The sequence below is a fragment of the Nuphar pumila genome, chromosome 13, assembly GCF_984573655.1.
Source record: "Nuphar pumila chromosome 13, dmNupPumi1.hap1.1, whole genome shotgun sequence".
Lineage (NCBI taxonomy): Eukaryota > Viridiplantae > Streptophyta > Magnoliopsida > Nymphaeales > Nymphaeaceae > Nuphar > Nuphar pumila.
In genome coordinates, this window is record NC_143261.1 from 26052786 (window position 1) to 26124874 (window position 72089).

A 72089-nucleotide genomic window follows, 5' to 3' on the forward strand; every position below is an offset into this window, starting at 1 on the left:
GTCGATGATCGTTGTGCGTAGCGGGGTTTCGTTAATGATTTTCGTTCTACCGAAGTTGGATGCGTCATTGACGAGAAGTCGGCCCACGAATCACCCATTTTTCTATCTGATTTCTCCAATTTCCGAGTTCATTCCTCGAGAGATAAAACATTCGTCGCCTCATTTTCTTGAATATTTTTTCTTGCAGATTCGCCGTCTCCGTCTGCGATAAAGAATTGGCCATTGGGCAATCCAGGTATCTCTCTCTCTCTCTCTCTCCTTTTTTGGAATTCGTTTAGGAAAAATGAACGAAAGGTCAGACTCAAAGGACCATACTCTGGACCAGAGCACTGACTTTTTAGTCCGGCATTAACATTCGGTTCGTGTCAGCTAGCATGACCCGACGCCGGAAACCAACTTCAGTGAATGGTTCAGAGTCTTCAGACTTCAGAGAACCGATTGGTTCTATGATTTCTGTGAGGGTGCATTTAAAAAAAAAAAAAAATAGGCTGTAAATAGGAAGTCCACGTTAATGAGAATTCTTTTTTAAAATCGAAAAGAATAGGATTTGCGGGGCATTGAAGGACCCCACGCTTTTCTGTTTCTCCACGCATCTTCATTAGCAGTTATTAGCAATGGTGCAGGAGATTCCCCTTGAAATGGTTAGGGGTAGGGATGAGAATCGGGACCGGGCTGACCGGGCCGGGCTTTGGCCCGATTTTTAACGGGATGGGGTTTGAAGAGAAGCCCGTGGCTCGGCCCATTAGCCCAACGGGCCACTGTGAAGCAGGTCGGGTTCGGTCCAAACCTATTTATAGGTTTTTTTAATAAAATTAATACAATAATTCTTATAATACCAAAAAATAAATTCAATGAAAAATATATAATTATTAACTAGTAATAGTTATTCATTCTTAAAATTACAAAAATGAATTAAATGTAATAATTAATTTATAAAAATTTATATTATTAAAAAAATTAATAAATAACTCAGACCTATCGGGCTCGCCTTGTAACCCATGGGCAGGGCTGGACCTGACCCACTTATATAACAGTCCGGGATTTGGCCCGGTACCTAATGGGCTCGGGCCTAAAATCATGGCGCATGACAGGCCGGTCTGGTTCGGCTTGGCTCATCGGGCCGCCGGGCCAGTTGCCCACTCCTAGTTAAGGGTGCGAGTTTTCCTGTTGTGATTTGTTTGGAGTTGTAGAATTGTGTAGATTTGTAATCCATTCCCATCATAGGGCTTTTCCGTTTTCAATTTTTATGTTTGATGGAATCGGATTCCAGTTGCACACGATTACAAGGACATGGGATCAGGGAGAACAGATATGGTCTGAAAGTGTTCGTGGGTCCCACTCTCACATATCCCACGCCTCCCAAGTGAGATGCACGGTAGAGATTGTGTATAAACAATCATACGACATTGCGTCGGTAATAGCCTTCCTAAAACGTTTTATGTAAAACGATATGACCGTAAGGCCCATGTGTCGGGCCGATTTGGGCGGCATACCATTAGTTTTTAGCATTGTATAAGATCTGCGGTTTGATTCCTTACGAGATCCACATCCAACCATTCTCCCTTAACTTGGATAGTGTGTAAAATAGTTTAATTGGATTATGATGTTCATCTCTCTCGCTCGCGGTTGTCATAGTTGCCAGAGTAAAACATGGTTGATGATGAATTTATTAATCTCCCACCAGCCGTTGTCGATGCCACTCGTACGCAACTCGCAAGCCTCATGTGTTTGAGAAAGGGAGCAAGTTGATGGGCACTTCATTATCGTCACTAGAGTCTTAACAAATGGCAGGCAAAAAAGCAAACCCTGGGGCACTGTCAAGCGGTTTCCGTATTCCCTGGGTCATTTTACTCGTTTTGAAACGGCGGGTCTTTCTCTAATCATGTCACTCTCCCTATTTTAATAGTGCTAAATCACACACATAACAACAGAACGATCTTTTTACCCGAGTCTCAGTCACTACCATCGAAGCAATGCCAAATTTATTACCATTTATAATTATAGATGTCCCGGAGCTTTAACGACCGATTAACTACGACAAAAAGTCTGTGAAGGCGACAACTTTACATTTCCCCGTTCCCACTGAACGAAGCATTCGGCGCTGTGCACGCTGGGACTACTAAATTACCTATTGGGTCTCCTCTATCAGATGCACGTGCTTGTGTACTGATAAACCTTCCCTCCCCACGCGGTTTTAGTTCTACATATTTTTTTTCGTTTATTTGTTTCGTGCAGATTTTTCCCTATTGGAGCATTTACTTCAAACATGCTGGCCAGCTGCTGAACGAGCAATGGAGGAGCCTATTGTTCAGGTTAGTATTAAGTTTGCTTCTTTCCTTGTTGCCCTCTTGATAGTGAAAACTGATTTCAATAAATAATTTCCTTTTGTTTGAAAAAAAAAGAAGGCTGACAGTTAGAAGACAAAAAAAATCGTCTCTCATTATCCGCAGATATTCCAAAATGTCGTCATGAACTTGACCTTTTGTTCTAAACTGCACGTTTGTTTGTCGATGATGAATTTGGGACTAAGTTCTCAACACATACTGAAATTCACAAAGGAAAATTCCAAACATTCAATACTCCTATCACTTATTATTCATCACATCCATGATCATCCAAAATATATATGATGCATTTTAAGATGGGGTTATTTCAAGAGACGCACCCTCATAGTAAATTTCAGGGAAATGCGACTAGTTACGTTGTCACAGCTAGCTGTGTACGACACAGTAAGTGCACATTTAATAAGGAGGGGCATAACTGCGTTACTTTGCTTGGGTAATGGAAAACCATGCATTTATTTTGGGAGTTTTGACAGCTGGCCAAAAATAATGCGAATCTTCCGGATTTATTAGTTTGATCTTACTGCTCACAATATCATGGTGTCACCACAATATTGGACAAGAAAAATGACAACGGTCTGGTGATTTATTTATTGGGCAAAAAGAAAATTGATTTGTAATTGCAAGCAACAAGGCTCAACATATATACAAAGCAAACACGCCTTGATCTTTTACCATGGAAACTTGAATAAAATTGATATAAATGCGCAGAACATCTTATTGTATGTCAATTTTTGCTAGAAAAATGAACATGACAACCCTTAAATTGTGTGTAAAATGATTATCTTGGATCTCCTACGATCAAATTGGGTGTTCAGCCCATGCCAAATCTATGGTTTCTAACACGGATCTCAGATCATAAAACACCGCCAGATTCATCATGCTGGATCATGTGCAATCACATTGCACGTTTTTTATGAGCTGCTGCACCTGACCACCCTCCATCTTTTCCATGCAGCCTGTCAGCTGCGGCCCCAACAGCAGATGATGGGTGTTTAAGTACAGAAGCACATTTGAAATGTGCAATGTGATTGCACCTGATCTTTTCCTGATTCATCTCTAGACAGAGGGTGTGGAGGGTCCTTTGACCAAACTGCCAAAGTCCTCTCTCTCTCTCTCTCTCTCTCTCTCACACACACACACACAGACATCAAACGCTGGATTTTGGATCCAGCTTAAAAACCATAGGATCTAAGATCCGGAATAATCAAACGCACCCTTAAAATGCATGGTTCCCTTTTCTCTATTGCATTATAAATAGAGGGTACTTCATAATTCCCCTTTCAAAACCTAACTTGTGCTGCTTACTATTAATTTTCGCTGACAAAGTGCAGTTCTTCCTTGGGAAATCCTAATCTTTCCTTTATTGCAACGCATTGGGAGGATATCGTTCCCCACATTTCCTATCCTCCATATTCTCCCTTTCCATGCAAATCCTAAAATGCCCTGCATCAGCTATATGGAGATCCATAAATTACAGCATTAGCTATTTTTTTGTGCTGCATGAATTATTTTTTAGCGTGCTGTTTATTTGCCTTTGATGAGCCTAATACGTAGATTGAGATTTTGGAAGACTGGAAAACCTTGATTTATCACCATTTTCTACGCTCTTTTTATGGCATACAGCTTGATCCGGTACACACTGGGAAGATATTTTTTATTTTTCGTGCCTTATGGTGCGCTTGCATGCTCTTATTAAATGCTAAGCTGTGATTGTCTGCAGAGCCTTGCAGCAATGGAAGTGGTCCTGGATGTAGAAAACCCTCTCCTTCCTGAGAAGTGTTCAAGAAGCCCCAAATTGATTGTGAGCTCTCTCTCTCTCTCTCTCTCTCTCTCTCTCTCTCTCTCTCTCTCTCTCTCTCTCTCTCTCATTTTCGTCAAATTCCGGTTAACATTCAAAACCTGGTACATAAAATCTCGGTAGATGTTTATGTGATCTTGCGTATGCATCTTAGTGATCTTCCCTTCTCTCCTGTTAACGCTACCTCTCTTTTGTCGCAATCTGGGCAAGCGGCGGCTCCGGCATGAGTCCATTTTATTTGTCTGATGTTCTTTTTTTCTTATGCTTTCTTTATTTGTTTTGACTTTGCTCTTGTTCAGTTCATGGGTTCAACATTTTGTTGATCTTCATGAGTGGTAATGTTGAATTTCTTTAGTCTCTCTCTCTATTAGGGCTGGACATGACCGATGCTGCTCATCGAGCCGGGTACGGTTGGTAGACAATTACCTGACCTGCGATGGGTCAGGCTTGTGCATCCCAAGCCCCCATAAAAGCTGGACATGACCCTCTGCCTTACTATTAAATGGTTCATGGTCCGGATAGGCTTATAGTGACAACTTAATGCGGGCAGGTTAGGAATACGCACTGTAGCTACAGTGCATGTTTCTAGGTCTTCACTGAGCACCGCGTGGTGCTCAGTAGAGTGTAGGGGGGAGCCATATACCGCCGTACATCCTGCAGGCTGGTGTACGGCTCCCCCATACACCCCACTGAGTGCCACACGGCGCTCAGTGGAGATCTACAGTGCGTGTTCTGGGGGTGCACACACAACACCCTTTCCAACTTAATGTAGCCCAGACCTGCCTGGCCCATTTATTAGTAGGGCTTAAAGAGGCTGCCCCTGACCTATGTGGAACTTGGCCTGATAAGATCTGGGCACAACCTGAACCCAACAACAGTTGGGTCGGGTTTTCCGTAGGCTTCAGTCTGGTCCAGGCCTGTTGGGCCCTAGTTCGGGCCAGCCCTGGCTGGCCTGATGTCCAACCCCCAAGGCCTCAATCAAGTCTGGCTAGTTAACTGCTCACAAGGGCTCTGCTCATCTGGTAGGAGTGACTTGTGAATGTCACTAACTTATGGGACGTCACAAATTTGAAACTCATGAGTGACGTTCTAAGGTGGGACCTCAAGGGTTTTACCAATTGAATGCCAGCCGCGGTTGGTGATGGAGTTTTTTTCCTTACTATAAAAAAAAAAAATTGGTTAGTTAACTATATGTTAACTATTAAACCAAGCTCGGGTTCAGCTTGGTTATGGCTAAGCTGGCCTGGATAAAAAATATGCTTTCACAGTTGGCTATGCTGGGTTATGGCTGTGAATACGTAAGATCTTGCTCCTGGTCAGAAAGCGTCGAGGCTCGCTATTTGTTCAGAATGGGCTTTTTATTTTCCGAGTTGTATCCATTTAAATTGCTCTGTGAGAAGGCTGGCATTACATGAAACGTGACCAAGTTCTTGAACTCCACTTCGCGTTCCTTGGTGATGGCAAACATGCCCTTATCATGCTTACTGATAATTTGATGTCCGACTGATTCTTCTCTTTTTCTGGTCTGCCAAACAGAGAGCGCATTCTCGTAAGGGTTCTTGCCGTGTGGACCGACCGCTATGCGAGGAGCAAGAAACCGATGAATCCCTCTCCAAATTTGTTGCTAAATGCGCACAAGGTGGGTGAGTGTGTGTAAACCCAGTATAGGGCCGACCCTGTACCCGAATGAGAAATGAAATGGGACCACAGACGCGACTCCTTGGGGGCAAGGGATGTGCCACGGTTTACACAGTCGGAACAGTGACCGTAAATACGGCAGGCTTAGCCAGCGCAACTAGGTCTCTAATCCTGCGGCATTTTCATGAAAGATATATTTTTAGATATCATTTATTTTTAAAGTATTGTAATTTTGTCATGATATTAACATATTTCTATATTCTGAAATTTTATTTATATTTTTATATTTTATTTGATTTTAAAACTTATATGCGGATATTTTCAGGGATTTTCCGTAAAAACATCATTTTAATTTATAAAACAAAAAATTTCCATTGCCGAGAAGATCAATATTAAAATTTGTGGCACGGGTTGAGACTGGCCTGTTAGATTTGGACCTTCATTAAATAGTTTAAAATTTTCAATTTACCAAGTTGGCAAGCTGCCTTGGGGAACCTGATTCTCTAGGACTTTGAGACCAGGATCTCTGTAAATCTTGGATTCTACAACTCCGGTGTTTACAAATTTCACTTGTAGGATTGAGATTCTTGAAATCCCTAGGGGTGTTCGTTACACACACACCCATATGAAGGCAATTTCTCGTGAAAGGGATGCCCAAAAGAGAAAGTGCTTCCCATGGAGGGAGGTGTAACCCTATTTACATAGAAAAAACGGGTGTTTGCATTTAATGAGTGGGCCCCACCGCCACTTTCTGACGGTTTTTTTTTGTTCCGTTCCATGTCAGAGACAGGCTCTCGTTCTTATGGAAGAGAGCCTCTTTCATAAGAATGAGGCTGAAACAAACACCCCTAATCATGGAAAGGATTCCGTGAACTCTGAAGTGTGGACTTTCAAGAAAAGTGAACATAGGGTTAACAGAAGATATCAAGGGCTCAGGGCTCACATACCTGATTAAATCGATAGTACGCAAAAATAGACTTGTGTAAGAAAAATAGGGACTTGAATTATGGGCTCACATTAAAAAGTGGAAAATATTTTCCCTTTTTTGTCAATCTAATTCATGGAGCATTTAAACCTCTGTATGCAGGAGCAGCAGCATCACAGTTGGAGGCCTTGAAACAACCGCTGCTGGCCACCAAATCGCTCCTCCCTCTGAATTCATCTGCCTGCCCTTCATCAATTATTGGAGATAACGAGGGGAGGTGCAAGAAACTCAACCGCTTCACTGCCATCCACCCAAGAAAAATCCTTCTCATCTTTGCTACATTGTGAGTCTTCCAATATCATCAAAACTCTCTTTTTCTTACAGAATAGGAATAGATTACTGGGGGCACTCTTGAAGGGCTTGAAGACTAACGTTAGTTTAGTTTGCACATTTATTGATTTAAGCCGAGGATAGACACGAGTCCCAAAAGCATATAGAAGTAGAAATTTACATAATTAGTGGAACCAGCATACCCACCAGGCCACCACTGCCGATACCTGCTTAAAAAATTCTCACCCAAAACATTTCAATTTTCAAGAATCAGATTAGTTATTGAATTTATTCCATTGATTGTTTACAGGTCTAGCATGGGAACAATCATACTCATATATTTCACCCTGTCTATTCACAAGAGCACTGTGGTTCAATATGGTAAGTGATTGGAGCTTGGAAGGCATCATATCATTCCAGTCACAATCTCTCGACTTGAAGATGATGTTGAAGCTTGAGCCAGAAGGTTTCCTTCAGCAGCAGATGGGCACTTAAAAGGCTTCTTGGTTCCATTTTTTTTTTTTTTTGCCTTGCATCCTTTCTAGCAATAAGGTTCAATAACGTATGGTGGCTTCGAGTGTCGAGGAAGTTTTGTGATGTCTACGAGTGTTGAAGTCAAATTGTCTCTGTCCACTGCAAATTTTGGTTGAATGGCTCAGATTCTGTCTTTTCCATCCTATTGCAGTATGGCAATGGTAAAACTGTAAAAGCGAGAAGTGGGACAATTTGGCTTTGCTTCTTTCAGTTTTTACAATGGAAAAATAGACCCCCAAACAACATCGGATTCATAAATGGATTTGGATTCGGATTAGAGTTTTACATCTGAATCCAAATCTGAACCGACTCTGAATCTATCGGATATGTGAATGCACATGTAAAAAGTGTATCTAGTTAGCTACATAGCCACAAACATCAATTTTTTTGTGTTTTTGTCAATCTTAGGATAATATCGGCACATATAAAATATGTTAAAATAAAAATTAATATAAAATACCAAAAAATTGTTTTTATCACTTTAATGTCATGATAAAAATATGGGTTTTTTAAAATAAATGATATTTTAGAAATATCATGCTTTTTCAGGAATGTATTGGCTTTTGAAAGTATCATGATAAAGTTATGATATTTTCAAAATACTGCTGATAATTGTGACTGCTAGTTCGATGTGAACCAGAACCGATTCCAAATCGAATTAGGCAATATCGGATTAGTTTTTTCCTGTTTTTGTCTAGGACCTTGTCTGGCCTTCGGTTGGTAAAACCCTTGAGATTTAAGCAACTATATGCAAAACCAATTCAATACATAGCTTTCTTAAGGCTCAAGTTAATAGGAAATTGAGAAAATCAGTGGAAGCATTCGAAGGGATTTTAGTAAAGAATCATCTTAATTTTTACTGACTCGAGTTCTGTATGTATCCAGTCCAACATTTATTAAAATTGGATATGTAGCTCAAAAATTGTTGTTTTTACCCATTTTCAATGAGTATGAATCTTTGCTGAATATCCTTACAAGTGCACGTCACCTTGTGTCGAGACGTTGCAAGTTCGAATCCCAATGGTATATGGTTGTATAACTGGTGGGGGTCAGCCTAGCCCCTAGCTTTCTCTATCAAAAAAAAAAAAAAAATAGCCTGTGACACCAACCATGCTCAGTAGTAAAATCACTTAGGGACCAGTTTTTAGGTTAAAAAAATAAAAAAACAGCGGTCCAACGTTCTCTCGATTTTTATTGCTTTAGCAAGAAGAGACAAGATGCATTATTTAATTGCTAACCAATAAAAAATGAATTATTTAATTAACAGTAAACATAAAAAAAAAAAGATTCTGTACTTCAGCCCCAGCCCCATTATTGGATGCATCTTTTTTTTTATTTTTAAAGGCAAGATGAGGTTGAGAACAGCCACCCCATATGAAAGAGGGATTCGATCCTGGGCCTTCTGCTTGACACAGGGCCCAGCTTACCACATGGGATACCACCTCGGTGATAGTATTGGATGCATCCTTGTGAGTAGCAATACTTTTAGAAAATAGAGACAAAATAAAAAGTAAAAAGCAAAAACCTTTTTTGCTTTAGCAAGGAGACAAGATGCATTATTTAATTGCTAACCATGAAAAAATGAATTACTTAATTAACATCAGACAGAAAAAAAATGATTTTGTACCTCAGCCCCATACTCCAGTATTGGATGCATCTTTGTGAATAGCAAATATGTTTAGAAAATAGAGAGAAAAATAAAAAAGCAAAAAGCAAAATATTTGTTGAGAGTGGGATTTGAACCCACGCCCTTTCGGACCAGAACCTTAATCTGGCGCCTTAGACCAACTCGGCCATCTCAACTGCTTGTGACATACTATTGACAAAACGTTATATATACTATTTTTATTCTTCGCGCCTTGACATACATTGAATTTCTAAATCGAAGAGGCTTTATGAGAGAAATAGCGTAAACTCCAACAAAATAATGTAGTGGATCTAAAAAGTTTTGTTTTTGTGAATCCCCAAATAAGCTCTATAAGTGGGCACTTAAGGTGTCAACGGATCACCTATGACGCGATCCTAACATGGATCTGATCTCAATTTGGTAATAAAGAAGGAAGTCCGGTTAAGAATTCAGTTGGGACTCGTATAGTCCAATTGGTACACAGTTACAGTTTATGAAATTTAAAACCAAACCCTGGTCCAAGGGACTTAAAATTGAAAATTTTCAATGTACAAAGCATAAAAAAAAATTATTTTACCAAGTATGAACCTGAGTCTGGCTTATGTAATCCTTTTAGGACCCGGTTATGGTTTTTCCTATAGTAGGTCCGGTCGGACCCAGGTCCAGATTCTGTACCAGCACCTCAGAATCAGATCAAGGTCATCCCAAGCCCGGTGAAGGTCCGCACCGTTGACGCCCCTACCTATGACATCTGGGTGACTTGATTCAGATATTTTAACCCAAGTTTGGTTCTGACCCTATCTTTGCCTCTTTTTATGAAGGAGATTAGGAGTTTTTGTGGATTTCTCGACAAAACATCAACAGGACACACCAAGATTCGTTTAACCCCCTTTTTAGTGGCAGGTTAATAGCCGACCCATTCTAAAGAGCAAAGCAAGTGCAGGGTCTGGGATACAGATACAACAGTCGACAACCTCAAATGCACCACGGCTTCCCGGAGCTCATTTCAGGTTTCATAATCACATGGAGGGGAGGGACACAATCTCACCACGTTTGGTTAACCAAAATATTCTGGATCAGTTTCAGTCTTCATGTTTGTCGCGTGTCCAAGCAATGTATAATCAATCACATAACTAGGCTAAATTGGTTGTCTTGCGACAGATAAAGCTCGAGTTGGCAACAGTTAAAAATGTTAAATAAATTGGTTTTGTGCTCGTGTGTGCGTGTGCTTTCCAATTCTAGGAAGTGGAGTTGCTTATAAAGTTTAAAAAACCGTATATGGTTTTGATGCTTCTGAAGTAGTAAACTTTCTGAATTTTTAAGAAGCTTCCAGTAACTACCACCTTCTTCAGTTTCAGAAAGAAACATCCAAAAAAGCCTCCTTCATTCTATTTACGCCCAAGAGCATCCCGAACTCCACAAACAAGCTAGTTAGACCAAACCAGCCCAGAGCTTGAGAAGGATTATCGCAGCACCCAGGTCACAGAATAAAAACAGGTTTATGGCACATACCCATAGCTGAGATGCCAACTGGATTCACAGAGAAGTAATCAAGTCAAAAGAAAAACGGATATCAATTATACCTTGATACCTCCCTAAAGGGTACCTCACATACAATAGAATCCAGGAACTTCCCAACAGTCATTGCCATCAAAACGGCAAATCAAAATGGTCACAAGCAAAAGGGGCAAACTAGAAAACAACAAGGATTTGTGGGGCGTAAACACTCGGATTCTCTACGAGGCTGCTGCACCATCGTTTGCAGCAGCTTCAAATGTCTGTCCAGCAACAAGTTCCGGAACCTCATCGTCATCGTCATCAGGTTTGGCTGCACCCGATTCTTGCTTCTGGAATTGCTCAGCAAGCTTCCTCAGATTGTCCAAATTGTCCGGTCCTGAACATATTTACATGCAATAGATATCAAGAGAACGCAGAAAAGGAAGCCACATACATGATGAAGTAAACCATCCACAGTCCGCTAATGCTATAATTAGATACAACTTATAAGCAAGAACTCGCGAAAGCAAAATCCTTAACTTGCAACCAGAGAGTGTCATACTGAGGAATATGTGGAGAAGCAAATTAGAGAAGTAAATACATACCGAGTTGATTGATGATTCCAGGTAGAAGATCTTGTAGCTCTGGCAGAAACAGAAGAAAAAAAGAACAATTGTTAGGAGTGTTAGCAAGGGCTAGTTTTCCTAGAAAGTGGAAACAGAACCTTTTGACTTTTAACCAATGTCTCATTTATCCCGACTCCCCAAGGTACGCCTAACTCCTAGTGGTAAGAATAAACTAAAACAAGTGCAGTCAACTTAAGCCAAGTATTACTCAATAAAGACACAAGTATAGAAACATTGGACTCGACCTTAACTCTAGACCAACTCTAAACTCAAAGCCCACCTCATTGACTAAATTAGCTGCAGAATGAACTTATAATCCATAATATCATGGGTTGCTTGGAATGTGGTCGACCTAGCTTATTGAGAGAGAGAGAAGGGGTTGCAAAACATCATTCTCTACATCACCTGCAGGCCGGCTCTTGATGAGCCATGGGCACTAGCTTTGTAAGTGGGACACAGTACTTAAGCAACAGACACAGTTTAGCCTAGAAAGTGCACATGAATAGCAGATACAAAACCAACACTTGAACCAAACCTAGTAAAGGCTAATAAATTTCAAAGAGAAGGAACACGAAGAAACTCGCCCATCAACAAACATACATCTATTTCAAGCATATGGGATCTCTACCATCAACTACTTAGACCATACCAGAAAGGGGTTTGCTCATAATATATTTGATCCATGAAACAAATAGAACATTCAAAGTTCAAACCAGAAACACGTCAAGGTGTATCCTCCCTCCCTCAGATAAAAAATTCACAACAGTCCAGTGTGAGTGGTGTTTCCCATGCACATGATCCCTACCAACTACTTGGACTATACAAAAAGAAGTTTGCTCATAGTATATTCGATCTATGAAAGACAGCACATTTGAGCCAGAAACATGTCCAGGTGCATGAAGAGTTTAAAGACAATATCAAAGTGCTTGACAGACAATCTTCTCATCCCCAGGTCAAAAATTCACAGCAATACAGTATGAGTAGAGTTCTTTTGCAATAACCAGCTTCTAAAAGAGGGACACACGTTACGGTGACAACCAGGGAAAGCACCATGCAGCCAGGCCACACATCGTTACTCGAATTTGCCAAGTTTTAACAACTGAAATTCACAGATCAGAAACTCCCATAAAGTTCAATTGAAAAACTCCCAGAAATGATTATGAAAGCCCAATCTGGATTCAGTTCAATGATTGATTGATCGAAATGAATTGAAGTAGAAAATAAGATCATATTCCTATAAGGTCCTTCGACATACATGATTAACTACCACACATATCCATGTCATAAGACTCATAACATATTTGACTAGAAAACACATTAGAGAACTTATAAATGAATAAGTTCAAGCATGGACCAGCACTTTCAATACAACCTCATAGCTGGCAACTAACATTTTCCCATACATTAAGATAGCTCTGGCATCTTCAGGCTAAATTTCATAAAGGTAAAACCAATTAAAATGAAAATGAAGGAAAAGACATAACAAGATAGATTTCACAGACAAAATCAGAACCACAAATAAAATTGTCAAAAATGTTATTTTTGGATATTGTCCTCTTCTTAACAAATATGGGTAAAATCCAAGAAAACATCAAGAAGAATTAAATACAAAATGTATCCTTGATAAATTCAAAATGGACATCAAAAGGTTTGAGCAATAATTTAAAACTAGCAGAAATAATTTGTGCTAGAGAGAAAAATATTGAATAAAAAGGAAATGTTTCACTCACTCAAAAGATATTGGTAAACAACTTTAGAAAATAAAATACATCCCAGCATACAAATATTTGCTCCTGAAATGATCTCAAAAGAAAAAACTCTCAAAAAAGAAAACATATGGAAAATTACCAGGTCTTTCAGTCTTTGGGACAAAACTGTGGGAATCATGTGAGAGTATACAGGAAATGGCAAGATAACATCAAACCCAGCATTACTTTAACAAATCATATACTCTTAGATTTAGAAAATGACAAATATCAACAAAATATTGGAAGTAATGTATACACCTGTAAGTGCCTGTGTGTTCAGAGAGAGAGAGAGAGAGCAATACTTTTTGTTTGAGGAGATCCACTAACTACCCAAGTATTGGCGGCAATGGAGGCTTGTACTGCAATACGATAAACAAAAAAGGAGTATAAGAATAAAGAATAGCAGTCAGGCATATCTATCATCCTGAACACAAGAGAGAGAACCTTAGAGAGAAAAGAGAGTACCTTTTGGATTTAGAAACTGGATCACAATATCATCCTTAAATATGTTGACCTCCTCAATAGCTGGGATTGTATTTACTCCAATTCTTTTCAAGGTGCTCTGAAGCCTTTTATCATCAGTTGTTGCGGTCTTGTGAACTGCCTTCTTCTTTCTGATTTAAATCAAACATAACAGCGAACAAATAAGCCGCAATGAGGATGACTTCATGTAGATGTCCATAGTTAAAATGTCATATTATCCATAAAGATGCCAAATTTTCAATGGTAAATCAAGCGATATGCTTATAAAGGGAACAGGCAAAGATATCCATGTCATAATGTATGATAAAATAAGGCTCACATGGCAAACAAGAAACTACAATAATGTACAAAACACCTCAGACCTGCAACATTTAAGAGGAAAGATTTCACCCGTTGACAAAAAAAATTTTTTTTGCTCATAGCTAAAAGCAATCAAAATTTTATAAACACATGCCCCACTAAATACACAGAATCAAATAATTTGTCATGTGTTTCGGTCTAAAAATTGTACAAATGGTGTAGACATCCACACCTCATGGATAGAGAAATTTCTAGGGAAGACTGTCAAAGATTTTCATCCATAACATTTAGGAACCAAAAAAATAAGTTGCTTTAAATTTCAGAAAGAGAACAGTGGCACTTATTGTCTACTTCAAAAGAATTATAAAATAGAAGAAATTGTTTCAAGCATGTAAGTTCCATCCATCATCAAACTTTTTCAATTCCAAGAATGCTAATTGTTCTAAAGTACTCAAAACATTTTACATTGCTCATGGAGTTTGAGACTGAACTTGCTTTTAAAGTGTGTATTTCATAGTTTTTAACTAGAAAAAAAAATTCACCTACCTGTACTTGAGAGATAGTCTGATATTGTCCCACATCTTACTTTCAAGGACTTGGAAGGGAAAAGAAAAACTAAAAAAGTGAAAACAATTCACACCTTCTCACACTACCCTTTCCACCGGTGCGGACGGCACCAGCCATCTTCATTAGCTTCTCCCTATTCATCTGCATGAAAAAATATTCATACAAGCGAGCAGGTGGATCAGTCTTTGATTTATAAAAAGAAGCATTTGAAGGTTTTATCTCCAAAAGCTATGATGTCTAAATACTTTTTCATAAAAAAATGTGATAGTAAGGAACACAGTAAAAGAGATAAATCTATAATTTTGTTGCATCTAAGTGATGTAGCATCAGCATCAGAATCCGCTAATGTACAAAGCATTTCTATTACAGGATTCGCATGAAAAGCAACTAGGGATCCAGTGAAATGCAATTTACTTTTCCAACATCCAAATTAGAAAGATATAAGAATATCAAATCATAGTTGAACTACCAAAACGAGACATCAATGATCCAATGAAGTAAATGCTTCTGATTTGGAAGCAGGGACATGGGAGCACAGAAACAATGTGCTGTGCATAAACTAACAGAAAATGAATTATCTTGTGTTATGCATAAACTAACAGAAACAAATTATCTCAGTGCACAAGAGATAATATAACAAAACTATGGAAGACAGAGTCCAGGATATCTTGCACTTATGCATAAACAGTTTGTAGGCCACAAACCACATCATGGATTGGAAATGGCTACAACATAGTTTCTGCAAATGGGATTTATGTCCTGATTTGATTGGTTATCAGTAATCAAATCTATACCAAACAAAATCTTCATTTCACTATTACTTTTCTTTTCACCTTGTGTGAGCAATCACAATAGTCTCATAGCATCAGCATCCCCTATGCCTAGGAAAGAGGAACATGTGTGCGCACAGGCACATCATGTCAATCCACACCATAACATCAAAACATGTGTAATAGCTCCAACATGACTTGAGTGATAGAAAACGCAAGCATCCTTTTGGTCCTCTTCTACATACTTGATTCATCACTCGAAATGAACAGATAGACCGTACAACAAGATTCTGCATTGAGAGGCTTCTATCTCTAAAGATTGTCAACCTGTCATACATAATACGAAAGTGTCTTCTTTTCTATTGCCAACTCTCCAAATTGCTAATGGTCACTTCAATATCATGTCCCTTACAAAAAACGGACTCCCCTACTTTTCCAAAGCTCAAAAGGGTCAAGAACAACAGTGAAGAATATGCAAAACCCAACAATCACAACATCGTAACACCAATTGTGAAGTACAATCAGTGTCTCTGCTTCCATATTTCCACGATCCCTTCATCAGATAACTCAGGATTCGAACAGGCATTTGACATTCAATCTTTACATTAAAAAAAAAGATTCTATATATCTCCATCTTCGATCCCATCATTGCATCTTCAAACGCGGACTGAAATAAAACAGGAACAGTCTTCCTCTTCCCTTCTTAATAATCTAAGCAATGAAAGGCAATAAAAACGAAAACCTGCACATCCACTTTCCAAGGCAAAAGCAAAAGAAGAAACAAAATTCTAAGAAAAAAGGACGACGCAGAACGAAAGAAAGAACACAGTTACACACTACAACAACTTCTCCGCACCACAACCCAACAAAAGAAGAAACCCTCACTCCTATAACCTCTCATGACCAACCTCCGATTCTTTCAAAACCTAATCACCAAAAAGATACAATCTTTAACTCCCTCCAAAGTCCAAACTTCAGATGCCAGACCGTAGACCCTATAACACTAAAAACTAAGGGAGAAAATAAACTAAAAAGAAAAACAGAAAAATAAAAAATACCAACCACCAAAATCCCTCTAAATAAGCATAGAACGTCGAGAACAAAAGAAACGAAACAAGTGCAAACGCTAACTCCCGAGTTCCGTCTAAAACCCACTAATCTGAGACGGAAATCCTAAAAGCCCTAGAGTAATACCCATCCTATGAATCCATCCAAGAATACAACAAATGGAATCAAAATACTCAAAAATCCCGAACGAATTACTCCAGGAATGAAGAAGAAGAAGAAGTGACAAAGAAGAATAAGAAAAGGAAACTAGGGTTAGGGTTTCCTCGGCATACCTTTGGAGGAGAGAGAGAGGATTAGGTTTTTGGGGAAGACGCAGAGCGCCGAGCCCACTGGTGTAGATGGAGGTGGGTTCGCGTGTTGGGTATTTATAGTGTCCTGTATTTCCAAATTTGCCCCTGGTCTTCTCTCTCGTCCGTCGTTGCAAGGGGATGTAAACGGGTCGGATCTAGGGAATACCGAGTAGGGATGGCAGCGGGGCGGGGCGGGGGACAAGGTCTCCACCCCTGCCCCGCCTCAAGATTTTATCCTCCATCCCTGGCGGGGAATGGATTTTATCCTCCATCCCCGCCTTCATCCCCGTTTCATGTCCTTCATCCCCGGTTCAAACAGGGATGAGGCGGGGCGGGGCGGGGATATTGCGGGGAAAAGTGGTCGGGGATGAGGCGGGGAAAAGTGCACGTCCATCCCCGGTCCAAACGAGGCGGGGCGGGGCGGGGCGGGGCCCCGCTTTCCCCCGGTCCACTGTCATCCCTAATATCGAGTCCACTTAGTCGGGTCTAACCTAATTATATTGGAGTCGAATGAATCAACTAAAACTGAATCCAGATCCAACTAACTTTTTTTTTTATGTAAGATAGGAAGACCTCCCTGAAATCAAAGACCAGTGGCTAAGCCTGCCTTACTTGGTGGCGGCACCTCTTTCCTCCAAGGAGTCGCCGAGCTTAGGCTTAGTGAGGACTTATTATCATAAGTGGGCTTTGCCCTCATTAATGTAAGATTTTGACGCTTACAGGAATGGAACCCTGATCACCAGCCTAGTGGCCAAGGCCTCCTCCACTGTGTTAATCCCTTTAAATTCTAACATTTAAAGGTATTGGACTCGAATTGAGATGCAAAATTCAATATGGAGTTGGGAACTTTGGCTTTGGCTAAAGGATCCGACTAATCACATTCGGATTCAGGTCTGGTATCGGATAATATCCGACTCCTTGACATCTGCCCAAGGGCGGCCTTTTAGTTTTGGTTGTTCGTTATGGGTGGCCCCGGAAAAACCTTTTGACTATAATGACCATAATACCCCTCTACTCTAGGAGTTCTAAATGGATAGGATTCTTTTGGACCTCGGACCTGAATATGACTCGGATATGGATCGTAAAAATGAGACCCTCGTTGGGTTCATCCGATTAAGCATTTTTTGGATTCCGATTTGGGTTGGAGCTTCTGTCAGGTCCATGTTCTGATGAGGACCTGAATATGACTGTTAGTTTCCAGCATCTGCTATCGAATTCAGTGTTATCATATAGATTTTAGATCTGGATTAAACCCTAATTTCACTTATCTGCTCAGATGTGAATTCTTAGAATTTGGATTCAGATCATCTCTGATCCGAGTAAAATATCATCCGTTTTCTCCCCGTTCCTTTCCCTTCTGCCTTTTTGCCTTTTTTGGGTTTGGCAGTTTTGCTTTGTTGGCTCTCAAATAGGAACTTGGGTGGAGTTTGGTGTGCACCGGCTGAGATGGTTTTGGATCTGATTTGGGTTTAAGATCAGATCCAAGAGAATTAACCATCTTAAACTTGAATTTGGATCCATTTGCTCCTTTTTTATTTTAAGGTGCGTCTGAATGTCTAAGAAGTTGAGATCCGAGCAGTGTTGTCAGTGCGGGACCGATTCGTATCGTAGCGCCAGAAAATTCGATACAATACTGATCTGAATTGGCTATTTTTTAATAAATGTAAAAATAGCTTAATATTATTTTAATGGTTTTAATGCGTGTCACATTCAGATTGACACGTAATATTTTAAAATTATTTTGTGGCCGATTCAGAACGATTCACTTGAGAATCGGCTGATTCACCTGAATAGTTGGCCAAACGATACAGGTCCGATTCTGCTGACAACATTGGATCTGAGGATCTTAACGGGAACTTAGGGTCACATGTTCTACCCATAATTAGCAATACGTGAAACGCCAAAAGATCGTTAAGTACTAAATACATGATTTAAAAGGTTTTGCATTCAAAAGATAAATGAAAGGATCGGCATAGCAAAATGAGTTACAAAGAAAATCAGCAAATAATATGTAAGAGTTTAAGTCGGTTTTTATTTCATAAATGGAGTTAAAATAACAACCGTATATATAAGATTTTATTTTGAAAATTCAAGTTAGGGTAGGGTATAAGAACGACATGATTCAAAATCAAGAATCAGCGTGGCCCCAAACCAAGATCTGTTAAAATTAAATCGATAATTGAGTTTTCTAAAATGTTTGTATAATTGTAATTTTCCTTAATTCCAAACGATTCTCTCAAAAGAACAAGTTTTTTTGTCGATTTTTTAAAACGATTTCTTTTTTTTGTTTTTCAAAGTTTTATTGACAAAGTCTTGTTTCAAACAGAGTTTCGTCAACTATGATTTGACCTAGGTTTGACAATCTCTCTCTCTCTCTCTCTCTCTCTCTCTCTCTCTCTCTCTCGGATTGGATACAACACTCGGTACTTGACCCAACCTGGATCGGGCTCGACTTAAAAATGAGGTCCTTGCCGAAAAAAAGTCAATCTCTAGCAGTGGTCCCTACTCAAGTCGGTCCCTTATTATTGTCATAGGCTAATTTTTTGTGAGCCCGTGTAGCGTTGGGAGAACCCAACTTGGCCAGCCTAATGGCCCTATGCCCCCGCACATCACCCCATGTACGACTACCAAAATGATCATTGGCACTGCACATCACTCAATGTGCAGCTGCCTAGACACATGTTATGTAAACTCTATGAATTTTTTATGTTTTTATGAGGAATAAAGGTGAATTTAATGTTAAAATATTATTTAAACTTAAGATGAGATTTGATTATAATTCAAGCTTTAATTTGGATTCGGGATGAAATTCAAATTAGGAATTTAGTTTGAATCGGGTTTTTATTTTTAATCTAGATTTAAGTTTGGCTTAATTGAAATTTAATTTAAGTTTTGATTTAGTTTGGATTTGAATTTTGGGTGCATTTGAATTTGGAGTCTAATTGAATTTCAATTTTAATTTCTGGAATTTAAATTCGGATTTGGATTTAATTCAGATTTAATAAATGGATCTCGGATATTCTAATTAGATTTAGATTTTATTCAATTTTTTTATTAAATTGAATGTCAATTCAAAATTTGAATTATATAATCATTTGAATCTTTGCTGAAATTGAATTTGGAATTTAAATTGAATTGGATGTAATACCTACAATTTTTCAGAGTAATGTCAATGAATAAAATCATACTAATAATAATTTTTATAAAAAATATAAAAAAAATGCAAATTTATCTAAGATGAATGATAAAAGATATCTTATGAAAAAGTTAAAGTTGATTCTAGATGATTTTAGTGAAATCCGCATTCAAACTTGAATTTATGAAGAAATATAATTTTTATGAAATAATTGTCAAATTTCATTAAAATAAAGTAAAAAATATTTCAAAGGAATTTAGGTTTAATTTGAGATGCATGTAATGTAATTTAAGTAAATTAGAATTGAGTTTGTATTAATTTGAAGCCCATACTCTAACATAATACAAAATATTAAATATAAAATTTATGAAATAAAAACTTGAAATAAATTATATTTAATAAAATGGCAGAGGTCCATAGGGTGGGGTGTCCCCCTACGTGGGTCCATCCTATGTGGCACCTCATGCTAGAAGTTAATTTAAAGGTACAAGTTGAAAACATTATTTAAAATATCTTTCTAAAAGTTTTCTAAAAACAAAACAAGTAAAGAGAAAAATAAGAGATAATTTAATTCAAGACTTGCCAAAAACCAACACAAGACAACTTGTGTTGATTCTTGACTAAGAGAGGACCTCTTCTAGGGTGAGATGTCCCATCCTAGAAGGTTCTCATGATTGGAGTGTTAAGCAAGTAACAAAAATATAAAATAATAGAAAGAAAAACATTTATTGTTATTTTGGACTAAAAATACATATGACATAAATTTTAAATTATTGAAATTGAATTACATTTTAATAGTAAGCATTATTCACATTTTAATTCAGTTACGATGATTGATCGTACTGTAACCCGTCGAAAATGTTTAACCCAAAGAAAAATATTGTTTTTGTTGTTTTTAAAAGAAAAAAAATCTAGAAAAAATTTGAGTTTAAATTTTAAGGCGTTACAAATTGGTATCAGAACGGGATGAAAATATTGGCTCATGACACGTCCAGCATCGCTTAGTGAGTAAGATACATTAACTGAAATTATAGAGAGCATGTGTATGCATTACTTGTGTAAGCAAATTATGCGCACACACCGCACTTAGTTATGGATATCTAGGACTGCTATGATTGAAGTTTGGAGATCATGATGAGCATGATTTGAATGTATGAGAATATAAACAATTTTCTTGTTAAGGTTCAGAAGATCATACATGTCATGATTATAGTTAGCGAAATATGGAGTGTGTTTGGTGAAGGTACATGTTTGAGCATACATTATTGAAATGAATGTTGCATGATTGATGTGCTTGTGTGAAATGATATTTTTGTGAAACATGTCATATATGTTACGAATGAATCAGTCATGAAAGCATATGCAATTGAATCATATTATAATAGGATTATGTAGGTACCGTTATGCATGGACTGATACATCTCGTGCTCTCATGGATGAACTATGATATAAGTGAATTATGTGTGAATGCTATTAATATAAAACCTTCAATCAACCATCGATACTAAGAAATCAGTGATCTAAAAGAAAACTAAAATAAAAGAATCTATCTTTTCTATCTAGAAATGAAGAAAATACACTATCTTCAACACCATGGAGAATTCAAGAGAGAGAGATTTTGGGTGATTTTAAAACGGCTCATCTTCCTTATAAAAAAAAGAGAATGAGAAAAAGAGGGCCTACGATTTTCCCTCTAGTAATAGAAATCAACTACTAGTAGAGTAGGTTACACCAATAGATGCCTTCCAGTTCAAATATATATTATAGACCTTTTTTTTTGAAAAACTCTGGTTGTTTTACTTTAACATAATTAAATATCAGCCAACAACTTTAAGGTGTTAGCCATTGAAGCTAGTTATCAAATGGATCAACAAATGTAGTTTGCTTAAGAAAGAATCAAATCCAATCACTTGTAGCAAGGCATTTCACTCCTCTCGTAATGCAAGCATAAATACATAGGTAGGAAGATACACTATCAAGTCCCAATATTATACACCCTTAACACACTAAAAAAATACATAACAAAATAAAAATAGTGACCGGTATTACACCCATAATGTTGAGAAAAAAGAATAAGTAAGAGTTCAATCACAAAAATCAAAGAAATGGCAAGGTCGTGTCTTCACTTATGCCTCCTTTTTTATCTTCTTGGTAACTAACCACATTCAATGGCTAAGAGAGAGAGAAAGACTGCAAAACCGAATGGTGTAGCCAACATTTACTTGTTATCGACAAAGTTCCTTTTCTAAGCTTTGCTACTGCGGTGATGACTTTGTTGGGGACGGGACAATGGTTGATGCAGTAATGACGTTGGAAGGAGGAACAAGAGCTTTCATGATGCAGTGATAGTGATGAGAGAAAGAGGATTAGCTTTGGTGTTTCGGTAACAGCCTGATAATGAACTAATGGCACTAGGAGGACGGGGACGAGCTATGGTGCTGCAAAAACTAATAGCATTGAGAGTGAGAGAGAGCTTGTAATGGAGGAAGAAAAGAGAGGGATGAAGGAAAACTTATTCAAAATTTCCTATTTGCAGTTGGTTGTACTTTTTTTTTGTTTTTTTATATTTTTTATTCTTAAATTTGAATATAAGTTGACTGCGTTACATCGTTAGCTTTTGTTGGGTAGGAAATGGCCCTCCACGTATTGCACATTGATCGTTTGAATGCATGCTTAGGATTTTTGGATGAACAAAAGCCTCAGTTTAGAAATGGCCTGATCTGAATCCTTCAAATTAGAGACGAAAATGGGGGACATGCAAAATTTTGGTTGTCCCTTACAACTTTTTGTCTTGTTCTGTTTATTTTCTTGTTTTAGTCGTGCAATAACATGAAACCATCATTTGACATAGGATGGGTTTCATCCTACATTCAATCCTAACAGTTTGATTCATATCCTCGAACCTAAATGTGGATTGACGGTAGTCGTCCATATGCATCAGTTGTTAAAGGATGTGATCATTTTTCGGTTGTGAGTATTCAGATATCTAAATTTTACCTATTTCCCCACCAAAAAATGAGCTAAGGGAATGTTTGGAAGAGAGAAAAATGTAGGAAAAGTGATGCAAAATGAAAAAATATGTATGGATTTTTCGAACCTTCTAAATGAAAGAGATTTTTTCGCTGAGAGCTTTTCTAAAAGTACACTTTTTGATAGGAAACATTCCTCTATGAGGGGTGGTGGAGAAATATTTCCTACCAAGAGAAAATTTATTTTTACACTCCCCACCACCCATCTCACCATCACCACCACTCTTTCTCTTTCTCTTCTCTCTCATTTTTTCATATTTTCTCACTTTGTTTTTCTTATGTTACACAAATAAGCGAAAAACTTTCTTTTGGAGAACTCATAAAAAAACTCTCATAAGCAAAACTTTATTTTTCTATGAGAGTTTTTCTCTCTTCCAAACATGAACGCTATTCACCTGAACTTGAACCCGTGATTCATAAACAAGTAGGAGTACAGAGGGTTTAGATTCTTCTAACTTCTTGTTGAATAGTTTTAGTCAACACCGTTGTTGTCGGCGCTCAAGCTTGGCCGATCTGGCCGTGCAGTTGCTGCCCTAAACTTGAGCCCACTGACTATGAGCTGCCTCTCTTCACACCCAGCAACCAAGCGAAAACCCACTCTCCCACCTTCCTTGCTCATCCAATTGAAACTCTTCCACTTTGGTTGTCTCATCGTCAGGCTCTTAGGGTGCGAGAATACCTCCATGGGCTTAGCCTTTTGCTCAAGAAATCTCCATGCCTGGGCTTGCACTTAAAGAATGACACCCATGGGATTTGAACCTAGACTACTTGCCTAGCAGCCTAGGCCCCATCCCACTACGCCAAACCCCTTTGGGGCAATCATCGATTTAAGTTAAATCACCATTTTTTAGGGTGCATGTTCTACGTTCTCATTTGAATTTTCTTAGAGTTAGAAAATAAAAAATTTTCTTTTTTTGTTGAATTTCATGAGATTTTGCTCTTTAGAGAATTGCACTTTAATTCTTATTTTTGAATGCATGCTAAATTTATTTTTTTTCATTAGGTATGTTGAGATTTTAGAGGTTTTGCATTTTAATCTCTATTTTTTATATTTTATTGAGTGAATGCACGTTAAATTCTATTTTTTCTTTGGGTATGTTGAGAGTTTAAGGGTTTTGCATTTTAGACTCTATTTTAATATTTTATTGAGTAAATACATACTAAATACGATTTTTTTTTAGTATGCTGAGATTTTAGATGTTTTGGACCTTTAATCTCTATTTTTACATTTTATTGAGTGAATGCATGCTAAATTCAATTTTTTCAGGTATATTACGATTTTAGGGGCTTTGCATTTTAAACCACTATTTTTATAATTTCTTGAGTGAATGCATGTTAAATATATTTTTTCAATTATGTTTAGATTTTAAGGGTTTTATATTTTTAATTCTTATTTTTTATAATTTATTGAGTGAAAGAATGTTAAATCTGTTTTTTTTCATGTATGTTTAGATTTCAGAGGTTTTGTATTTTAATCCCTATTTCTTGTAACTTATTAAGTGAAGGAATGCTAAATCTGAATTTTTTTCAGGTTTGCTTAGATTTTAAAAAATTTGTATTTTAATTTTTGTTTTTTTATAATTTATTGAGTAAAAGAATGCTAAAGGTGATTTTTTTAAGTATGCTTAGATTTTAGGAGTTTTGTATTTTAATCCTTATTTTTTTGTAAAATCTGATTTTTTTCATGTATATTTAGATTTTAAAGGTTTTATATTTTAATCTCTATTATTTATAATTTATTGAGTGAATGAATGCTAAATCTGAAAATTTTTCAGGTATGCTTAGATTTTAAGAATTTTGTATTTTAATTTTTATTTTTTTGCAAGTTATTGAATGAATGCATGCTAAACCATAAAAATTTTCTAGCTATTCTTTTATTTTAAGAGTTTTGTCTTTTAATATCTATTTTTTACAATTTATTGAGTAAATGCATGTTATATTTGATTTTTTAATACTTATAATATGAGTTTTTTTATCAAAATACATAAATTTTAATCATTTGCATCCAAGTTGTTAGTGACGAAGAATCAAATGCGAGAGCCTGTCCTCAAATCAAACACTCCCTAAGTGATCAAATAAGAGATCAGTCAATAGTGGAGATCTCTACCATCATCATTATCTTCTTCTTCTTTTTCATCATCATCATTATTATTTATTATTATTATTATAGTTCACTTTAACATGGATGGCCACCAACTGGAAGATGCTAGAAATGAAAATGATAAAAGGCCATCTCTCTTCAGACCTCCTAAACTCACTCACTCGATGGAGGGATAAGGTGAAGCGCGGTTTTTTATAGTTGTTACTATCTCTTGGGTGGTCACATCCCAAGTAGAAAGTACACTCCACATCACGAGCATGTAGTGGTTTCACATCAATAAAAAAAGGAAAATTTCATTTATGAGCCAACCTTTTATCATTGATTCCAAAAATGAACTCACATTTTTTGAATTTCTTGATGTTCACCTCTGGTTCTGTAAAAAGCCAAACAGAGACCTACCTTTATTATTACCTAGTAACTATCAAGTTAAATTACAATCAAACCTTTCATTATCAAATGCTCAAAATATTTACCTTTTCTTATATGAGAATAATGAGTTATTTCTTTTAATTGTAAAAGCTAATACAAGAAACTAAAAAAAATCATGTTTCTCAAGATAATGGATCTAAGAACAGGGTTGGCAATAGGTCAGCTGGCCCGACCCCACCTGTTAATTTGGTGGGATGATAGGCGGTTGACCTCCAATCAATTGTTGGGATGGGCCTTGGCCCACTTTGGGTCAGGCCAATTGTTGAATGCCTGATGCACGGCCTGCCCATCAGGCCCCTGAAGTTATATATATATAATCAGGTCGGGCTTGGGCCCAGTTCGAGCTGACCCAGGTAAAAAAATCCAACCCATAGCAGGATGGAATGGGCCGGCTAGCAGGACGGGTGTCAATGGATTGGATTTGACCTGGATCTGACCTGTACCAAACCCCATAGGGTTAGGGTTCAGTGGCAATAAAGAGGAGGTTCGAAATTTCACACCAGACCTGGGTCTGACTCGCATGATTTTTCAAAATAAAAATAGTTATTTTATCAGGTATGGACCAGATTTGGTTCATGTAATCCTTATAGGACCTGAGTATGATTTTTTTATAATTAATAGAGCCGATAGGACCCGTGTCTGGACCCAATACTAGCACTTCAAAGACAGATCCTGGTTTGGACTCACCTGGGTTCAAATCAGATCTGACCCGAAAGCAGCCCCATTTCATTGCTCACCCCTGAAGTCCTCAAATCTCTATTTGATAGTTTTCAGAAAACCTGCCGGCTATATCAGAAGAGTGAAAAGCTAGCAAAGGATTGGCCACTAAATGGAATAAAAAAAAAAGTTCTGCCTCATCTGCCGTGTAACATAATTGATGCCTAGATCTGCAATAAAAAAGTTCTGCCAGATCTGCTCTCCAGCCTTTATGACAGAAGAAATGCAACAAGATATAAATAAATTATGAAAAACCAAATAAGGCCAACTGCAGCTCTATAAAACCAAAACTCATGTAGTTGAGATAATCTTGACCATGATGGCAATCTGATGTTAGTTTATGAAATCTAATTTCATTTGTTTTCTTTCGAAAAGGAAAGATGATCAAAGACCCTTTGTAGTTCATATTCATTAAAGAAGAAGAAAAAAATGAAATACTGTGATCGATGTGAGCAGTGCATGCTGAAGCCACCCGACAAGGATGGCTGCTTGCTTTTATTGTGATAATATACACCACAAAAGCAATGAAAAACAAACCTTTTTGCAGCCCTCTAACAACAGGGGAGAGCATAGGCGAAAATACAACTCCCTCTTGGAAGAGAAGGGGATGGGGACGATGGATTGCTCTATAAGTTGTGTGTAATCAACCGACAAGAATTCTTGCCAAACAGCATCCGAGTATGCTGCCTGCCGAAAGCCCCAGCAGACGGCAGATGATTGGCAAACATCTTTCAGACTGGTCATAGAGCGGATGAGCTCAAGGCATGACTATGGTAGATCCTAGATTATCAGCGGAACTCTTTGTCCATCTTTCACAAAGATCATGTGTACACTACAAGAAACCTGTGGATTAGCGACAACCTAAATTCGTCGCTAATCCGACGCTAATCCATCGCTAAACGGTTTAGTGACAGAATAGCGTCACATTAGAGACAGATAACTTTCATTACGAATTTTTTGACGCTAAGTAGTGACAGAACTTATCTGTCGCTACTTTCATCGCTAATTTACGACGGATTAGCGATGAACATGATCCGTCGCGAGTCCTTCGCTATTTTAAATTAGCAATGGATAATATCTGTCGCTAATCCGTCGTTAAATTTTAAAAAAATAATAAAAAATTGCTCTCTGCCAACGCGTTCTCTGGCAGGAAGCAATCTTTTTTCACAGAACCGGCGCGTTCCGGCGTCTGGACGCTCTTCCGCATCGAGCCAGTCACGGCGGGAGAAGGGACGCGGGCATCCGCAGACGACCTCTCGCGGCGGTCGATCGGGAGGGAGAATGACAAGCTTCGTGTCGATGGCCAGAGGACCTCCGACGCCTGCATCACCGAATAAACTGTCGGCGAAGGAGTGGACGCGCGGGAGGAGATAGAGGAGCGGTGTCGATCGACCGACTGTGACCTTTTTGGGGTCGTAATGGAGACGAGATCCGGTGAGGGAGAGGCGGTGGAGACTGGCGAGGGGCACCGCCGGGAGGAGGAGGATGGCGCGGGGGAGAGGTAGTGGGAGTTTATCTCGCGAGCCTTTGGCCTCCGAGGGCCGACGCCATTGTCACACTCGGAGGGTGCGAGAGGTCATTGCACGTCATCAGAGGAAGGGCGGGGCTTCTGGCGTCCTGAGAAGCGCCTCAGGTGTGGATGGTTTAAATCGAATGGGGGGAGGGAAAAACGGATAGAGGGAAAATTTTGCGCCTCAGGTGGGACAGTTTAAATCGAAAATTAGCGACGGAATTAGCGAAGAAATTTTTTCGTTGCTAATTAGCGATGGATTAGCGACAGAAAAATTCCCTCGCTAATTCTATCGCTAATTGACATTTTTTTTAGTGTTTTGGCGACAAAAAAATATTGTCGCTAATCCATCGCTAATTAGCGACGGATTTAGCGAGGGAGATATTTTCGTCGCTAATTTTGCAAATATTTTGAATGTTAGCGACAAATAGTTTTCTCTCGCTAATCCGTCGCAAATTTGGGACGAAAAAAATCCATCGCAAATTTTTGTCGCTAATTAGCAATTTTCTTGTAGTGGAAGGTTTGGATTCAGAGCTCGTTCAAACTCTTATAATAGGCTTGGCAAACTGAACGCGAACGACATTGTTATGCAGATTCGGCTCAGTTGGCGTTGGTGTACGGACCTGTATGCACGGATGCAGAATTGCAGCGGGTGTGAAGATGTTGTTGTTATGCTCGAAATGATCAAGGGTTTTACACTCTCAACTCTTTTACTGTTTGAATGTCTTTAGTAACTGTAATTGTTACTCTAGTATAACTTCATATATGTACCATACCCTTTTCACTGCATTTATAGTTATGTAAAGAGTTCAAGTTTAGGACACTTTTTTAGGAGAAATTCCTTCATCTTCCAAGAGACATGTCTCTTTGCATTTGAGCATTGTGACATTTGAAATGCATCCCAAGAGACACCTTATGGCCACACGGCCTTACATCTCCTACTTGGCCATAAGGGATTTTTTGTGTTTATATGTGATCATGCATAATTTTTATACATAAATTCATACATTTTCATGCATGATCATGTGCAATAAATGCTTAAAAATGCTTGTTTGCAAAGAGTTTTAGCGTTTTTTCATCAAAGTGTAATTTGAGCAAATTGAGTCTCTTTGAAGTATTTTGATAAGAATAATTAAGTTTTTAGAAAATATTTTAGATAGATAAGTCTTTTTGAAATATCAAAAATTTTTATGAACTCTTTTTGAAAAATCTCCTAAAAACCTAATTAGACGTAAACTACTATTATAAATAGATCTTTTTATAGAGAGAGAGTTTTTTCTCTTTGGATACTTCACTTCTCTCTCTCCTCTACCTCCCCTTCTTCCTTTTCTCTCTCTTGTTCTCTCTCTCGACCGGTTGCCTACCCCTCTCTTCTTGCTTTTTCTTCTTGTTCACTCTTTCTTCTAAACCTCGTCATTTCTGGTTCTTCTCAATCCCATCGTCAGAGAGAGCGGAGTTCGTATGATTGCAATAGGTAAACCAACTTCTTCTTCTCAACCCTTCCGTCGAAGGTAAACCGCAAGGTATACTTCTTCTCCCCCATCTTCGTAGTTTTAGTTTATGTATGGCATTTATCATATCATTGTATGTAGTATTTATTCATTGCATATTTCTTGCATTTAGTTTAGTTTAGTTTATTTATAGCATTTGAAAATAATATATATATGTGTATATATATATATATATAATCTAGAATAGTCTAGTGTTAGCGTGTTTCTCGATTTGCATGCCAAGTAGATAGCCATATTTTTATTTAGTTTATAATTTTGATTCATGTCATATGTTGTTCTTGTTAGTTAATTAGTTTATCTTTATAAATTAGTTCAATTAAACTTAGATTAAAATTAATAATGTTATCCGATTAGGGTTTTTGTAACTTTTTTTAGTTAATTTATGATTTGTGATAATTAGATTTAATCTTCTTGCATGTTTATACACTATAAAAAAATGTTAATTAGCGACGGAAATTTGCGATGGATTTTTTCCGTCGTAAATTTACGACAGATTAGCTAGAAAAAACTTTCATCCTGAATCTGTCGCTAAGTAGCAACGGATTAGCGATGCAAAAATGTTATCGCTAATCTGTCGCTACTTAGCGACGGAATAGCGACTCCAATTTTTCGTTGCTACTTGTCAATAGAAGAAAAACAAATTAGCAACGGATTTAGCGAGGGATTTTTTCCCTCACTAATTCGTCGCTAATTAGCTACGGATTAGTGAGGAAAAAATTCCCTCGCTAAATCCATCACTAATTTTTTATTTAAACCGCTCATCAAGAGCGCAAAATTTTCCCTCTCTCTCCGTTCGAAATTTAAACTGACTGAGTAATTTAAACCAACTTTTGAAGGAATGATATCAAAGGACAACGACGAGGCAGAGCAGACGGTTGTTGGAGGACGGCGATGCCGGAGAGCGTGCCGGTTCACGGAGGATGGCGACGAGGCAGAGCGGCTGGTTGCTGGAGGACGACAACGTCGGTGAGCGCATCGGTTCACGGAGGACGGCGACGAGGCAGACTGTCTGGTTGCTGGAGGACGCTGATGCCAGAGAGCGTGCCAGTTCACAGAGGACTGCGACGAGGTAGAGCGTTCGGTTGTTGGAGGACAGCGATGCCGAAGAGTGCGCCGATTCACAAAGGACGACGACGAGGCAGAGCATCCAGTTGTTGGAGGACGGCAATGCCGAAGAGTGCACCAGTTCACAGAGAACGACATTGCAGATATCGAAGGACGGGCAGTCCCTTTGCAATGCCTGTTGGGTGCGGTACAAGTCGGGCTTATTGCTGTCAGAATACCGTCCGACAGGGAGCAATTTTTTTGTATTTTTTATTTTTAAAATTTAGTGACGGATTAGCGACGGATAATGTTCGTCGCTAATCTATCGCAAATTAACGACGGAAGTAACGACATATAATTTTGGCACTGATTAGCGAGCAAAAATTTGCGATGGACGATATCCATCGCTAATCCGTTGCCAATTTGTCGCTAAACAGTTTAGCGACGGATTAGCGATGGATATCGTCCATCGCTAATCCACGATTTTCTTGTAGTGATATTTATAATTCAGTTTATATGTAATCAATCATGTCCTTTATTGTTTTCAGCATGTTAGATTAGTTAGTTTAGTTTCCATTAATGTTAAATCGTTATTTCCTTACATTAGAAATCATTAGGAGTAGACTTAATTAATTAGTTTTAAATTATTTCATTTTATTATTCAGCTGAGTAGTTTAAATTTATTTATTATTTTATTAGTTAGTTAAAAGTATTTCAATTTCAGAATTTTTTAATTTCTATATTTAAATTTAATTTAATTACTCAATTATCTTTTTAGGTAGAACTCTTGTTTTAGCTGATTTAGGTGGTGTTAAATTTCTTTTCATTAGTTAATTTTAATTCAATATTAAATCTGTTTTTCTCAGTAATTAAATTTGTTTAGGTCTAGTTTATGTCAGTAGAATAATTAGAATTCAATTAGTTGATTTAATTACATTAGCTGATTTTTACTTTCTTGCATCTAAATTATTGATTTTTGTTAGATAGAATAAATTGTCGTTTGCTTTATTAATTAGTTAATCAAAGCTTCCTTATAAATTTGGTTAGTATAGTTTTCAAGTTAGATTACTTTATTTATTGCTAAATATTGCTCACATGTTTTTGGTAGTTAATTAGATTAGGTGTATTTTTTATATTTGTTCTTAGTTAATTTCATAACTTGTTTCTCGTTTGTTATGATAATTTGTTATTTAGTTAATTTGTTTAATAACTTAGTTCATGTTAGTTATAGAGTTGGTTATACTATTTTGTTCTGTAGTGTAGTGTTATTTCATAGTTTGTTTAGTATTTTGTGATTTTTCTTCAAACTAACCTTTGATTTTCTCATAGTTTTCTGTCATATTTTTGTTTGTCGTGTTTTTATTTTTATAGGAGAGTGTGCAGGCGTACGGTGAGCCCCAAAATGAGCCCTTGAAGAGCCCTCTAAAGTCCCCTCAAAAGGCCCTTCAGGCCCCTCAAAGCCCCTCAGGGAACCTTCAAGAATAAGAAAACCAAAAAAGACAATCAAGAAACAAGAAGCTCATGCACTGAAGACTTTTTATCTTTATTTTAGATTAGGATTTTAAGTTATTATTAATTTGGGTCTGTAATAAAACTATTAATTATTTTTTTTGTAAGTCCTCCGCAGAGGGCAACACTCTTTTATTTACTTAGTTAATTAATTATTTTTTATTTTTAAGGCAACAAAAGTAGTTCTGTATGGGATACAAAAGTACTTATCCCGTTCCTTGAGTTTGATCTGGACTTCACCACTGGTGTGAACCAGTTTTTATGATTTGATGCATGGTTTGCATAAACATTTTTACTGAAAATATATCTTAAAAATACTCTATTAAAAAAGATGCATCAAATTTTTGGTGCCGTTGTTGGGGAACGACGAATTAAGAACTGAGTACCCATTTTGTTGCCTAGTTTGCGTTATTTAGGGTTGATAGTTTCTTTTTTACAGTTATTTAGGATTGTTAGTTTATTTTTCTATTGATTAATTAGGACTGTTACTTTGCTTTCTTTATTTAGGATTGTAGAACCACGTGCTTGTAAACCTAGAGACCATCTTACTTTTCCTACACGGCCTACCTATTAGGCTACCCCTAGGAGGTGACTGTGCACGATTGGTACCGTGCTCATAGTTTGTTTTTTGCAAAAGTATTTGTTGGTTACAAGTGTGTAGTTGTTTATTTCTTCTTTTCATGCTTTCTTTATTTTATTTTTGCCTGCTTTTGTGGTGTGGTTTGATCACATTAGTGTGCTAGTTAGGTAGAAAACCAACCAATAGGACTGTTGATACACCAGTCTACTCAGAAGTGTATGAAAAGGTGACGCTCGCTTGACCCTGAACTGGTTGAGCCATTTAAGGACCTCGAGTCTATTATCAGGAGAAACCGTCGATCCAGCCCCATGGCTGAAGATCTGCAGTTGACCCATCCCCTGAGGGAGTATTTTATTTTCAATGAATATACTCCTAGCTCCTGCATCACTAAACCCATGGTAGGAGCGAACCAATTTGAGATAAAGGCCATCAAAATTTAAATGTTACCATCCTTTTACGGCCTTAGCAACGAAGACCCCTACCGCCATCTCGATGAGTTCCTCAAGATCTGCTCTATGGTACAGATCAATAATTTCAGGGATGCCACATTGAGGTTGACATTGTTTTCTTTCTCCCTCAAAGACAAATCCAAGCACTGGCTGAAGGCTCTTGATACAGTTCAGATTACCACTTGGGAACACATGCAAAGAGAGTTCTTCAAGAAATACTTCCTGATTGGTAAGACAAACCAATATCGAAAAGTCATTACCAGCTTTTCACAAATTGAGGAAGAAATGTTTCATGAGACGTGGGAGAGGATGAAAGATCTTCTTTGAAAGTGTCATCACCACCAAGTGCCCTGTTGGCAACTGGTGCAGTACTTTTATGATGGGATGACCGAGAAGAATCGTCAGATGGTTGATGCAGCCTGTGGGAGCACTTTCATGCTGAAAAGTAAGGATGAGGCGTGGGCCCTGTTTGAGACCCTGAGTAAGAATTCAATGCACCAAGCTTCAGCCTCACGATCTGAGAGGGCTACATCTGCCCCTGTTGGAGCCAAGAAGGCTGGTATCTTCAAATTAGGAACAAACCTTGAATTATATAACAAGGTCGACCTGCTGACTCAGAAATTGGATCAGTTATTGTTGAATCTCTCCCCAGCCATGCAAGTGTGTGCGCTATGTGCTAGCCCAGCACACCATGTCTTTGACTATCCTGCAGCACCATAGTACCCTGAGTTTGTTCAGGAACAAGGTTGGATAGCGAAAGGTTTCGCCAAGCCCGCACCCAACTCATTTTTCAACACCTATAATTCAGGTTGGCGTAACCATCCAAATTTCTTGTGGAAAAATCAACAAACGCAACCTCCCATCTCTTCCCAGAACCAACCTAGGCAAGGCGGTTATACACCTGGTTTTCAGAGATCTAGCTACCCCCCAGCCTAGCCTTCCTATAGTCAGCCTTCGTCCTAGGAGCCTGCTTCTAACTAGTCCTTCGAGGATAAGATGTTGCAGGCCTTCTCGAACTTCAAAGTGAACTTGAGTTCTCATACATAGTCCATTGCAAAACTTGAGACGCAGATGGGACAACTCGCCGAGGCACTTAGCAGGAGAAGCGAAGGGGCGTTACCTAGCCAGCCATTGGTTAACCCTAGGGGTAAGGAGCCAATGCATGGCCTGCACATGACAGATGCCCATCAAGAGTAAGCTCAAGCGGTTATAACCCATAAGAGCGAAAAGCAATATAGAAAGAGAGAGGTTGCAGGATTAAGCGAGAAACCTAGTGAAAAGCAGTCAGTCTCTATTGTCATACCTCAGGAAAGCGAGAAGGCTTCTCCATCTGAGCCTTTCAAGTCATATATCCCTAAAGCCCCCTTTTCTGAGGCATTGGAGAGGCCGAAGTCGTTCGACAAGCAAGGAGTGAACATGCAAGAGATGCTTGAGATATTCAAGCACGTTCAGATAAACCTTTCCTTGCTTGATGTCATCCAGCAAGTTCCTGCACACGCAAAGTTTCTAAAAGAGCTTTGTATGCAGAAGAGGAAGTTGAGGTCCCATGTGCCGAAGAAGATTTATCTAACTGAGCAAGTGAGTACGGTGTTACAATACCAAACCCCACCAAAGCTCAAGGACCCAGGGACTCCCATTATTTTGTGTGTCATAGGCGACATCACTGTTGAGCGTGCCTTGCTTGACCTTGGGGCAAGTGTGAATATCTTGTCAAGTTTTTTCTATGACAAGTTCAGACTAAAGGAGATGAAGCCGACACCTATGACTTTGTAGTTGGTAGACAGATTGATCAAGGTGTCGCGAGAGATTCTTGAAGATGTTCTAGTCAAGGTGGAAGACTTCTATTTTTTTGTTGACTTTATCATCTTGGATATGGAGGGAGTGGATGATATGAGGCAGACCCTCATCATTTTATGTCGCTCCTTCCTGGCCACCGCCAATGCATGCATCAATTACCGCATAGGCATAATGGATGCTTCATTTGACAACAGAAAGATGAAGTTGAATATTTTTCATGTCGTGATGAGCTCTGCAGGCGATGAGGCTTCTTTTGAGATCGATCTCATTCAGGACTCGTAGAAGCAGAGCATGTTTGGATATTGAGTGATCCACCTCAGGAGGAGGTTGATGAATCACTAGAGGAAGAGAGCCTTGGATTGATTGATAGACGATCCAGTGAGCTGATATGGACCTGGTACTTCAACCCACTCTCTGAGTTGGCAGAACAGCCTGCCCGACCTTCCATTGAGAGTCTACCCAAACTTAAGTTAAAGCCCTTACCAGCTTCACTTAAGTATGCTTTTTTAGGCAAGGATCAGACTCACCTCGTTATCATTTTCTCATACCTGACTGACACTCAGGAGTGTAAGCGTCTGCAGGTCTTGCATGAGCATAAAGAAGGCGATTGGTTGGTTGATGGCTCATCTGAAAGAGATAGACTCCTCCTTTTGCATGCATCGAATTATCATGGATGAGGGTGCCAATCCCTCAAGAGAAATGCAAAGGAGGTCAAATCTTCATATAAAGAAGGTGGTGAAGAAGAAAGTAGTTAAGTGGTTGGACGCAGGAATCATCTATCCCATCTCCGATAGTCAGTGGGTGAGCCCCACCCAAGTTATTCCAAAAAAGTATGGGCTCACCGTTACGGTCAATGAGAAAGAAGAACACGTCCCCATGAGGACTACCACAGGGTGGCGAGTGTGCATTGACTATAGGAAGTTGAACAGTGCAACACGGAAGGATTACTTCCTGTTGTCATTCATCGATCATATTTTAGAGAAACTTGTCGGTCAACATTGTTTTTGTTTCCTGGATGGGTATTCAGGATACAATCAGGTGGTCGTTCACCCCGAGGACCAGAAGAAGATGATGTTCACCTATCCATATGACACCTTTGTATTTAGGAGAATGTCGTTAGGGCTCTTTAATGCCCCGACAACATTTCAGCGGTGCATGATGGCAATTTTTTCTCATATGGTAGATGACATCCTTGAGATTTTCATGGATGACTTTTCGGTTTAAGGCTCTTCATTTGATGATTGTCTTTAAAAGTTATCGAGAGTGATGAAGCATCGTATGAAGACAAATCTTGTGCTCAGCTGGGAGAAGAGCTATTTTATAGTACTGTAGGAGATTGTTCTTGAACATATTGTGTCTAAGAAAGAGATTGAGGTCGATAAGGCCAAAGTGGAGTCGATTGTCAAATTATCTTCACCAACCTTTGTATGATAGGTATGTTCATTCTTAGAGCATGCAGGTTTTTATCGGTGGTTTATTAAAGATTTTAGCAAGATTTCTAAACCATTATGCAACCTGCTCTCTAAAGATCAGTCGTTCTGTTTTGATGGTGCCTGTTTGAAGGCATTTCTATCTTTGAAGGAGGCCCTGACCACAACTCCCATCCTTCGTTCCTCTGATTGGTCAGTGTCGTTTGAGATCATGTGTGATGCTTCCAATTACGCGGTTGGAGTCATTCTTGGCCAGAAAATTGAACGAAAGTCCAATGTCATTTATTACGCTAACAGGACCCTCTCTGATGCTCAGATGAACTATACGGTCATTGAGAAGGAACTGCTAGCTGTAGTATTTACCCTTGAGAAGTTTCATTTATATTTATTGGGCTCCAAGGTCATTGTTTACTCAGATCATGCCGCCTTGCAGTACTTGATGAGTAAAAAGGATGCCAAGCCACGACTCATTCGTTGGATCTTCTTGCTATAAGAATTTGATCTCGAAATTTGAGATAAAAGTGAATGTGAGAACCTTGTAGCTAACCATCTGTCTAGACTGACAATGGAGACATCCACTAATCAGGGACAAATTGATGATTCATTCTCAGATGAACAACTTCTTCATATCAAGTGTTTGCCCTGGTTTGCAGACATCATCAACTATCTGGTGACCAGTTAGTTCCCTGCGTATTGGAACAAAAATGAGTGAGATCATTTTATGGCGCAGGTGAAACATTATTTCTGGAAGGATCCAGAGTTGTTTCGATTATGTCCTGATCAGGTGATTCAACGGTGCATCTCTGAGGAGGAGTATGATTTTATTCTATCTTTTTGTCATTTCCTAGCCTATGGAGGCCACTTTTTCAGTCGAAAGACCGCTGCGAAGGTCCTCTAATCTAGATTTTGGTGGCCGACACTGCATCGAGATGCTCATAATTTTTGTAGGAGATGCTTACGCTGTCAACAGACAGGGAGTATTTCTAAGCATGATATGATGCCCCTTATTCTCATTCTTGTCATAGAGATTTTTGATGTTTGGGGCATCGACTTTATGGGTCCCTTCCCGCCATCATTCAGTTTTCTTTACATTTTAGTGGCGATCGATTATGTGTCCAAGTGGGTCGAGGTCGTGGCCACCTGGAGCAATGATCATAAGGAGGTGCTTCGATTTATCAAGCATAATATCTTTAGTATGTTTGGTGTCCCAAGAGTGATGATTAGTGATGGAGGCATGCACTTCAGGAATGTGCAAGTGGCTTCCTTACTTAAAAAGTATTCTGTGCACCATTATATTACCACACCATACCATCCACAGACGAGTGGCCAAATCGATGTCTCAAATAGGGAGATCAAGCGGATTCTTGAAAAGACAGTTTGGCCAGACTGAATGGACTAATCCCAACACCTTGACGATGCATTATAGGCATATCGGACTGCTTTCAAGACTCTGATTGGCATGTTCCCTTACCGATTGGTTTTTGGGAAGCCATGTCATCTCCTTGTTGAGTTGGAGCATAGGGTGTATTGGGCAATCAAAAAGTTTAATTTTGATATGGCCCAAGCTGGTGCGGAGAGGAGATTGCAGATGAGTGAGCTCGAGGAGTTGCAAAATGGTGCGTATATGAGCGGCAAAATCTACAAGGCTCGAACCAAGCATTTTTATGACAAACACATTGTGCGAAAATAGTTCAAGCCTGACCAAAAGGTTTGGCTTTATAATTCGTAACTCCACCTCTTTCCAGGGAAGCTGAAGTCTAGATGGAAAGTTCATAGTCCAGAGAGTTTTTCTCTATGGTGCTATTGGGATTTTGGACCCACGAATGGGCAATATGTTCAAGGTCAATGGGCAACGACTGAAGCCCTACATTTCAGATGCCATAGTTAGTCAGGAGATTGAGGTCATTGACCTCGTTGATGAGTGAGGCAGAGCACAGTGTTTGTATGTTATATTTTTAGGATTAGATTTTTTGTTCTTTCATAGTTTTCTTTGGACGTGTTTGTTTATTTTCTTGTTCATGAGCATGAATGTTAGATCATGTATGTATTGCATTTGGTGCATTTTTATGAGTTATAACCATTGAGACATGTGGAATCTATGTAGAGCCAATACAGGTAGGGGTGGCAATCAGGTCGGGTCGGCGGGTCAGAATACCTCAACACAAACATGACCCGTTTATTAAACGGGTCGGATGTGGCAAACACGAACACGACCCATTTATTAAATGGGTAACCCAACACGACACAGTTAACCCATTTAATAAACGGGTCAGGTTGACATGACACGATTACACGACATGGCGACCTATTTATTAAACGGGTCAACCCGATAACATTGACACGATAACCGCACAGGCGCACACCACCACTGGAGAGGAGAGGTCTCGGGCTCTCGACTGCAGCTGGGTAGGAAGGAGTTAGGTGGGTGACTAAAGTGTAAAGTTAGGAGTTAGGGTTAGATAAGTTTATATATATATATATATATATATATATATATATATATATATATATATATATATATATATAAACGGGTTGCGGGTTGACGGGTTCGTGTAAACGGGTTGACCCGCCTGCCTAACCCGTTTATTAAACGGGTCAAACGGGTTGGCGGGTTGGCATACCCCTAACATGAACATGACCCGTTTAATAAACGGGTTAGGCGGGTCGACCCGTTTACGACACAAGCTCGTTTAAGCCAAACCCTAACCCGGCTAAGAAGCAGGTTGGCGGGTCGGGTCAGATTTTGTCACCCCTAAGTACAAGGCAACATTAGGTAAGATTCTACGGTGCGGATCAGGTGACTTCTATTACTTTCCTCATATTTCTTTAGTTTCTCATGTGCATTCATATAGTTTCATGCAAGCATGGGGGAGTGTCACTGAGGACAGTGTCATTCAAGCATGAGGGAGGGTGTAGTTTGCACACCCAAAGTTTTTATGTTTTTATACTTACACGTTGATGAAAACTTATATAAATTGAACTTTTAAGGAATGAGTTTGACCTTATATGAATGTTTTACATAATATAATATTTTTAGAGGATTTTTAAGCCCCACAAAATAAATTTTTTTTACACTAATCTAGAAAAATGTGATTATTTATGTGGATTTTAAAGAAATGATGATAAATGCATGTTAGAGTTTATTTTGAATCACAAGTATGAATATGCACAGTTTATTTTTAAAAAACTAAGCAAATGAACAAAATTAAAAATAAGAGCTCAAAAAGTTAAAAAAAAACATATGTTTAGTTGTTTGATCTCTTCGTATTCTCTAGTAGATGGACTCAAATACAAGTTGAAGTGTTTGATTCCTATGTCGAAAAGGATAATGAAGGAAATCACTTCTTTGTCTAAGTTGATATCTGTGGCCTATTCGATTCGAGCAAGTAGAGCCTGAGGGGTGTTTACACCTGGTGACCTAAAGTCATTTGGCTTAGGAGCCACCGGCCTGAAAGCCCGTTACATGGACTTTATAGAGAGTCTAATAGATATTGATATTGCACATGACAAAAAACAACCTATATGTAGAACTATGAAAATAAAAGGTCTAATGACTTGAGCAATTAAGTCTGAGTGATACTTTGTATCTGGTGCCCTAAGGTCACATGGTCTGGAAGTCACTGACCCAAAGCTTGTTACACGGGTCACAAAAATTGAAAATTTGATATAATGCTCAACACTATATCAAGAGTAGAAAGAAAAAGTTCACTGCTTAGGAATAAGTATTGAGAAAACCTGTGCATAAAATATATGAGTGAGGATAAGTAAATAATGATAGATATATTGATATTTGATTTTTTGAGAATAAAGCATATTGAAAGTGTAATGGCATGAAATATTCGTAAAAACAAACTCTTTAGTTGCCTAGTGCTTCTTGAATTGAAATCTTTATGCATACATGAAAGAGATGTTTGTGGGTAGCATCACTGCAAACTCTCACAAGACCTTACTCGTCCTCTGAGGTAACCCAGGGGTTTAAAGAGCTTGTTGCATACGCTAAATCTAACTGTGATTCCTATGAAAGTGAGTTAGGTTTTTTAGTTCTTTTTAGTTTGTTTATTTTTGTTAGGCCAGTTTGCTCGAGCACTAGCAAACGATAAGCATGAGAGAATTTGATCATGCATAATTTTTATGCATAAATTCATACATTTTCACGCATGATCATGTGTAATAAATGCTTAAAAATACTTGTTTGTGAAGAGTTTTATTATTTTTTCATCAAGGTATAATTTGAGCAAATTGAGCCTCATTGGAGTATTTTGGGGAGAATAATTAAGTTTTTAGAAAATATTTTAGAAAGATAAGCTTTTTTGAAATATCAAAAAAATTTATGGACTCTTTTTGAAAAATCTTTTAAAAACCTAATTAGACCTAAATTACTATTATAAATAGATCTTTTTGTAGACAGAGATGTTTTTCTCTTTACATCTTGCACCTCTCTCTCTCTCCTCTACCTCCCCTTCTTCCTTTTCTCCCCCTTGTTCTCTCTCTCGACCGGTTGCCTACCCCTCTCTTCTTGCTTCTTCTTCTTGTTCATTCTTTTATCTAAACCTCATCATCGTCGGTTCTTCTCAACTCCATCGTCAGAGAGAGCGGAGTTCGTATGATTGCAACGGGTAAACCAACTTTTTATTCTCAACCATTCCGTCGGAGGTAAGCCTCAAGGTATACTTCTTCTCCCCCATCTCCGTAGTTTTAGTTTATGCATGACATTTATCATATCATTGCATGTAGTATTTATCCATTGCACATTTCTTGCATTTAGTTTAGTTTATTTCTTGTATTTGAATATATATATATATATATATATATATATATATATATATATATATATATATATATATAATAGTCTAGTGTTTGTGTGTTTCTCGATTTGCATGCCAAATAGATAGCCATATTTTTATGTAATTCATAATTTCAATTCACGTCATATGCTATTCTTGTTAGTTAATTAGTTTATCTTTATAAATTAGTTCAATTAAACTTAGATTAGAATTATTAATGTTAGCCGATTAGGGTTTTTGCAACTTTTTTTTAGTTAATTTATGATTTGTGATAATTAGATTTAATCTTCCTGTATGTTTATATTTATAATTCAATTTATATGTTAATTCAAGCATGTCCTTTATTGTTTTCAGCATGTTAGATTAGTTAGTTTAGTTTCCATTAATGTTAAATCATTATTTCCTTACATTAGAAATCGTTAGGAGTAGACTTAATTAATTAGTTTTAAATTATTTCATTTTATTATTCAGCTGAGTAGTTTAAATTTATTTATTGTTTCATTAGTTAGTTAAAAGTATTTCAATTTCAGAATTTTTTTAATTTTGATATTTAGATTTTAATTTAATTGCTCAATTATCTTTTTAGGTAGAACTCATGTTTTAGCTGATTTAGGTGGTGTTAATTTTTTTATTAGTTAATTTTAATTCAATATTAAATCTATTTTTCTTAGCAATTAAATTTGTTTAGGTTTAGTTTTATGTTAGTAGAATAATTAGAATTCAATTAATCGATTTAATTACAGTAGCCGACTTTTACTTTCTTGCATCTAAATTATCGATTTTTGTTAGATAGATTAAATTGTCATTTGCTTTGTTAATTAGTTAATTAAACCTTCCTTGTAAATTCGGTTAGTATAATTTTCAAGTTAGATTACTTTATTTCTTGCTAAATATTGCTCACATGTTCTTGGTAGTTAATTAGATTAAGTGTGTTTCTTTATATTTGTTCTTAGTTAATTTCATAACTTGTTTCTTGTTTGTTATGCTAATTTATCCTTTAGTTAATTTGTTTAATAACTTAGTTCATGTTAGTTATACTATTTTGTTCTGTAGTGTAGTGTTATTTCATAGTTTGTTTAGTATTTTATGATTTTTCTTCAAACTAACATTTAATTTTCTCATAGTTTTCTGTCGTGTTTTTGTATGTCATGTTTTTATTTTTACAGGAGAGTGTGCAGACGTGCAGTGAGCCCCCAAAGATCCCTCTGAGGTTCCAAAATGGTCTCCTCAAAAGGCTCTTCAGACCCCTTGTACCCCTCAAGAATAAGAAAACTAAAAAAGACAATCAAGTACTGAAGACTTTTTTTTGTTTATTTTAGATTAGGATTTTAAGTTATTATTAATTTGGGTCTGTAATAAAATCAATATTTTTTTCTGTAAGTCCTCCACAGAGGGCAACACTCTTTTATTTACTTAGTTAATTAATTAATTTTCATTTTCAAGGCAACAAAAGTAGTTCTGTGTGGGGGTACAAAAGTACTTATCTCATTTCCTGAGTTTGACCCGGACTTCACCACTAGTGTGAACTGGTTTTTATGATTTGATGCATGGTTTGCACAAACATTTTTACTGAAAATATATCTAAAAAATACTCTATTAAAAAAGATGCATCAATATGCTTGTTCTCAATCAGAACCTTTGCATACACACTTTCTAAGTGATCTTTACTCACTCACCACTTCGACATATTTGAGTCCCATATGACTCACATGTCTAGTGAAAACAACCTCAGTGACTGCCTTGGTTAGCAGATCTACTATCATGTTGCTTGAAGGAATATAGTCCACTGCTATTTCATTTTTCATAAGCATATCATGAATATATTGATATTTAACTTCAATATTTTTACTTTTAGAGCTATCAGCTCATGTTTGTATTAGTCTTATAACAGCTTTATTGTCCTAATAAAGTTAAACTGTATTTTTTGGAATGTCCAATTTTAACTCATTTAGAAAATGATTTATCCACACACTAAAAGTGACTACCATGTTACAGGCAATATACTCAGCTTCTTGGGTATGTTGTGTCACACACCCTTGTTTCTTGTATGACCATGCAATTGCACCACCTCTTAACATAAATACATAACCAGATATGGACTTTGCTTAATTTTTATCATCAGCAAAGTCAACATCTGAGTAGCCTACAAGCTTTAAACTATCTGACTGATAGCATAGCTTGAGTTCCTTAGTTCTCTCTAGATATCAAAAAATTTTCTTCGCTGCTTTTCAGTGAGAGAGCTCAGGATTACTTTGATATCTACTTACTAGATTTACAGCAAAACTTAAATCAGGTCTAGTGCAAAGCATTGCATACATCAGGCTTCCAATTGCCTGAGCATAGGGAACATTCAACTTTTCTTGTTCATCTTTTGGACAGTCATTCTTACTTAGCCTTTGGCCTTTTACTATAGGAGTACCTTTTGCTTTGGTACTTTCCATTCTAAATTTCTTTAGAATGTGGTCAATATATTTTTCTTGACTTAGACATAGCAATCTTGATTTTCTATCTCTCTTTATCTTAATTCCAAGGATATATGAAGCTTCACCCATATCTTTCATTTCAAATCGAAAACTTAACCATGATTTAGTCATATTTATCATGTCTATGTCATTTTCTGTAATTAATATATCAACAACATAGAGGGATAATACAGTAAACTTACTTCCACTATTCTTGGCATATACACAACGGTCCAGACTATTTGCCTCATAACCCAATTTGGTTATAGCATTATGAAAATTCAAATACCACTGTGTTGGTGACTACTTAAGTCCATATATGGATTTATTTAACTTGTATACTTTATGCTCTTGATCTTTAATTTCAAAACCTTCTAGTTGTTACATGAAAATAATTTCATTTAGTTCACCATTTAAGAAGGCTATTTTCACATCTATTTGATATAGATCAAGATCAAAATAAGTTGCCAATGCCAAGTTCATACGAATAGATGTCGGTTGGCTACAGGAGAGTAAGTTTCTTCATAATCAATCTCTTCTTATTGAGAATAACCTTTTGCTACTAATCTTGCCTTGAATCTATCAATGGATCCATTTGCCTTGAGTTTTTTCTTGAGAACCCACTTACTATCAATTACCTTATATCCACTAGGTAAAGTGGCTAATTCCCAAACTCTATTCTTTTATATAGAGTCCAACTCATTTTTCATTGCTTCCTTCTATAGTTCAGACTCATTAGAAGCAATTGTATCTTCAAAAATCAAGTTGTCAAGAGTTTATCCAAATCCATGGAACAACATAATTTTTCACTCAAAAATGTATAATAATCATTCAAATAGGATGAATGAGTTCTTGTTCTTTTCTGTTCAATTACTGGTTGTGAATTTTGCTCATTATTCACAACTAGATCGTTATGCTTTAACTCTTGATTTGGTACCCAGGATCATTTATGATATAAAAAAAGACACTATCATCTTCAGGATCAAAATTGCTTTCTTGAGTTTCTAGGAATTCTACTTCTCTATTCTCTATAAATCCCTCTTCAGGATTATATAGTTGATATCTTTTTTATCCTTTTGGATATCCTATGAAGATGCATTTAATAGTTTTGTTATCTAACTTGTATCTCATTTGACTAGGAATCAACATATAAGCATGTGACCTCCACTTTCACAAATGACTCAAGTCTGGCTTCCTATCAGTTTATAATTCATAGGGTATAAGCTCTACAACTTTAGAATGAACCTCATTTTGGATATACATGGTAGTGTAAATTGCTTCTCCTCAAAATTTCTTAGAAAGATTTGCATGTGCCAACATGGACCTTGTCATATCCATTAAAGTTCTATTCTTTCGTTCTACTATACCATTTTGTTGTGGTGTATAGGGCATAGTTGTATGAGGAGTTATATTATTATCAATGCAAAAAGTCTTAAACTCGTCAGAATTATATTCACCTCCTCTATCATATCTAATAACTTAGATTTTCTTTCTAGTAATCCTTCAACTTCATGTTTATATGTCTTAAACTTTTCTAGAGCTTCAAAATTCTTCGAGATTAGGTATATGTATTCATACCTTAAGTAGTCATTTATAAATGTGATGAAATATGATTTCTTTTCATATGTTTCTACTGTTAAGGGCCCACAAATATCTATGTACCAAAACTAGTAAGTCACATGACCTACTTCCCTTAAGAAAAGGTTTTCTAGTCATTTTACTTGATATACATAGTTCACACCTTTCAAATTCTATATTTTTAAGAGAAGGTAATAATCTCATGTGAATTATTCTTTTTATTTTATTGATATTTACATGCTCTAACCTTAAATGCCATAAATATGCATCAACATTAAATGCACAATCAATATAACTAGAAATATTTATTGCATTATTTATAAGAGTTACATTTAGACGGAAGAGATCATAGTCAGCATCATAGTGACCCCTAAGCTTCACTTTTCCATCTTTTCCAATAGTGACGTTGTCACCCCGAAAGTGGATTTTGAAACCTTTTTTAGCAAAATCTTCCACTGCTAAAAATTCTTTTTCATGGAAGGTACATAAAGTACATTTGTTAGTAGGAGACTGGTCTTTTCTACTTGAAGCCTGTAGGTCCATATTTTGACCACATCACTATAGATGTTATTTTCCATACATACCTTATGATCTCCACGCTTTAACTCCTTCATCTCCATAAGTCCTTCCTTTGTCTTAGACATATGTCGCATCACCCCTGAATCAATCTACCACCCTAGGAGATCACTATATATTATCAATGATTCAAACACAGTGCATACTAATTCTCGTTCTCCATTTACTTGCTTTCATGGATTCTCTTTCTTGGTTTTATTTGGGCAATTATTCTTGAAATGCCTAACTTTTTTGCAAGAAAAATATGCTTCCCTAGTTGCAGTCTTGGAGTTTTTAGTTTGCGCTAGACGCTTTTGATTGAACTTATCCTTCTTAAATTTTTTGAAGAATGCATCTTTAGGCTTGAACTTGTGAGAGGTTGCCGGGAAAGATTCTTGGGTATTCATAACTTCTTCCTTCTTGTCTTTTGACATGTGCTCTTACTTAAGGGTTAATTGCAGAGGGAGCTTAGTTAGAGTAAGACTTTTGTGGTTTAATTTCATGGCAATTGATATCATCTTCTAAGTTGGAGGAAGGTTGTTTAGTATGGCGGAGATTTGTATTCGCTCAAGAATATCATTTCCAGCTATGGTTAAATCCTTAGTCATTATCAGCATTTGATTCACATAATCGACCACGTTGTCTGACTCTTTCATCCTGCATGAGTTGTATTGCTCCAAAAGAAGTTGAATATGGGTTTTTGAAGTCATATCATAATTTTTTTGACTTCTTCCATCATTATCTTTGCAGTGTCAAAGTCTTCAAATATCCGGATGAGGTCATCTTGCATAAATGTTAGAAGAGTTGCTCGAGCAAGTTGATCATCTTCAATAAACTTATTATGAGCTTTCTTTTTTTCTTCACTCGATTTATCAGTTAGTGAAGATTTTACATTATTCAATACGTATAGAGTCATGCCATGTGTTAATAGATATTTCATCTTCCTTTTTCATATTCTAAAATTCATTCCATTGAGTTTTTTAATTTTGGATAACTCAACCATGACTATTTGATTTGCCATATTCCTAATTATAAATAAATATTAGAATTATTAAAGCTTATTTCAACTAATATTTGTAAATATAACTAGTTTTGATCTTTTTAAACTAATTTAGCACACAATATGGTCTTTATGTAAGTAAGAAATTTACAAAAATTGCTAAATATTAAGCATTTTTTTGACAAAAATAAGTGGTAGGTGGTTTTTAGAAACTTAGAACCACCTTTCTATAATTTTAGAAAATAAAATAAGAGATTCTGTGTAAACAAAAATCACATAAACCTGTTTTCGCAACTTTCTGAGTTAAATAGAAAGTTCTGACTTTCTTTCTATAATATCAGAAAAGATCAGAGGCTCTGTTCTGCAAAAATTCAATAAATTAGAACACTTTCTGAAATTTTTTAGTTTATCAGAAAAGATAAGCCACTTTTCTATAATTTTTAGATATATGAAATTTCTTGAGTTTAACAGAATTGAAAGGAACCACTTTTCTGTAATTTTAGAAAAGTTGATACACTGATTTTCCGTTTTTCAAAAAAATGAATTAACAGAAACCTTTTTAAGAAATTTCAGTTTGAAACTGAAAAAAAAATTATTAGAAAAGGCTTATGCGTTAAAACGAAAGAGAAACCCGATTAGGGTTCCTTTCCATTTTTTTTTTCTTTTTGTTTTTTGAGAGAGGGAAAATGGCAGCTGGAGTGGTGTCAAATTTTGTGGCGATTGATATTTCGGCAAGCTTCGACTTATCTGGTGATGCCTAGGCAAGGTGCCCTTTTCCTCCTTCTTCCTCTTTTTTTTTCGTTTTTCGTTTGTCTGCCGCTGTAGGCGAAACACAGCAGCAGTACGTTGCACCCGACAACACTCAGCGATCAGTCCGACAACAACACGTCTCACCAGACAAGGTGACCAGCGGTTGTTGCACGACCTCAGAGAATGAGGCCTTCACTGATGAGGGTTTTAAGGGCTGGAAAAAATTTGGCCAACCTGTGTCTGGCAACGATGACTCGACAACACCTCCGGCTATAAATCTGGCATGGTTCTGTGCCTCTATTTTTTTTCATTTTTATTTTTCTCTTTTTTCTATTTCAATGGCTTCAGCTGATGCCTCTGCAGATGTTTTTCGGCAGGTTGAGCCCCTCAATAGAGAGAGAGGAAAGAGGGAGCTGAACCCTCTTCTTCTTCTCATTTTTTTATTTTTTTTTGGCATTGCAACCACCGAGAAACTGGGTGGTCCGGTGCACAGAGAGAGAGAGAGAGGGTCAGAACAACTGGATCACCACTGGTGGTGTTTTTTTTCTTTCTCTACACGAAAAAAATAATAAACCTGAAGATGACCGAACCCTCTTCCTATTTTTGTTTTTGTTGAGTTTACGCAAATCAGGAATGCTTGGTTTACCAATTTGTCTAAATCAAAAAATAATATTGACCTCTTATTTTTTATTTTTGAATTTTCTTTATGTGCCTTTTTTCTGGCAATGAGTTGCTACCATCACCGGCGTTCAATTCCTGCACCAACACGCTTGCACGCTGCTTTCGACATCATCAAGGATTTGTCGAACCCGTTCTAATACCAATGTAGGGACCTGTATGCACGGATGCAGAATTGCAACGGGAGTGAAGATGTCGTTGTTATGCTCAAAATTGCCAAGGGTTTCACACTCTTAACCCTTTCACACTTTGAATGCATTTAGTAACTATAACCGTTACTCTCACACTCTTAACCCTTTCACACTTTGAATGCATTTAGTAACTATAATTGTTACTCTGGTATGACTTTATATATGTATCATACCCTTTTCACTGCATTTATAGTTGTATAAAGAGTTCAAGTTTGAAACACTCCTAAGATAAATCCCTTCATCCCCCAAGAGACACGTCTCTTTGCATTTGAGCATTGTGACTGATGGAATGGCCCCCAACAGTCACCTTGCTTAGCTCCTTCACACTATGCTTATGTACTAAATTTTTCTTGATGGGCACTCAATCTACGCAACGGAATATTAAGGGCACGTTTGGAAGCAAGAAAGATGTAAGAAAAGTGGTGCAAAATGGAAATTTCTTATGGATTTTTCGACCTTTCCAAACTAGAGAGACTTTAGTTGAGAGTTTTTTTTTAAGTACATTTTTTGATAGGAAACATTCCTCTATGAGGGGAGGTGGAAGAATGTTTCCTACCGAGACAATTTATTTTTACACTCCTTACAACCCACTGCCATCCATCTCACCACTACCCTTCTCTTCTCTCTCTTTTTTTTTTTTACATTTTTTCACTTTGTTTTTCTCATGCTACACAAACAAGCAAAAAAAACTTTCTTTAAAAAAAACTTTTTCTCTCTTCGAAATGTACCCTAAATAAATTAATTTAATGGCACGTTTCAAGTTTCAACCATCCATGCCGCATTGTACAGCATCGCAAAACCATGTGCTTCCGTGTGATGTGATTGTACACTTTAAGTGTGCTGTTGGACCCTACTGCAGGATGTATCCCGAAGATCATGGGTGAGGGGTTTGGTGTACCTTGTTGCAGCATCTGTTGAGAATTTTGATCATGATGGGCTCTATCCTAGTCAAAGAAGATCCGCTCTGCTGAAATAATTGAAGATCCCTTAATGATGGAAGAGCGGATATGCTTATGGGTGATTAGGTGCAGCAACACACTAAAAACGTGCAATCACATTTGAAGGATGAATGGCTCCTTGGACTACACCTCACTTTCCTTCCGGAGTTGACTACATTTTTTTCCAAAATATCTACGAATAAAAGATTGTTTGGCCAGTAGATCTAACGTATGATTGGGTCCATGCTACCGTTTAACCAATGGCTAGAATTAGTTTACATTCTCATGTAAGTGTTGACCAATCCAAGCCGTTCAGAATCCAGATGCATCAGTTGGATGGATAAAATCAACATATGCCGAAGGATAAGTTAATTTTTGGCGTATTGTGTGCACATACGTGCGTACACACACAAGGAAAAAAAATCGCTGAAAAGAATCAGGACAGTTTTTTTTGTTTTTTTTTATAGGCAAGCTACGGTCTGGCAGTGGCAGACCCTCACTAGTTATACAACCGTCCCATTGGGTTTTGAACTTGCAACGTCCCAACTCAAGGTGCCGTACACTAACTGCTCCTACCAGACAAGCAGAGCCCCGACAGTTGAGTGAACTAAGAAAACCAAAAACCCCACAAAGAACATCTAATAACAGTCAAGATCATCACGACCATGCATCAGAATCCTCCTTAGACGAAGCATCCCAGTTCAAACGTAGGCAACCACCACAGTGATATTTTGAAGGTAAAAATCATATCAAGAATAAAGGGAAATTTGTGCATATATTTTTATGGGTTAACAAGCTAACTTTAGTCTTTAATCATATAGAGAACATTAACTCCAAAATTAAACTAAATGTGGTAGAGAATTAGAGGTATTTGCTTGAAGGTTACAAAAGCTTGGGAGCTATTTGAAAAGTGTGAAAACCATGGCCAACATAGTGCACATCTAAAAACTACTTAGGCAACTTGCCTACAAGGGCTCCACACACCCTGCTAAGTTGGCTTAAGGCTTTCAAGGGGTTTGGTGCAGTGGGATGGGGCCTAGACCGTTTGACGGGCAGTCTAAGTTCAAATCCCATGGGTGTCACCCCCCCTGCGTAAGCTAAAGCTTGGTGTCTCCCTGGGGTTGAGGGGTAAGCCTTCAGAGTTTTATGCCAACATGGACAGAGACCGTAAGTACAGCAGGCTGAGCCAGAGCGGCTAGGTCTCTGCGCCTGGGGCGGTTTCTCCGAGTAAAAAAAAAACATGGCCACCACAGCTTGGCAGGACTTTCCAGAACAGCAGGTCACCTGACCCACCATCGGTTTCCATATAATAAACTAGAAAATTAAGTACTAAAGCAACATGGTTTCAGGAAAACAAAATGGGATCCTTAAGCAACTTGTATAAACAAAGTCTAGGGCAAATGAACCAATGAATTTGCACACTGGATTTTTACAAGTGACTAAGTGAGCTTTCTCTAGCTTACGCAGAAGTTATTAATGTCCACATTCACATGAACACGTGAATGATGGACCTTAACTTACAAATCACATAGTTAATACAAAATCATTCAGTTACGATTGCTCAACTTTGGTCCGTGCTTGAGAAGTACTGTCCTAAGCTAATCGAGCTGAAAACGTTTGGTGCCATGTAGCATGATCCAGTTGGTGTGACATGAAGTTGGTACCTTATGAATCGCTGGTGCAGCCACAGCAGCAAAGGGAACACAGTTGGAAAGATCTTAATATGAGAAAAGCAAGCATAGAACAGGAAGAAAGGGAAAGGCCCTTCCCATCAAGGGGCCAACTCTGCTGGTCAAGATAAAAATTGGATGATGCACAAACATGAAGCAGTTATGTCTGAGTAGGCAAGCTTCATAGCCACAAATTTTGTTCCCGGAAATTTCTCGGGAGTATTTTATTTTTCAAAAAGTGGTCGTGCTCGGGAAATATCGGGAAAATCTATGATGCTTTAAAAAAAATTTAAATGTAAAAAAATGACAAGGATAAGAAATAATAGGTCTTAGCAGCATCTGTTATGAAAACCTAAAGAAACAAAATTAGAAAAAGTTCTTAAAAATAAAATAAACATAAATAGGAAAATTATATATTTAAGCATATAAAGTAAGATCTTTCAAAATATTGTGATATTATCGCAAGCAATATCATGATATATATGTTATGGACAATATTCTGAAAATATTGGGATATTTTGTGTTTAGTATCAGCTGTAATGAAACAAAAAATAATACAAGATTGCCTCTAAGAGCTACAAGAATGCACAAACACAAAGAGACCACTTATGGGTCAAATACAATCTCTTAAAAGAGATATACAGGCACAATCAAAAGGGTCACTTATGGACCACCGAGGTGGCATCCCATGTGGTAAGTGGGGTCTTGTGCCAAGCTGAAGGCCCAGGTTCGAATCCCTCTGCCACATGGGGCTTAAGAGATATCTGGTAGGGGTCTGCCTAACCCCAGCTTGACTTTAAAAAAAAAAGGGTCACTTATGGACCTAATACACTCTCCCAATGGAGATACACACACAAACACTTAGAAACCACAATCAAAAGGGTCACTTATGGACCACCGAGGTGGCATCCCATGTGGTAAGTGGGGTCTTGTGCCAAGCTGAAGGCCCAGGTTCGAATCCCTCTGCCACATGGGGCTTAAGAGATATCTGGTAGGGGTCTGCCTAACCCCAGCTTGACTTTAAAAAAAAAAGGGTCACTTATGGACCTAATACACTCTCCCAATGGAGATACACACACAAACACTTAGAAACCAACAATGTAAAAAATATAGACTTGCATTAGCAATATGCTTAGAAAAGCATACTTTTACAAAGGGAAACAGTCCTTTATATAGGCACAAACAAGAAGCAAAGGGACTAGTCCAACTAGTCATTGGACTAGTCCCAACGGCTAGAAATATAGCTGTTGAGACTAGCCCAACGACTAGTTGGGCTATCCCAACAGCTATAAAATAAATAAATAAATAAAATAAGAAATACAAACAACAATATTACAAAACAGCCCTTACTAGACTGTTCCTATTACAAAACAAGAAAAGACTAAAATACCCCTGATAGGTATTTTATTACATACAAAAACATGTGTGTGTATGCATACACAAACAACAATATACACTAACATCAGCTAGGGAGTTTTTCTTGTAAATATCATGTTATTTTCAAAATATCAGTGATATTCCTGACTAAGGCAAGCTTGTCCACCTTCATATTCAGCACCAAACATTTTTGTGATAAATAGAACCAACAGGTGGTTAAGACTGGGAATAAGCGTCTCATGAACAAAAGGATAAAAAACCAATATGTACAAGAGCAGTAGTGGAAACTTACAGCAAGCTGAGAGACTATCTCTGTACTTGAATCAACATGCCAATCTGGTTCAAGTTGACGAACAAAAGATATCCTGCCATTTTCCGTGCTACAAAATAGAACCTGCAAAGAGATTCAGGATTGATCATCAATGCCACAAAATCTGCAGGAATAAGTGATTGGACCTTCCAGGGATCAGATTAATAACTAGAGTAGCCATATATTAGGCTTTGCATCTGTCAAACAGTTGAATGTTATTTAAACATGGCAAGCATGTCTGCATGCAAAGTATTTACTGTTTATCTGCAACCAAGGACGACATGTGCATTAGAACTTTTAAAAGTAAGAAGCTTTCAATGCCAAAACCTAGAGAATAAATGCTACATCAGCCTTGAGCAAGTTAAAAACAGAGCCTGCAACCGACAGAGTCACAAGACCTAATTTGGCCAGGTCACATCAACCATCCTGCTAGTTACAAACGCCTAAATTGCACAGATTGAGTAGTCACAATTTTTTATTACCTAGTACAAAATAAATTTGTTATTCCATTTACCTTGTCCTTCATCAGTCCGCCAGTGGTGAAAAGCCCAGCATCATCCAAAGCTGAGACTACTCTTTCCTGTGAACAAGAAGCTCTATGTCAATATGATAATAAACCGGCATGCTGTAAAGGAATTATGCCGTGATTTACTATAAAGTGCATAAACCACCAAGACTAATCATAGAAGAATGAAATTTTTACTTATTCCAAATCATATGCAGTAAAATGCAGCAAGGCCAGGGCTAAGCAACGACCCTTCAAAGCACATGCTTCTGAGTATTTGATGAACAAAATGTAAGCAATAAAACATAATTATGAAAAAAAATCATGATAGAAAAGCTAAAAGAAATTGTAAAAGCACATTTAATAACTGAAGCTCCAACTATAAAGTCACAAATTAAAGAACCAAGTAACAAATAAGAAACTACACTATGAACATATATAATGTCAATAACAAATAAGCAAAGAATAATAAACGGACAACCATACAAACAGAAATATCACAAGCAAAAGTACTAAATATTTATCCCTAGGAATTCTTCGGATAAACTTTCTTAGATTAACCTTTATTCAAGCTTCCAAAATGGATGAAAATATAGAAAAAAAATAAGGATGCAAAGATATGGGTAGTTTTCATGTTCTTCAAAAAGCCTTTTGAAAATTGTCAAACTCTTGAAAAGCTTGGTTTTGATCTCAAAGCATAGTTGGCAAACCTGTGACTCGGGCTAGGATCGCCCGACCCTTGACTCGCGGGTCAGCGGGTTGACTCGGTAACTTGGACGGGTTAGGACATAAATTTTTTTAGTGTTTTTTTTAAATAATACTTTAAATATTGAATATAACACTATGTTTTCTACAATGTGAATGCAAATAATCAAACTCCAAGCAGCAAATTCACTAAATCAAAGCATCAAATAACAACAACAACAACAACAATGACGCCTTCATCCCAAAAAAAAAATGGGGTAGGCGATATGAACCAAAAAAGAAAATCATTTCGGGTCTTCTACATGAATCCTTCTCCTTCAATCATTTCTATCCAATGTCATGTCCTCGGTGAGGTTCAAAGCATTCATATCCTTTCTTATCATCTCCATCCAAGTCTTCTTAGGCCTACCCCGACCTCTTTTAACTAATATATTATCCCATTTCTCCATCCTTCTAACTGGAGCATCATTAGGCCTTCGCCGAATATGTCCAAACCACCGTAAACGATTCTCTCTCATCTTATTTTCAATGGATGCAACGCCTACCTTCTTACGTATCTCCCCGTTTCGAATCTTATCTTTTATTGTATTTCTACACATCCATCTAAGCATACGCATCTCAGCTACACTCATTTTTTGAATATGATGTCTCTTGGCAGCCCAACATTCCGTACCATATAGTAAAGCAGGCCTAATTGTCGTCCTATAAAACTTTCCCTTCAACCGCAATGGCATTCTACGATCGCACAACACTCCAGTTGCACTTTTCCATTTCATCCACCCAACCTTTATCCTATGATTTACATCTCCATCAATTTATTCATTCTTTTGAATGATAGATCCCAAATATTTGAAACAATCATCCACCGGTATTTCCCACTCACCAAGCTTCACTACACTCCCATCACTACTTAGTTGCTTACTAAATCGACAATTCAAAGCATCAAATAACAAAAACTACAAAATATCTGCATAAAAAATAAATAAGTTTCATAACTGACATAGCAGCATACATAAGAACAATAATGAAAATTGTGAAATGAATATTAATAATTAAGCTACACATGTACAAATAAAACAAGTAAAAAATGAACGTGTAAACCAATAATTACAAAGAAAAGAAAGGCAAAAACCCCTAAATGTGAGGGTTATTACTTTATTTGTTGTCCACACTCCACACAATCCCACATTGTGCATAGTGCACAATCCTGCACTGCGGAAAACCCCTAAATGTGCATCGTGCATTGCCTCTCAGAGGCTCGCCTTGCAGAGAGAGCACCTGGCTGCCAGTGGTCGTCAATCATCGCCCTAGGGTTGGAGTTGCAGAAGGAGCGAGAGACAACGAGTTCTCAAAATAAAATCTGACTTTTAAAGTGGCGAACTGGTTCATATCGAAATGAACCGGTTCAAAAACTGAGATGACATGAAAAATCAGTACTGATTCACCGAGTCGGGTGATTCCTAGCCGATCCACGCCTGAATCTGGCTAAAACAGGTTTGGGCTTGATCGGTGGCCCAGTTGCTGGGCGATCCGATCAGACTCGGACGATTCCCGAGTCGGATCGCCAGGTTTGCCAACTATGTCTCAAAGAATGTTCAACAATATGTTGAGAGTATGCATTCATGCCTAAGATGAAGAACCAAAAGGTCTTTCACCTAAAAATGAGAGAGAAATGAAGAAAACACTTTTAAAGTATGGGCCTAGAGAACATTTGACCATTCCCCATGGAAGTCTGCTCCCAGTGGGACCCACACCATAAGAAGCAGACACTGGAGGCAGTTTCTCTGAGGAAACTGTGCCCTTTCCTCACCATCCTCCGTTGGTGGATGACTTGTCCCGTGCAAATGCAGCACTAGGCTCAGGGTTTATCTGTCATAGGGGTGGCAGCCTGGCAGTCAATGCAGGCAACCCTGTCAAGCAGGTGGCCTAAGCAAAGGAACCATTTAAGGGCCTGCAGCCAAATATTTAGGGGCACCTTATGTGGCCAGGGAGGTCAGTTGAGTAGGAGTTGCCTAAGTGATACACTTATTGAGTTTTGACTACACACATCCAATCTAATTGAAGAATTGAAACATCTAGAAGAGGTTGATTAAATTGAACCAGATCATCACAAAGTACATTTAAAGAGTATGCGGAAAGCAACACAACAGAATTAGGAATTCAAAGTCTAAGACAAAAGGCTCTACAAACATAAGCATGATCATGACAAAAGGGGAAAGAATGCTCACTTCACTCTCATCATCAAGAATCCTTTCCATCAAATAAAGATCACAATGTTTTGTAATCTCCAGAAGAACTTCAACCACAGATGACCTCACTGTTGCATGCTTCTGCCATAGAAAAAATAGAAAGAATTACTCATTAATTTCCATACTTTTCAGAATGGTTGACATATTTACTTGTCGACCTGCAGCTCTTCTGGTGTACTCTCTTCAAGTATGACGCCAAGCAGCTGGCACGTCATCTGCATCAAAGGAGAAAGAAAAAGAAATTCAAAATTGGATTGTTGAAACAACGAAGAATAGTCAGTCTACAAGGAAACTGAGAAACATATAAGAGGTTGGAACCAAAAATTACATGTACATCATTCTTTGTAACATAATCAATTGCAGGAAACACTCCCAATTTTAGCATAAATATCTACCCTTAAGCAGCATACCACATTAGCAAGAATGACATCGAAAATGGTAAAGAGTGGTTGCTGTCAGGAATTTGTATGCAGTATGCAGTTATGGATAATTATTCAAATTATACAGACTGAAATATCATTAGGTTTCAGAATATAATGCATCACGGTTTTTAAGCAAGCAAATCTAGAGAAAATATATATATACTGGCTAAGGCAATATAACAAGTGATGTAGAGGGCAACAAAGTAGGGTCTTGTAAGTTCTCACAGCTGTGATCAAGCACATCACCTTGCAAGAGCTAAATCCACAAAGTGGTCTATGACACAACTTGAACCCCTGCATTTGAAAAGCCTTCAAAAACAGCCCCATTTTGCATTATCATAGACCACTTTGAGAATTGTATGATGATTTGCCTTCCTAAGCCCCATTTTTCATTTTCATCTTATTAAAGACTTTTTTTCTTTCAAACAATAGAATCCTTGGTTTCCTTCATCTACTCGTATCTTCATTCTACCTCAGAAATTCCCTTCCCTCAAGTTATTTGTAAGTTTTCATTTGTAATTCATTTATCTATTTTTTCAGTCACTGAGATATCTTGTTGCCAATATCTTTAGAGTAACCACACCCCACTATGTAAACCGAACACCTAAACTCGACCAATCTCTCTGTACAAAAATGTAATTGATCTTGCTGTAGAAAAAATGATAGAAAGTGATGGTTTTCCATCATTCACAAGAATATAGCAGTTTTATGAGACAAGACATGTGCCACCAGAACGGTTAGAGTTTATGAGATAAAAAATGAATGACTTGAGAAAGTTCTCTGGTTCCTGAAATTCTACTGAGCACCAGAATTCATCCACTGAACTAGCAAGGATAGAAGGAAGATGTTACCTTCCTGCCACCATTTAGTTTGTTCTTTACAATTTGTCCCAGGGTCAGCTACAAAGCCAAAAGGACAAGCTTCAATATGAGCTACAGTTTGTTCTGCAAATTGGCAATAGTGCAACAACCAGCATGAAAGTGTAAGCTTACTTGCAGAGTGGGTTGGAACTCTTCACTTGCTGTGTGACCCTTTGGGTTCAAGAGTCGACTCTCTTCAAAACTGCAACCAACTTCATTTGCTTGATTCCCAGCACCACTATTTGATGAATCCCTTCGTTTCTGTTGCTGTCTCTGGCGTCCATCAGGGGTTTTCAAGAACTTCCAGGTGAATGCTATAGCAATGGCAAGTCCAGCAAGAGCACCAATGGAACCAGCACTCTGAAAATTGGAATTTGTTTGTGTATAAGGAGAAAGAAAAACAAAAAGGGAGTTTAAAGCAAAAAAATGAAAATTTCCATTTTTCTACCAGTATGAAAGAAAAGATGATAAAAATTAAAATAACAAAAAAATGAAACCAAACATTTACCATCTCTATGTAAAATGTACACATCTATGAGTGAGCAGTGATATTAAAGTTGTCAAAATTTTCTAGCATCAAATGCAGCATGCCAGAATCCCATGATTTGCAAAGAAAGAGGCAATCATCTAATATTATCACATTGACCACCCAACTTGCTGACATTTTACTCCCTGTTGGTGTCAATTTCATGCACTGCATAACCGGTGAGAAAGCATTAGCCATGAGTCTTTCAGCACCATTAACTAATGGCTTTAACAACACGAAAGAACAATGTTGTAAGTATCGTACGATATGGTATGATATGTATCGTTACTATAGAAAAAAATTATACAATACATACTCGTATCGCGATATGAGTGTAGATCGTATATGTATTGTGTGTATCGTATGATACAACTCTGTATCATACGGTATAGGGTATATCTTATGACACACCTTCGGCACACTTTAAAAAAGGTTAAATCATAATTTTTGTTTTTTGAGCTTTAAAGACCTCTTGAGGGCCGACTTCCTCATTTGTGTTAAGGCCATTAGAGAGGTATCCATGCACCCTAGGAGTCGTGAGAGCGATTTGAAGGATCGATCAGTGCTCAAGAAAGAGGGCTTTCGCGGTTTGCTCAAGTAATAGTGCATTTCCACCATTTTTTCACTCAAAGAAGTGAGTTAAGATAAAAAAATTCCTATTTTTTTCTTATTGAGTTTTTTTAAGGAAAGATGACATCAAATGATCCGGCATGGCAATAGGGCACTCAAATAATGAGTCAAAACCGATTGAAAATCGAGTGCAACTATTGTCATAACATTTTTTTGGGTGGTATCTCTTGGTTGAAGCATCATGTAGCTGAGACACATCTCAATGTTGTCCCTGCATGTCAAAGAATTTGCCGAATGTCATGAAATGGCAATGGCAGCAATTACTTACTGATATCAGAAAAAAAAAACAAGAAAAAGAAATGAGTAATGCAGAAATGGGGTATGCGCATCTTTGAAAGGACGAAGATGAGCTCTCGACTTCTAATCCTCCAATCTCTAGCATAGCATAAGTAAGAAGTTATGCAGAAGGAGAAAGGTGTGGCAGGTGCCAGAAGTAGTGTCGCGGACACAAAAAGAAGAGGATGATGGAATTCTTCGAGAGGAGGTAGAACTGAAGACTCTATTAGGAGCTTTTTCTCTCCTAGAACTGCTCATGAAGCGCAACCCAACATTCGTACTGCTATGACTCCTAAACATTTAGTTGAGTAAGATAATGTCGCGGTTGGAAGATAGTTTTATGATGCTTGCATTCCTTTCAATACGACAATTTTTTTTCATTCTCAGGTCATGGCAGATGCCATAACCAGTATCGGGCCTAGATATAAAATACCTTCATATCATGATTTGAGAGAAAAAAATTTAGAAACTAATATGAATGAAGTGAAGGCATATTGTTATGAGATGAGACAGTCATAGAGAGAAATTGGGTGTAGCATTATAGCAGATGGGTAGACAGACAGAAAGTCAAGAACCTTATAAATTTTTTTGTCTATTGAAAAAAAAAAAACTATGTTTTTGAAGTCAATTGATCTGTCTGATATGACCAAGACAACATGCGTATTGCTTAGAGTATTTGATCAAGTTGTGGAAGAGGTTTTCAAAATATTGTTCAATTTATTACTGATAATGCAACAATTTATAGGACAACAGATAAAAAATTGACAGAAAATTATGGGTCATTCTTTTGGATCCCATGTGTTGCCCATTGCATAGACCTCATGCTTGAAGACATTTATAGTATGGATGAGATAAAGCACACAGTTGAATGTTGCTAAAAAATTACTAAATTTATTTACAATCATGCATGGATTTTGAGCCTAATGAGAAAGTACACTAGTGGTATTGATTTGATTCGTAGTGCAGTTACTAGAGTTGCTATGAATTTTTTGACAGTGCAAAGTCTAGTAGAGAATAAAATTGCACTAAAAAAATGTTTTCATCAAATGAGTGAAATGCATATCCCCATAGATAAAAAAGAAAGCTAAGATAAATTGTAGATATTGTATACAGAAGTGAATTCTTGGATCCATGCGTGAAGTTATTGAGAATTACTATACCTTTGGTGAAGGTGCTTCGATTGGTTGACAATGAAAACAGCTCAGCGATGAGTTATCGTTATAAGGTCACGGATAAGGAAAAAAAAGTAATTAGCGATAATTTGAATACGAAAAAAAAATTGTACATGCCTATATGAAACATCATTGATCATAGGTGGATTGGGCAACTTCATCATCCTCTTCATGTTGCAACATATTATTTAAATCTTGTATTTAGATACTCTCCTACGTTTAAAATGGATAGGAAAGTCAACAAGGGACTTTTGGATTGCATCAAAAAGTTGAACCTTGATTATGACATTCAAGATCAAATTCATAAAGAAATAAAAATTTATGATAATGCATTGTATGATATGAGGAGACATGCAGTAGTGTGAAATCGTGCCACAATGCGTCCATGTAATTTATTTTGTCTATTTTAATTTTAATTTCATATTGTTATTTAGTTATACTATTTTGTATGATTGCATTTGTTATTGTCTTGTTGATTTCTCATTTTTTTTCAAACATGTGTTGGATCAGGTTTTGAAGTGATGTTCCAAATTTGAGAGCTTTTGTCATTCACATTCTTAGTCAAATGTCTAATGCAAGTGGATGCGAGAGAAACTGGAGCTTATTTGAGCAAATCCATATAAAAAGAAGAAATAAATTGAAGCACAAAAGGCTTAATGACCTCGTCTACATACACTACAACTTACGTCTGAGGCAGAGGTATACAAAATTATGATATTTTCATGTGTTTATTTAAAAAAAAATTATATCATACAAAACCCAACTAATTTTAAATTTTTTATGTCATCTTTTTAGGAAAATAAAAAAGTTATCATCAAGGAGGCACAAAGAGCAATTTGATCCCATCAGTTTGAAAATTTTTGATGTATTGGATGCATGGATTAAAGAAGCATACATTTTGAATGAAGAGGACATTCAGTGGATCAACGTGGAAGGAGCACGTACCATAGATGATGAATAGCCCATGTATATTGGAGACGATGTGAAAGTCAAAAGAGGAGGAGAAGAAGAAAAAGATAATGATAATTGAGGTTATATTTTAAAAAAAATTGATTATTTAACACTTAAGTGTTTATAAACTTGGTTATTTTGTTTTTGTTTACGTAATATGAAAGTATGAGTCTTGTGGCATCTTCTTAATTGCAAGATATTTAATATTTTTCATTTTTTTTGTGAGATAGTTGATGTTTGAAGATGTCTTATGCAACTCATAGAGAAATAAATGATTCATATATGATTTTATGGTTGTATTTTGTGCAATTCATCATTGTTTCATGTGTTATGATTTTTTTTAGAATTTTTGCTCATTTTTTTATGTTTTTTCATGATTTTTTGAAAATTTTAGAATATTTTATTAAAAAATTATGATTTTTGGCGATATGATCCGATACAATACAATACGTATCTTATTTTGGGCCCGACCGATACGGGTAACGATACGATACTTACAACCTTACGAAAGAGCATTCAGGTATAAAGAGTGAGCAAATTAACCTTAAAATTTAGATATCAAAATGCCTACATGGATTATTCATAAAGGGTCCCCATTTTTTAATTATTTGGGTACACACCATATTAGATAATGCCAAGAAATAGGTGAAAGTTCTAAAAAGATATCCATTCTCACATGGGTTGCAGAAGTCCTTATTGGTACCTGCTTTCTCTAGAGTGTCAATGTGTACCTCTTTATACTTGTGCATGATATCCCAACTGTTACCGACTTGAAGGGTATCGAGATTCAGAAAAATAATGGATCAAGCAGATGCATTCCTCATCATACCTGAAAATTTGTGTGTATGTAAAGCGTACATTGAGTATCACAACAAGGAAAAATATGTGTCCTTAATCAACATTTGAGGTTCAACTTATCTAGGCTGCACAACCTAATTTTGCAGGTAGACTTGTAGAACTACTTTTCATGGAGAAAATTGCAAAATTCCAGAAAATATTGTGGTATTTTACCTTTGACAGTTTTCTCTTTAAGAGAAGTGATAAAATCGTGATTCTTTCAAAGAAGCACTTATTTTTTGTGACTATGCTCTAAAGAATGTCAGAACCCATTATTACTGAAGATAGAAACCAACAATGCAAAAAGCTCAGGTTGGATCAATGGGTAGACGGCCAAACCTTAGCAAGAATATTTCTCAAGAATCTCAATGTGGCAGTGAACAAGCACTATGTGGAAGCAGATAAAATGAGATTCAAAATTCTGGTGTGCCAAAATGAGAAGAGTAAAAATTCACTAGGGTTTGAGAAGGGGCTGGGCTGGCTTGATGGCTAGGTTGGCAGCTTATGTGACTTCTTGAGCCTAAGTTGCCAATCTTAAGGTGCAGACTCTTCGCTAGGTTCAACTTCAATCCAAGGTCGAGTTCAGGATTAAGACATGTTGAGCCAAGCCTGATTTGAGCTTACTTAGTGTCAAGGCTCTGGCAGTGGTTGTCTTATATGCACCACAAAATTTCATTGAATAAATGGGGACAATAGTGAAACGAGATGAGAGCACATCAAACATAGTGAATATGGACAGTTGTCAAGAAATAATGTGATTGTTAAATGTTAAGTTACTCAATGATAATGCTTGTTATCCATCCTTGCAAAGAGCAAACAACAAACTGGTATGATGAATCCATGCTGTATGATCCTATGATCTACATCTTTTGCATGGTCGATCTCCTTGGGCATCAAAATGATATACAAGTCAGCAGCTTTCTAGCTATGTCACAAGGATGCGGTAAAAAAGGACACAGGACATGCCATTTTTGTGGAATTTCCTATTAAGAATAGTGTATAAGCAGACACAACACCAGCTATATCACAGTGGCACACCCAAATGGGCCTCTGTCACTGATGACACACACAGACATGAAGTCCGACATGTTTTAGTACATGACACGTTTATGACATGCTCTAAACCGTGTCGGACTCATTTTGGCTGTCTCACATTTATTTTGACAAAAAAATACACCTTAAGAAAAAAATAAAGAGCCTTTTGCTGCCCGTGAGAGAGAGAGATGACATGTCAAAGAAACATGACCTTGTCATCTTTGCTCTATTTTTCAATGAATCACAACATTAGAGAGAGAAGGTCCATTGGAGAGAGAGACATCTCATCCCACTTAATAAATATTACAAAAATGCCCTTGTATGTGACCAATATAAAATATCTTATATTAAATGTATTATATATTTTATATTAAATGTATTATATTAATATAAAACGTTTTCATAAGTATTTATTACAAAACACAAAAGAAAACTTTAAGTTTTAAATGAACAGTACAAAATATTTTATGTTAATATAAAACACCTTATTTCAAACATATATATAGTATATATATACACAAACATCATATCACCGTGTCATACTTTTCAAGATTTTGCCGAATCAGTGTCACGTTTATGAGTCATGTACATGTACACACTCATATCTTTGTGACATAGAACACGAAAATGAATTGGAGTGTCCCCGTGGCATAGCTTTCTATCATGTGCATTTTTTGTGGCAGAGAGAGTGCACCCATATTCTTCAGCAATGCTTAATATTTAGAAACATCCAAGTTGCATCTTAAACATTGAGTTGAACAGTAACCAAATTGTTGGGATGGAGGAAAAAGTGAAGCAAATACAAATAACGGTGAGAAACATGAACATCATAAGCCCTTTTATTCAGTTATATTCCCCCCAAAACAAAACTAACATTAATGCAGGGAGGCAGAGAAGAAGACAGTGAGTTCATGTCCTCACTATAAAACATATTCAAAGTAGCCAAAACCATAGATTATGAAGATAACTAACACTGTGTAAAAATGTCTGCAAAGAGACATTTGTGCACAAAGGCACTAAGTCTTCAATATGTAAAGTGTGCACAAAGGCACAAAATGAGAACTTGAAACAAGTGTGTACAAAGGCACAACACATAAATGAGAACACAAATGCTCAAAGGCATACAAAATAAAAAGAATCTTTATTAAAATGAATAGGAGCTTTTGCTAAAAAGCATGAACAATACAAAGGGAGTTCACCCCTATATATAATACACAAGGAGCAGAGGAGGAGCTCCAAAATAGTTGTTGGAGCCCCTCCAACGGCTAGAAATCTAACCGTTGGAGGGGTCCCAACGTCTATTTATGGGGCCCCTTAACAATGAAAAAGAAAAAAAGAAAAAAGGAAAAAAAGAAAAGAAAAAATTAAATTATAACATATTAAAAAAGATGAATATGCGCAAAAGAAAGTGAAAAGACAAAATTACCCTTATTGGGTATTACAAAAGGAATACACTTCTTTATATATATATATATATATATATATATATATATATATATATATATATATATATATATATATATATATATATATTTTAACACTCCCTCAAGCTTACGGTGCAATGACTAAAAGTTTGCCAAGGAGAAAATGGAAGCGCGGTGAATACAACGCCTTAGTGAAAAAATCAGCTAGTTGATATTCTGAAGTCACGTAAGGTAGATCAATGTCATTCTTTAGATATTCTTCTCTAACATAACAACATTCCATGTCAATATGCTTTGTGCGCTCATGAAAAGTGTGATTCTTTGCAATATTATTAGCACTCTTGTTGTCGCATCATAGCTTTGTAGGCTCTTGAACACTAACCCCCATATCTTTCAGCAAATGCTGAATCCAAACAATTTACATGGTGGTGGTTGCCATAACTCGATACTCAGCCTCCATGGAAAATAACAACACTTTCTGTTGTTTCTTGCATCTCCACGAAACCAAAGATTCTCCTAAAAAAACACAAAAATCAGTGGTGAAGTGACGGTTATTTGGGTTACCTCCCCAATTAGATTCAGTGTAAGCAATTAAATTTAACTCAGAAGACAAAGATAGAAATACTCCCTTATTTATGGATCCCTTCACGTATTTGATGATTCGAAGCACAACACTCATATAAACTGTTGTAGGTGCATGTTGGAAGTGACTTGCGACATGCACTGCATGAGAGATATCTGGCCTGGTAATACTAAGATACATTAATGAACTAACAAGTTGCCTGTAAGGAGTAGAATTTTCTAGAGGAATCCCATCATCAATCTTCATTTTTTTTCTTACTACTTCAGAAGTATCACAAGTTTTGTCATCTGAAATAACTGACCTGTCAATGATCTCACAAGCAAGTTTAGTTTGAGACAAAAGATACCCCCTGTGAAAATAAGCAACTTCAATGCCCAAAAAATATGTCGGAAATCCTAAGTCTGACATTTCAAATTTTTCGGTTAGAGTAGATTTGATACTTTTGATCCCTATTGCATCATCCCCTATAATTAACATATACTAACAAAATTACAATACCTGCATCAGAGTTCTTGACAAATAGAGCAGTGTCAGTATAACATGAAATGACTTTTTTTAATAGATACAATTGTGATTAGGCACCTAACAGTAACCATTCGTGCAACCGAGGCAAATGTTTCAGCGTAATCAATACCATATTCTTGACTATACCCCTTGACAACAAGACGAGCTTTATATCTCTCAAGAGACTCATCACTTTTGGCTTTAACTTTGAAAACCCACCTACATCCTATGGTTTTCTTTCCTTTGAGCAAATCTTGGAATTCCCAAGTTTTGGCTTTCCTAAGGGCTCTAAGTTCATTATCCATTGCCTCCTTCCACTCTATCATTTTATTTGCTTCTTCAAAAAATTTAAGTTTTATATAAGAATGAATAGCACTAAGGCATGCTCGATATTTAGGCGAGAATGATTCATAGGAAATAAATCTAGAAGGATTTTTTCTAATTCTCTCGGTTCTAAGAGAGTTATTTAAAGAGGAAGATTCACTGTATTTTTTAATTGCACTTTTAAAGTTAGTTTTATCTCTATGTATATAAGTAATAGGCTCACTAGATGTTCTTTCCTCTATGGGAGGATCACTAGGTTGATAAGAAGGATGGTTGTCATCATCTATATTTTCTTTTTCACTAAACTCATTGAATTCATCATCACTAGAAATATCATCATCTCTAGATAGTAACTCAAACAAGAAAGAGTAATCCATATTCTCTTTATGGGATTCATCCTTCTCAAAACCACTAACGTTTTCTAAGAAAGTCACATTCCTAGAAACATATAGTTTGTCGTTCTTAACATCATAGCATCTAAGTCCTTTTTGAGTTTCAGAATATCCAAGAAAAGCACAATGAATGACTTTTGGTGAGAGTTTGTCATTTTCGTCGGTAAGGACAAAACATTTACATCAAAAAATTCTTAACCTATTGTAGTCGGGTTCCTTTTAGTATAAAATTTCAAAAGGTGAAGTTTTGTTTAGATTTTTTAAAAGAAAGGTGATTTATAAGATAAACGGATGTAAGAGCCACCTCGGCCCAAAAAACTTTTTGAAATATTTTGAGAAATGAGTAAAGTCCTAGTTGTTTCAATAATATGCTTATGTTTTCTTTCGGCTAGACCGCTTTGTTGCGGTGTTTTTGGACAAGATCTTTGATGAACTATTTCATGGTTTTCAAGATAGTTTTTAAAATCATTTGAAAGATATTCTCCTCCAGAATCGGTTCTAAAGTTTTTTAAATTACCATTAAATTGATTTTTTATCATCATATGCTATGTCTTAAACGATGCAAAGACTTCATGCTTATGTTTAAGGAAGTATATCCAACAAAATCTTGAATAATCATAAAAAAAAAATAACATAGTAAGCAAATCCGCCCTTAGATACCACGGGTGCCGGTCTCCATACATCCGAGTGCACAAGTTTAAAAGGTTTGTTTGTAAACATAGATTTTCATTCAAAAGGCAAGCATCTCATTTTTCCAAAAATGCAATCATTACAATTGAAATTACTTTTACAGAGATCCTTAACAAAATACAAATAAGAAAGATTGACGACATTGGGATGTCTAAGTCTTTTATGTCAAACATTTATATCTTTATGTTGGGCAATATTACAAAAAGAATGTTTTGGAATTTATAGAAACTCCATATAGTAGAGATCTTCTTTTCTAGAGCCTTCCCCAATCAACTTCCCAGACCAACAATCATGTACCCAACATTTATTTGATGAGAACTTAACATCACATCCATGGTCCGAGAGTTGAGAAATTGAAAGCAAGTTTAAATTCAATTGTGGTATAAATCTAACTTTTGGAATAAAGAAATCTTGCTTTTCAAAATTTCCAACTCCTTTGATTTCAAGAGAAGCACCATTAGCGGTTGAAACAAATGATAGAAAAACATTTTTTGAATATTTGGAAAGTGCATAAAAATTTGGAGTCATATGGAAAGAGGCACCTGAATCTAAGAGCCAAGAGATTTTACCGAAATGAGAAGACATAGGGCACCAGAGATGGATCCTTTGAGGAAGGGTTGAAGAGCCTCTACAATTCGACCTAAGGATAATGCCCCATTATTGGAAGTAGATGGATTATTTTCTCTTTGTGGTTGAAATATAGTAGACATAGCTACCTTCTTCTTCCACTTAGGACAAACCGGCTTAATGTGTCTAAGTTTTTTACAAAAGTGACAAATGATTTTTTCATACTCCCTTCCTTGATTCCATCTTTTACTTTGTCATCCTTCTTCTCTTTGATTTTGATCTTTGTTGAAATGAGGAGGCTTATATGACTTTAAATTGCTTCCGGGTCTAGAGACGACATAAACACCTTCATTTTTATCTTTGTTTGAAGGTCTGGCAAGAACACTTGGGTTTGATTTACTTATTCCCAATCGAGTCTCATCTCCACTTAATTTGGTAAGAACATCTTCGAGAGGAGGAGAAGTAAAAGAGGATAGGAGAGAAGACCTTATTTATTCAAATTCGGGTATAAGCCCGTTTAAAAAGTTAAAGAATAGGTCTTCTTCTAATTGTTTGTGGCGAAGCTCAATGGCTTCTCCACTCTACTTAGGTTCGAGCATAGCAAGCTCATCCCAAATGGAAGACAATTCAACGAAATACTCTCTAATGGTCATTTCGCCTTATTGAAGAGTCAAAGCTCTCTTTCGAAGATAATACTTGTGAGATAAATCTCTTGAGGTATACATCCTCTCAAGATATTCCCACACTTGAGACGCTTTTTTAAATTTTAAAATATTTGCATTGATCCTTGTCTCAACCGAAGAAAAGATCCATGATAGGATTTTTTAATTTTTCATCTCCCACTCTTCATGTTTTTTGCTATATTCCTCAAGTGCTTTTGTTCTTTCTTCTCCATCAAGAATTTTTATTTTCCCTTTTTCAACCATCATAATCTTTGGCTCTGATTCCGGTATTGAACCTTGGATATAACCCCAAAGTCCCTTACCTTTGATGATGTGTGCTTCCATATTTCTGGCCAAAACATAATAGTTTGACCCATTGAGCTTAAAGCCAAGAGAAAAGTGAAAATCTTTTTCCACCATGGAGAAGTTTACGAGAGAAAGAAAAAAACTTCAATAATAGAGGCGCTTACCACAAAGGGTCTTTTAAGCTCACTTGAAGAGATGTATTGCACTTAGAAGTGAATTGAAGGAAAGATTGAGAAAGTGCATGCTTTTCGAGGCAACCACCGGAGTATGGCAAAACACAAGCTATTCTTTTATCGACCTTGCTTTGATACCATGTAAAAATGTCTTCAAAGAGACAATTGTGCACAAAGGCACTAAGTCTTCAATATGTAAAGTGTGCACAAAGGCACAAGATGATAACATGAAACAAGTGTGCACAAAAGAACAACACATAAACGAGAACACAAATGCTCAAAGGCATACAAAATAAAAAGAATCTTTATTGAAATGAATAGGAGCTTTTGCTAAAAAGCATGAACAATACAAAGGGGGTTCACCCCTATATATAATACACAAGGAGCAAAGGAGGGGCTCCAAAATAGTCGTTGGAGCCCCTCCAACGGTTAGAAATCTAACCGTTGGAGGGGTCCCAACGTCTATTTGTGGGCCCCTCAAAAATGAAAAAGAAAGAAATAAAAAAGGAAAAAGAAAAAAGAAAAGAAAAGAAAACATTAAATTACAAACATATTCAAAAAGATGAATATGCGCAAAAGAAAGTGAAAAGACAAAATTACCCTTATTGGGTATTACAAAAGGAATACACTTCTTTTATATATATAGATACATATGCATATATATAATATATATATGCATATATATAGATAGATACATATTTTAACACACTGTTCCGTATGTATTATGTTCCCCTCTATAAGGCTAGGAGTATCCACAACAGCCATGTAGCTTCTTGCAAACTCAGAGTCACTTCCTGCTTGTTGGAATTCACAGGTTTCTTAGTTTTCATACAACAATAGGCAAACTTTTGAGAAATTGACTAACAACATTATTACTTGATGGCAATGGATGATAACTTCATGAACCAAAAGTTGGGAAGACTTAGGAGTTACTGTAAGAAAGTCAAATAGATGGAAGTACATGGTCAAGGCAAAGTTCAAAGCATGAAGGAAAAATCAACATCCAGAAAGAAAGGTTCAAAATAATTTTTACAAAATCCAAATGCCGAGTATATATTATATTCATGTTAACTTATCTAGATCTAGACTAAGGATGATCTAAATCAATTATAGCAACACAAAATGACAATTACTCCTCACAACTTTTGGCAAACCCCAAGAGAAAATGTTTATGTTGCAGATTTACTTTGAGCATCTGGCTAATGCACTCTATCCTTATCTTCCACTATCAAGGAGCCACCATGTCCATTATAGAATCAACTCTTTCCTTTTAATTGTGTCAACCTTCCAAATGATGATCCTCTATAATTTAATATCTTTGCAGGTACACCTTCCTCATTCAACCAAGGGACTCCATAAACACAACCAAGTAGGAGGTAATGAGCAAAAAAATTAATAATAATATTCTGATTTAATAATTCAAAAGCAAAGAAAGCAACGAGATGAAGACAGTAACCCTGTGTTGATGGCAAGAACTGTGTAGTGTAAAACTAGCACTACAAAGATGATGACTCTAGGCAGTGGTTCCTATCCCAAACAGTCTGCTTAGGAGGGAATCTCACTAAAGGTACTATAAGTGATGAGTAGAAATATTTACTAAGAAAAATCTAAATTACAACGCAAAGGCACACCTAGGTATCTACTACCTAAGCAAAGACTACCTAGGCACTGGTACTAGGCGAGTGCCTAGGTATTTTTATGTATATTTGACATTCTTTTTTAGCTTAATTGGATGTCCACAAGGGAACGTTTAATGAGGTTGGTGGCAATGATGATGATGTGATGATTGAGATTTACCTCCCTTCAGCTCTTTCTTTTCCTTTTTTTTGTTTGAATATTGGATTGACAGGATTCAGTTCAATAGACCATACAATCTTATTTATGAATATATGTATTTCTAGACGCATATCAAATACATTTGGAATATTTTCTTTCATACGTAGATTTTACCTTCCCAAATATGTACTACAATGCTAGTTTGTGATCATTTAGTAAAATGAACACTTTTATATATGTCTGCATCTTGCACTACTTAAGATACTATTGCAAATATTACAGCATATGTCAAATTTCATATGATATTAAAACTTCTTTTTGCATAACCCACCAAATTGAATAGAAGGAGGATAATAGGTCCGCTAGTCTTTAGTCTTGCTTGCTTTCATTGTACCTCACTAGCATCACTATATTTTCAAAATATCACCTACATCTATGACAGTGCTCAAAAGCTAATATGCTAGTGACCATTCTCAGGTCCCTCACTGACATTTCCCAAGCAACCCACTATAAAACACCAAACATCAGTGGTGCTGCAAGCAATAGCACAGTAAAAGAGGTTTTCCAACATGGGCAGCTACTGGTTGTTTAGTTCAAAGAGAGCTGCATAAGATTTTGTCCAACCTTGCACACAATGCGGCTTGGTCATAAGACTAATAACAGTGAAGCTCCACATAACGCATATTTATTTATGATATGATGTGCACCCTAGCAGGAAGATCTTTGATCTGTTCCAAATCCACCTCATTCAATGCTCTCTTTGAGATATGACCTTCTGTAAGCTGGTTAAATAAGGAATGGTTTGTTTCTATGTCTTGCTTATGACACTGAGTGTTTTTACAGCTGTCTTGTAGACTTAAAATGAGGCTGCTGCATCGCATAATCCATATCATACTAATACAGAAAAATTCAACGACTAGGGGACTTGGGAAGGAAGGAAAATGGGGTAGAGGTTAAAGGGAACAATGAGACCAAGGTCAGGAACCTTAAAAACAATGAGGTCTAGGGTCTAGGTCGCTGGAAGTCGGAACATTGCTTACCAGGCAGAGAATAAAAACCTAGGAAGGCGATCACTTCAGCGACACTATCCACTTGTACTTTGATAGAAGTGAAGATGGTATTCAATCAACATGCAGAGTTACAGCGTATTCGGTGAAATACGATGCATTAACGTGATTTACCACTTGGGTATCGCTTATATAAGCAAAAATCATTACATTAAGCAAAAGGGGCCACGCCTATCAGCTACCAATCTACTATTAACTCAATCAGTACATACAGTAGACAACCCACAACCAGAAATATTACCACATAGAGCACTAAAAAGGCTTCCCCATTTTCAACTATGAATTCCATTATTGTAATTTCAACAAGATAATTACAAAAAAGAAAAAGGAAAAAAGAGAGATCCCCACATCACCCTCTCTCATGATCTCAAACACCCACATCGTAGATTCATATATACCCCCCAAAAAATCGCAATAATTATAGGAGAAGAAAAAAAAGGCCCGTTTGAGGTAAAAGATGCAACCAAGGCCAGAAGGAGACAAACGAAGAACGAAAACTTACGATTTCGAATCGAACATACGAAACCAACAAAGGGAAAAGAATACCTTGTGATTCGACAATAACAACAGCAGATCGGAAACTCTGGCCGTCAAGAGCGTGCTGAATCTGTCGAATAGGTGAAGAACCTGACGGATCAAAGAATCCGACTCCATTGAAGAGGATGAAGCGAAGACCTTCACGGGAGGTGAAGATGAAAGAGAGAGAAGGTGTGCTGGTTCAGACCATCATAAGGTCGACTCCGAGAGAAGAAGAAAACCTCTTAATTTTTGGAAGCAGCAAGAGAGGAGAAAAGGGGCGCCGCCGGAGAGCAGGCTCTCTCTCTCTCTCTCTCTCTCTCTCTCTCTCTCTCTGATCAATTTTCTGATACAGTCCAATCATTTACATGATATTTCATATCAAGTACTGTATTTTCTGAAATTCTTAACACCCGCAAAACTTTCCTTGGCGATGGTAAAAAAACAGGGCTTGTGATGAACCGATGAGGGCGACAGAGGGATTTGGATTTGGATCTGAAATGCAAACAGAAGATCCGAATCAGGATTCATATTTGAATAAGATCCAATGAGATAAGGTTGAATCCAAATCCGAGATGCATGTAGTAATAGTAGGTCTGAAAAAAGTAGAACAAAACAAGCTATTTACGGGTAAAAAATGCAACAAGATAAGATTTTGATAGGAATCAATTCCATATCCAACTTAAAATTATCAACCCAAATCCAAAAGTAATCCATCTGAACAAATCCAAATCCGATCCAATGCATATTTGTTTTTTTTTTTACTTAAAGAATCCAATTTCAAAAACACCATGTCATACTCAAATTGGATATCTGACCATATCCTATCCATTTGCAGCCCTACGCTCAAAGGAGA

The 72089-nt window shown here is 37.0% G+C and overlaps 2 protein-coding genes, 1 non-coding gene and 1 pseudogene across 4 annotated transcripts; 1 reads left to right on the forward strand and 3 right to left on the reverse strand.

Annotated features, from left to right (window-relative positions):
* Nucleotides 1-9292: 9292 nt before the first annotated feature.
* On the reverse strand, nucleotides 9293-9373 carry TRNAL-AAG (transfer RNA leucine (anticodon AAG)). Its single transcript has one exon. It is a non-coding gene; the product is annotated as a tRNA-Leu (tRNA).
* Nucleotides 9374-10752: 1379 nt separating this feature from the next.
* On the reverse strand, nucleotides 10753-16596 carry LOC149818149 (nascent polypeptide-associated complex subunit beta-like). Its single transcript, XM_089986462.1, has 6 exons — nucleotides 16529-16596; nucleotides 14492-14559; nucleotides 13534-13682; nucleotides 13371-13427; nucleotides 11300-11338; nucleotides 10753-11091 (listed from the first exon to the last, which is right to left on the reverse strand). The coding sequence occupies exons 2-6, from the start codon at nucleotides 14557-14559 to the stop codon at nucleotides 10934-10936; spliced, it is 471 nt and encodes a 156-aa protein (XP_089842588.1). The 5' UTR covers nucleotides 16529-16596; the 3' UTR covers nucleotides 10753-10933.
* A 16349-nt stretch (nucleotides 16597-32945) lies between these two features.
* Nucleotides 32946-37713, forward strand: LOC149818150 (uncharacterized; annotated as a pseudogene).
* A 12354-nt stretch (nucleotides 37714-50067) lies between these two features.
* Nucleotides 50068-71494, reverse strand: LOC149818151 (ubiquitin-conjugating enzyme E2 enzyme activator PEX22-like). Of its 2 annotated transcripts, XM_089984561.1 has the most exons (8): nucleotides 71264-71494; nucleotides 56955-57182; nucleotides 56814-56861; nucleotides 55699-55755; nucleotides 55520-55621; nucleotides 52596-52661; nucleotides 52064-52165; nucleotides 50068-50399 (listed from the first exon to the last, which is right to left on the reverse strand). In XM_089984561.1, exons 1-8 carry the CDS (start codon nucleotides 71369-71371, stop codon nucleotides 50286-50288), a joined length of 825 nt encoding a protein of 274 aa, XP_089840687.1. In that variant the 5' UTR covers nucleotides 71372-71494; the 3' UTR covers nucleotides 50068-50285. The 2 variants fall into 2 exon arrangements, with proteins under 2 accessions (XP_089840687.1, XP_089840688.1); XM_089984562.1 differs by lacking the exon at nucleotides 56814-56861 and having other exon boundaries at nucleotides 71264-71493.
* Nucleotides 71495-72089: the final 595 nt, after the last annotated feature.

Excerpts from the sequence above, each read along its gene's own strand:
- LOC149818149 (XM_089986462.1), bottom strand. The coding sequence starts at position 14,559 with ATGAATAGGGAGAAGCTAATGAAGATGGCTGGTGCCGTCCGCACCGGT. Across the intron at positions 13,683-14,491 it reads GGAAAGGGTAGTGTGAGAAG|AAAGAAGAAGGCAGTTCACA; the intron begins GTGTGAATTGTT and ends GATTTAAATCAG. Across the intron at positions 11,092-11,299 it reads TGGAATCATCAATCAACTCG|GACCGGACAATTTGGACAAT; the intron begins GTATGTATTTAC and ends AAATATGTTCAG.
- LOC149818151 (XM_089984561.1), bottom strand. The coding sequence starts at position 71,371 with ATGGAGTCGGATTCTTTGATCCGTCAGGTTCTTCACCTATTCGACAGA. Across the intron at positions 56,862-56,954 it reads AGTTCCAACCCACTCTGCAA|CTGACCCTGGGACAAATTGT; the intron begins GTAAGCTTACAC and ends TTGGCTTTGTAG. Across the intron at positions 55,622-55,698 it reads GTACACCAGAAGAGCTGCAG|AAGCATGCAACAGTGAGGTC; the intron begins GTCGACAAGTAA and ends TTTCTATGGCAG.